Source organism: Dipodomys ordii, unplaced genomic scaffold (assembly GCF_000151885.1).
Source record: "Dipodomys ordii isolate 6190 unplaced genomic scaffold, Dord_2.0 Scaffold48, whole genome shotgun sequence".
In the NCBI taxonomy this organism is placed as follows: Eukaryota; Metazoa; Chordata; class Mammalia; order Rodentia; family Heteromyidae; genus Dipodomys; species Dipodomys ordii.
In genome coordinates, this window is record NW_012267264.1 from 1,128,554 (window position 1) to 1,196,926 (window position 68,373).

General features: G+C 44.3%; 1 protein-coding gene across 2 annotated transcripts; it reads right to left on the reverse strand.

The window, feature by feature from the left end:
* Positions 1–35,692: 35,692 nt before the first annotated feature.
* On the reverse strand, positions 35,693–48,476 carry Lep (leptin). 2 transcript variants are annotated; one of them, XM_013019968.1, is made up of 3 exons: positions 48,462–48,476; positions 38,701–38,874; positions 35,693–36,475 (listed from the first exon to the last, which is right to left on the reverse strand). In XM_013019968.1, the coding sequence occupies exons 2-3, from the start codon at positions 38,842–38,844 to the stop codon at positions 36,119–36,121; spliced, it is 501 nt and encodes a 166-aa protein (XP_012875422.1). In that variant the 5' UTR covers positions 38,845–38,874; positions 48,462–48,476; the 3' UTR covers positions 35,693–36,118. The 2 variants fall into 2 exon arrangements, with proteins under 2 accessions (XP_012875422.1, XP_012875423.1); XM_013019969.1 differs by lacking the exon at positions 48,462–48,476 and adding an exon at positions 48,365–48,391.
* Between the last annotated feature and the right edge of the window lie 19,897 nt (positions 48,477–68,373).

A 68,373-nucleotide genomic window follows, 5' to 3' on the forward strand; every position in this document is an offset into this window, starting at 1 on the left:
CTACTTCCAGAGTCTTTTTTTGGGTCCGGTCATGGGGCCTGAACTCTGGGCCTGGGTGCTGTCCCTCTTCAGCTCAAGGCTAGCGCTCTACCACTTGAGCCACAGTGCCACTTCCGGCTTTTTTCTTTTGGCTTATGTGGTGCTGAGGAATCGAACCCAGGGCCTCATGCATGCAAGGCAAGCACTCTACCACTGAGCCACCTTCCCAGCCCCGTTTTATTTTTTTAAATAGGTTTTTTATTGTGAGAATACCGTACAGGACAGGGGTTACAGTTACATAAGTACATTTCTTATCATGCATTGTTGTCTCCTCCTTCCCTCCCATCTCCACAACTACACTCTTCCCCCCGCCCCACATAAATTGTGAAGTTTGTTTTTCAACATAGCGTCTTGTACATCTCATTGTTGCAGGGCTGGGAAGGTGGCTCAGTGGTAGAGTGCTTGCCTTGCATGCCTGAAGCCCTGGGTTCGATTCCTCAGCACCACATAAGCAAAAAGAAAAAAGCTGGAAGTGGTGCTATGGCTCAAGTGGTAGAGCGCTAGCCTTGAGCTGAAGAGCTGAGGGACAGCGCCTAGGCCCAGAGTTCAAGCCCCAAGACCGGACCCCCCCCCCAAAAAAAATCACAATCTCATTGTTGCAATGGGTCAACCTGTATTCCTGTTTAAACAATTTGTTTTTCCCTTTCTCCTCCCCAAATTATACCAACATCAAATACAATGAAAACAAGGGTTATACCGTGGGGGAGGGACATACAAAGGAACAAAAAAATCACGTGGTACCTTATAAATACGTTAGAAGCAATAGCAAGAAAGAAAAAAACACTTGTGTTTCTATCTTGGGGTTCATTTCGCTTAACATCAACTTATCTGACCTTTTCTGCTTGTCTCAGACATATTCTAGTTATTGCAAATAAGGGAAACCATGGGACCTATGTTTCTTTGGGCCTGGCTTACTTCACTTTTTTAATGGGAGATAAGAGTCACAGACTTTCCTGCCTGGGCTGGCTTTGTACTGTGATCCTCACATCTCAGCCTCCTGAATAGCTAGAACTATAGGCAAGAGCCACTAGTTCCTGGCCTTATCCCTTCCTTTTTGATAAAATTTACATGGGATTCATTGTTTATTTTTAGACATGCAATATAAAGTATTTTAAATCATATTTACAGTCTCATCATCCTTTTTTTTTTGGCCTTCTTCCATCCTGTTGGCTCCCCTTACCCTTCCAGACCTCCTTGTATATTCATTCATTTTTTTAAGTTCTAGATTCCACATATGAAAGAACATATGGCCTTTTAGTCTGACTAATTTCTCTTAACATGATAATCTCCAGTTCCATATATTTTTCTGTAAAGAACAGAAGTTCATTCTTCTTTGCTGCTGAGTATGCCATTGTGTTTATATACCACATTTTCTTTGTCCAGTCATCAGTTGAGGCTGATTCCATAGCTTGGCTATTGTGAAGAATACTGGTTAGTTATATTTTAAATTCATTATCCCCTCCATTCAAAATGTATACTGAGGGGCTGGGAAGGTGGTTCAGTGGTAGAGTGCTTGCCTCACATGCATGAAGCCTTAGGTTCGATTCCTCAGCACCACATAAATAGAAAAATCCAGAAGTGGTTCTGTGGCTCAAGTGGTAGAGTGCTAGCCTTGAGCTGAAATGCTGAGGGACAATGCCCAGGCTCAGAGTTCAAGCCCCATGACTGGCAAAATAAATAAATAAATAAAATCTATCCTGAAAATAAATGCAAAGAGCTGTGGATTTAGGGATCAAGACATATATTGCAATGCTGGGTGCCGGTGGTTCAAACCTGCAATCCTAGCTACTCAGGAGGCTGAGATCTGAGGATCGTGGTTCAAAGCTGGCCTGGGTAGGAAAGTCCGTGAGACTCTTATCTCCAATAAACCACCAGGAAACCAGAAGTGGCGCTGTGGCTCAAGTGGTTGAGGGCTAGCCTTGGGCTGAAGAGCTGAGGGACGTCCAGGCCCAGAGTTCAAGCCCCATGACCTACCAAAAAAAAAAGGCATACATTGCAATATTTTGTATTAATAGCAATAAACATTGGAGACACCTCATGATTATTAAAATTGGCAGATTGGTTAATTCAGTGTTCTCTTGTTTCCAGCTCAGCTTCCTGAGCCTCTCACACCACCCAGCCGGTGCAAGGGGCAGACTCTTTCCTCACGCTGCAGCCTCACAGATCCTGTTGTCTGCCAGAAGCTTGGGTTCCATCTCTGATGGTGCCTTCACCTCTCCATGCCCTGTTAGGGTTGAGCTCCATGGTTGAAATCAGATTCCTGAAAAGTCAGGCGCTGGTGACTCATGCTTGTAATCCTAGCTACTCAGGAGGCTGAGATCTGAGAATCTCAGTTCAAAGCCAGCCCAAGCAGGAAAGTCAGTGAGATTCTTATCTCTAAGTAACCACTAGAAAACCAGAAGTGATAGTGTGGCTCCAAGTAGCATAACACTAGTCTTGAGCAAAAGAGCTCAGGGACAGCACCCAGGTCTGAGTTCAAGCCCCAAGACCAACAAATAAAAAAGAAAAGAAAATTTTAAAAATCAGATTCCTAGGAAACCTCCAGAGATTTGAGCCCAGGGTATAATTGGACAGGATACTTGGGAACAGATTTTGTAGGGGTGTAGGGGATACAGAAATTAAACTTCCAAGCAGCTGCAACTAGAGCTGCTCTAGAACTGGAACTGCCCTTGGGTAGACTGATGTAGGGGGCTGTGTACTCTTCAAGAACTGTCCTTTCCTAAGAGAGAAATGGTTCCTGGGGGGGGGACATCTATCTGTGAGCAGCCAACACCCGCTCTGAGAAATCAATGCCTCCGTCCTCAAGGGGACCCTGAACATGCTTCCACCATCGTGGTTAAAGGTGACCACAGGTTCTTCTATATACCTTCTATTCAGAGATGTTCCTTTTTCTTTATTTTTCTTCTTTCTTATTATTTTTTGGGACCAGTCTTCGGGCTTGAGTGCAATGTCTGAGCTTTTATTGCTCAAAACAAACACTTTACCATTTGAGCCACATCTCTACTTCTAAATTTGTGGTTGTTAATTGGAAATAAGAATCTCATGGACATTCCTGCCTGGGCTAGATTCAAACCACAATCATCAGATATCAGCCTCTTGACTAGCTATGATTATAGATAGGAGCCATGAGCACCTAGCCTTTAATGGAACTTTTTTTTTCTTCTGTTGGCCGTGGGGCTTGAACTCTGTCCCTGAGCTCTTCAGCTCAAGGCTAGTCCTCTACCATTTGAGCCACAATGACACTTCCAGTTTTCTGGTGGTTTATTGAAGGTAAGAGTCTCACAGACTTTCCTGCCTGGGCTGGCTTTTAGCCACAATCCTTAGATCTCAGCCTCCTGAATAACTAGTATTACAGGTGTTAGCCATCGGCACCTGGCCATTTATAGAACTTTTGAGAGGAAATTTCTTGGCTCTTTATGACTGGTCATTTACCAGTGGGATAATCAAAGGTGTCCCTACCTGTATTGTCCACTAGGTGTAGGTGTGTGTGCATCTTCTATCTAGAATTTATTATATATTTCATACACTGTCCTTGAGCCTGTGCTAACCAGGGGCTTGCTAAGAGCTTATGAGAATGCATTCTTTTTAATTAGTTTATTTTGTCAGTACTGGGGCTTGAACTCAGGGCCTTACATTTCCCCTTGGCTTTTTTGCTTAAGGCTGGTGCTCTACTGCTTGAGCTACGCCTCCACTTCTGGCTTTTTGCTAGTTAATTGGAGAAAAGAGTCTCTCATATATGTCTGCCATGGCTGGCTTCTAAACAGAAGCCTCACATTTCAGCCTTCTGAGTAGCTAGGATTAGGTTGTGAATCCCTGGCACCTGACTTGAATTGCTATTTTTTGAGATAGGGTAGATTTAAGTGGGATAAGTCTTGGTGTGTGTGTGTGTGTGTGAGTTTGTGTGTGTGTGTGTGTGTGTGGTTAGGCATGCATCCTTTACCATACCAAAGAACTGATGAGTGGTCTACTTCTTGAGCCTCCTGCTTGTCTAGCTATGAACTCAAGTCACCTAAGAGGGAGCTACAACATTGCACCAGGGACCGATACCCTACCTACCTTCCCTCACCTTTCTCCTAACTCACCATGGTCCACCTGCTCATCCAACTTAGATACTACACGGTGCCCACACCTCTGTGGCATAGCATATTTAAACTCTGCCAGTTCTATCTCCCAGAAAATCCCTGAGATAACCCCTCTTCAAGCTGCCTGGTGTTCCCACCCATTTGTTCAGACCTTCAGTTTCTTGTCCTAGACTTGTACCATGATATCCATGCTGCTTTTTCAAATTCTATCGATGGATAGAGTCTTCTGTAACAGGTCACTATCTTGTGTTTGAACAGCTTATGGTGGTACCCAGCTATCTCAAGGCAAAAGCCTACCTTTGGGTCTTGGATTTCTGAGCCAAATATTGTCTACTCTTCTAACTCAAAACTACAGGCCTCAGAAACAGAGAACCTTTTGCCATTTATACTTAGTTTCTCCCTTGTTTGCCTTCTCTCCAGAATGTATTCTTTCCCCTTTCCTTTTTGCAACTGCAGTGAATTGTTTGACTCAGAAATGAAGTCTTTTGGGGGTCTTTCTCCTTTCTACCCCCAACATCCACCACCCATGCTGTACTAGTACTACCCAGGAGTCCATTGCTACAAGGTTTTGGGAGCTAAAGGAACAGCCAAATTGAAAAGAAGTTTCACCTCTCTGAAGGTGGAGTTGGGACAAGATTCTTTCTTGGCTCCTCCCTTAGGCTAGGCTGGGGGAGTATAAGCTGGCTGCCAGGCCTAGGCAGAGAACTCACACTTAGAGGAAGCATAGCTGGGCCTCCCTAGGCCCAGGAAAGAGAGGTGTTTCTGGCTTCTTGTGATATCTTTCTTATTTCTCCTCCTCTTCTAGCCCCAAACTGTCCATTAGAGATTCCTGTCATTCTATTTGGCTATTCCAGACAATGAGCTTATGAGGTCAGTTCACGGGCCCAAAGTGCCTGATGTATGTGTGTGTGTGTGTGTGTGTGTGTGTGTGTGTGTGCATGCACACATGCTCTTGCATGCACATGCCAATCCTGGGGCTTGAACTCAGGGCTCAGGACCATGCAGATGCTGGTATCTCATGCCTACCTACTCAAGAGGCTGAGAAATAAGAATTGTGTTTGAAGGCAGCCTAGGCAGAAAAGTTTGTAAGGCTTTTATTTCTAACAAAAAGCCATGAATGGAGGTATGGCTCAACTGGACAGAGCACTACCAGCCTTGCACAAAATTGCTAAGCAGGAGGGCCCTGAGTTCAAATCCCAATATCCACCACCCAAGAAATGAAAAACCCAGTAACTTTAGTAGAGTATGTAACATTTCATATTTGTAGTATGTAGTTGACTAGTGCTTAATGCCTATAATATTTAGTATCAGGAGTATTTAATTTCAGTGCTATTTAGTGCCTGTAATATTTTTTAGTCCTAATATTCAGTTTCAGAGCATGCTCCTTAGCGGCTGTGGTATTTGGAATCCATCATCTTTAGCGGCCATACTATTTAGTAGTTGTAGAACTCAGTGCCTGCCTGTAAGTCACTGATAGACCGTGTGCTCAGTTTCCTTCTGTCTCTGAACAAACCGTCTTCCCAGCAATTCTTCCTTCTGCTCTGTCAGTTCACCGCTCCCTGAACCAATGTCCTCTGTTCGTAAGCAATTTTTCAGTCCCTCGGCACAGCTTCATTTAAAAATGCACTTTTCTGCAGTGTCCTTCTGTTTTTCAAAGTTCAGCTGTTTCTGAATCATTTCTTATCCCTCTTTCCTCCCTCCACTTTTTATTGCCCACTAATTGAAGTCCTTTTCAAAGTGGAAACTCTGGGTTTTTCCATGTCTCACCCACATACAGATTAAGAAAGGATTTGGTATAATCTCTGTGACCAGACAGGACAGGTGTTTGTCCAAAGGGATCAGCGGGCACTGGTACTGAACATGGAAGAGGTCATGACTTGCTGTGATGTTCTGTCTGGTGGGCAGCTGGGAGGTGAGGGACCCAGGCCCACCCCTGGACAGTGATGTCACCCTGTCACTCAGAGGTGCTGAGTGAACACCATGACAGTCACTCCCTAGAAGTGCCATGTGAGGTGGTAAGGAGACCAGCTGGTAGAAAAGTGCTTGGCACAGTACTCCTGATGATGAGCTTCTAAAGTAACAATGAGCAATGGCTATTCAAATGGCCAGCTGCTCTGACCTGCCCACCCAGGGTGATGGAGGACACTGGGGTCATTGAGAAAAAAAAGGAAGACTCTTCCACCAAGAGATTAGAAAATCATCCCCAGAGAGGTGGAAATCTTCTAGTGGAGAGTTCATTGTGCTAATACCTCCTTCCTTCTCCTCTGAAGTTTAGAATCTGGCTACGAGGGAAACATTCATTGATTTTTTTCCCCTCACCCTCTTTCTCAGCAATTTTATAAATAGGTGTGGAACATGTACTATATTGTAAAATACTGGGCAAATCCACATCTGAGTTAAAGATAGAATTTCTGTAACTTGAAGGAACTTTAAAAATTTTCCTGTCAGTTGTGGGACTTGAACTCAGGACCAGAGCACTGTCCCTGAGTTTTTGTTGTTGGAGGCTAATACTGTACTACTGTCAGCCACAGCTCTACTTCTGGTTTTCTGGTGGTTAATTGGAGACGAGAGTCTCGAGATAAGAGTGCCAGGCTGGCTTCAAACCACAGTCCTCAGATCTCAGCCTCCTGAGTAGCTAGGATTACAGGTGTGAGCCACTGGTGGGTGTCTGGCTTGAAGGATTTTTTTTTTTTTGCCATCCTTTCACTTCCTAAATGTAAGGGAGGGAATTTTCCATGTCCCCATTTGGGTGTTTACAATAATTAGGCTTTTCTAGCTGAGATCTGATTCTGGTTCTGCCTCCTGTGTTCTGGTTGGCTCCCCTTTGCCCGTGGAGCCTGGTCCCCTAGACTAGGTCAGGGAGCAACTAATGAGGCCCAGAGCTGTGGAGGGCTGTCAGCAGGGCTGGTCCTTGTGACCTGAGAGGACAGTCCTGGCCACTCTTCATTTTTTCTTGGGTAATCTTTGTTCTGTGATTTGGGACACATTCTGAAATGTTTGAAAATCTCAGACTCTTATAACAATTTAAAAATTGCAAAGGAAGGAATTTTCTCTAGTCCCTGGGGTGTTTTAAATTCTCAATCAAGTCCTTTAGCCTTTTTGATTAAAATAGAGACATTTAATATCACCAAGTGATGCCCCTGAACTCTTGCTAACTTTCTACATTAATGTCTGTTTCTTGCTTCTGTTAAGAATGAATGCTTTCCAGCCAGGCACTGGTGGCTCAGGCCTATAATCCTAGCTACTTAAGAGGCTGAGATACGAGGATCACAGTTTGAAGCCTGCCCAGTCAGGAAACTCAGAGTGACTCTTATCTCCAATCAAGCAGCCAAAAGCTAGAAGTGGAGGTGTAGCTTAAGTGGTAGAACACCAGACTTGAGGGGAAAAAAACTGAGGGACAGCACCCAGGCCCTGAGTTTTGAGTCCTAATTACCACTCCCAACCCCCTACACACAAAAGAAATAACACAGAGGTCTTTTATACACTTCATCCAATGATTATCTCTCATAATACCATAACCGCAATATTGACTTTGATACAATTCATCCATCTGCCTTACAGATTTGCATGTAGTCACTTATGTATGTTGCTTTGTGTGCCTTGTGTGTATATGCATTTAATTCTATGAAATCTTATCACACGTGTGGATTCATGTGACCTCCACAGCCAAGATATAGAAGTCTACCATGAAAGGTTCTGCTACTGCCTTCTGAGAGCTACAGACCCTACCTCCCACCTCTGCCCTCCAGCAACCTGTTCCCTTCTGTCATTTTGTCCTTGCCAGTATGCTCTACAAATGGATCATACAATACAAAACCCCTCTTGAATATATTTTCCACACAGTAAGTTAGTCCAACTTTGTTGAAACCTGTTCCAAAAGATATAATTCAAATAAGAAACACTGTCTTAGATTTCAAGGCCTATAAAAATCTGAGTTTGGACAGGAGGGAAGAACTGGGAGAGAGTGAGGGAAAAGGGTGACAGTGTTCAAAAAGAAATGTACTCTTTGCCTGACTTATATAACTGTAACCTAACTGCATATCACCTTTATAATAACAATAAGACATTTTTAATCTACAAAAGAATATGAAATAAATTAGTTCATAGTGTGAAAATAATGTGAAATCAAATTTTTAAATGGAATAGTGTGCCCTCAGTAGATGTTGGCAAATGGTCTCTTCCTAAGCATTATAACTGTTATAGTTATTGTTTTATTTATTTATTTTAAATTTTATTGTAAAGGTGATATCCAAAGGGGTTATAGTACTAAGTCAGGTAATGAGTACATTGCTTTTTGAACAAAGTTATCCCTACCCTAATTTTCCTCCTCCTGACTTCCTCCCCAGCAAGTTGTAAAGTTATTTTCCACATAGTGTCTAGTGAGTATTACTGTTGAATTGGTTCACCCCTTGTCCCACCATTTCTGTGATTCCTCTTCTCCAAATCAGATAAACTTATATACAAGACAAACGGTACAGAAATAAAACCAATGACATCAGGGAATTACCCAAAGGGGAAAAAAAGAAAAAAAATTGAAAAAAAAAACACCTCTTGTTTCCATTTCTTGGAGTTCATTTCAATAAGCATCATTTTATACAATCATATACACATAGCTCTTGAGCCATTGTGATCCTCTTCTAAGAATATACTAGACATATTCTACTTATTACAAGTGAGGGAAAGCTTACAGCTTATGTTTCTTTGGGTCTGGCTTACTTCGCTTAGTATAATTTTTTCTAAGTCTTTCCATTTCCTTATGAATGGGACAATACCATTCTTTGTGATGCAAGCATAGAATTCTATTGAGTGTATATAACACATTTTCTTCATCCATTCATCTGCTGAGGGGCATCTGGGTTGATTCCATATGTTAATTATGGTAAATAATGCTGAAATGAACATGGTTGTGCTGGTGGCTTTAGTATGGGCATTTCTTGTGGGTTTTTTTTTTTTTTTTCTGTCGGTCATGGGGCCTGAACTCTGGGGCCTGGGCACTGTCCCTCGGCTCTTCTACCACTGAGCCACAGCTCCACTTCTGGCTTTTTCTGCATATGTGGTGCTGAGGAATCAAACCCAGGGCTTCATGCATGCAAGGCAAGCACTGTACCACTGAGCCACCTTCCCAGCCCCATTTCTTGTAAACTTATTCATTTAGCTATTAATTTTTATTATGTTCAAACAGTTACAAAGGGATTTCAATTTAACATGTCCATTAGTATGTCCAATGCATCTTGATCAGAGTTTCCTCTCTTGACCCCACACCATCAATGCCAGCCCCACTAGTCTCATTAAGTTTCCTAGTTCCATTTTCATATAAATACTTTGAATATTAGGACGATATACCATTCCCTTTTCTATTTGGCTGTATTTCTGTTTTTAGCTCCTCTAGTTACAACAGGTTTCCATTTCCTAATATTCTTTTTATTAAACTCTGTTATAATTCTGAAAATTCAAATAAGAAAGGGAAAGGAATGACATGATCATAAAAGAAATGTACTCATTGCCAGGTTTATATAACTGTAACCCCTCTGTACATTATCTTTATAATAACAATAAAAATTCATAAAAATTCAAATAACCAGCTTGCAAGTTGAGAAACCCCATTCTTACTGTAACATTTAACCACAACCTTTACAAACAAGTGGAAGTTAGAAGATATTTCATTGTTTTTCCTATCAAGGAAAATTATTCGCATATAATATTAGGAAGAACTCACCTCTTGTCTTGCAATGCAAAAAAAAAAATTCTCTAGATTTCCCTAGTGAGCGATTGTCAGCTCATTATTAAAGCTTGAACTTCAGTAAGCACAATTTAGGGGGGAAATCCCCCACCGGATTTCAGCCTGAGAATTGGCTGAAATAGACGATAGCCACAGGAAGATTCTCTGTTTTTGTTAAGCTGTCTCTTAATAGTCAAGCTCTTAAAAAAATCATATTTCCAGGATCATTCTAAAAATGGAAAGAGTAAAGGTGATGGTCCTAAGAGTAACCATCACATCAAGGCAAGGCTTTAACTCCAGTTGTTTGATAGTCCTTCCATTTCCCATTAACAATGTTTTTTACCATCCCTTAGGGTTTCTGAAGTTCTCTTTATTACAAGTCCTTGCGTTTTCTTTTCTCCCCGCTGCCCGTCCCCTCACCCCTTTTAGCTTTAGGCAAAGCATTTCTTGATTTTTATAGTATCCTTGCAAGTGTTGGTGCCACTGCTGGCTCAGCTCCATACAGGAGTCACTGTGCAGTGACTGCAGGAGATCACAGGACAGTGTAGAAAGTGCATGGGAATGCGGCTACTCTGGGAACAACTAGGCTCTAGCAGAGGTGGAAACACATGACAGTGGCTGCAGCATGTGTGGGCTGTCTCCTTTGGAAGGTACTTTTATATGTATGTGCTTGAACTGGGGGCTTGCACTCTCCCTTACCTTTTTCCACTCAAGGCTTCGATTCTGCCACTTACACCATATTTCTACTTCTGGCATTTTGTTGTTTGAGATGAGTGTCTCTTGAGTTTGTCTTTTCAGACTGGCTTTGAACAGAAATCATACAGTATGTGGTTTTTAGGATTGCCTTTTTTGGGAGGGGTGAGTGTCTGGTCATGGGGCCTGAATTCTGAGCCTGGGTGCTGTCCTTCAGCTCTTCAGCTCAAGGCTAGCGCTCTAGCGCTTGAGCCACAGCGCCACTTCCGGCTTTTTTCTTTTTGCTTATGTGGTGCTGAGGGATCAAACCCAGGGCCTCAAGCATGCAAGGCAAGCGCTCTACCACTGAGCCACCTTCCCAGCCCTGCCTTTTTTTTTTTTTTAAGGTTTTCTCTTTTTATATAGCCCTGGCTGGCCTGCTGAATGTTGGGATTATAGGCATTCATCATGCTGATGAATGTTTTTTTTTTTTTTTTTTTATGTGGCCGAGTGCCTTAAGAGTCATTTAATTTGGTGTCTCTATCAATAGTTTATTCCTCTTTCTTGTTGAGTAGTATTCTGTGGTATTGATATAACATTCACCCATTGAAGGGTATCTGGGTTGTTTCCAGGTTTGTTTATTTTTGCTGGTCCTGGGACTTGAAATTTGGGTCTGGGTGGTGTCCCTGGGCTCCTTTTGCCCAATGCTAGTGCTCTACTACTTGAGCTACAGCGCCACTTCTGGCTTTTACTGTGATTAATTGCAGATAAGAGTCTCACAGACTTTCCTGCCAGGGCTGGCTTTTAACCATGATCCTCAGGTATCAGCCTCCTCAGTAGCTAGGTATATAAGTATGAGCCACCAGCACCTGGCTTGTTTCCAGTTTTTAATGATTACAAATGAAATGTGCCATTTGGCATTTCCAATAGCAATGAATGAGTGATCCAGTTTCTCCACATCTCTGTCAGTGTATGACGTTATTATTGTGGTTTTTTTTTGTTATTCTGTTACATGTTTGGTGATAGCATGTGCATTTATCTAATGGGTAGTGGTATTGAGCATCTTTTCATGTGCTATTTACCATTTGTGTGTCCATTTGTGCTTTTGCCTGTTTTCTAGCTAGATTATTTCTTTGCTGCTAGATTTTGACAATTATTGTTTGGTACCAGGATCTGAATTTGGGGCCCCATACTTACTAGGCAGGTGGTTTACCACTTGAGCCACTCTCATCTGATAATTCTTTCTATATTTTAGATACCAATCCTTTGTAGATATGTAATTTGCATGAATTTTCTCCCAGTATATAATATGGCTTTTCACCCTCTAAGTAAGATCTTTCATATAGCAAAACTTATTTGGTGAAACCTAGTTGCTCCATCACCATTTGCTGAAAAGACCATAATTTATTGAGTTGTTTTCATACTTTTTGGCAAAAACAGTTTGGCCTGTGTGCAGTGGTATGTGCCTATAGTTTCATTATTATAGAAGCTGAGGCAGAGAATCATTTGAGCCCAGGAGTTCAAGGCAAAATAGCAAGATCCAGTCTGTAAAAGGCCCTAGTGAGACTCAATCAGGGTACATTTAGCAAATAAAAGGGTCAGACACTCAGTTAAGTTTGAATTCCGTATTAACAGTAGATCAAACAACAGATACAGTTGGTATAACCCTAATATCCCACTATACTTACACAAGTCTGCTGTATTTTTGTCTCTCAGCAATTCATTCAAGCTAAGGATCTATGACAGACTGATTTTTAGACCCGAGTGTAGGCTAGGTGATATTTCAGTGGGCAGAGATCTTCTACGTACTCGCTTTGAACCTTCTGTGTTCAGTGGAGAAGTTACCGATTTGTCACAATACTGGATAACAAAGTGAGGTGATAATGGGGCCTTTCACAGAGACGGAGAGAGAACGCAGGGCGTTAGATGCAAAGCTCTGCAGAAGGGGCCAGTGTCATCCAGGAAGGGGCGGAGGGTCTAGAAGGACGGAGGCTGCAACTCCAGCATCCCCGCTACAGATGCCCGTGCAAGGAGCGCCGCCCCCAGGTCTTTTCACGCTGGTGCCAGCGACGGCCATTCGGTTGCTTGGCAGAAAAGTGTCCCGGAAGCACGGGGCTCCACCATTGTGCCGGGCTGGCGGGGCCAACTGGGGTGCGTGTTCTTCGCTTCACCCCGTCTCCGTCTTTGGATTCGCATTGCTGACTCTGGGAAGAAAACAAAGAGACGGGGTGGGGCACGAGAACCCGCAAACAAGACGTAACAATAAAGAAGGGAAATGTGTCCACGCGGTAGAACCAGTGCCAACGACCCAGGTAGTGGGCAGGAATCGGGGTGAGGGGCGGGTACCCCGCAAAGGCCCGAGCCCTCCCACCCCGCGTCAGAGGAAGGCCGGCTGCCATGGTCAAAAAATTACTTCTCTAAGACAATGAATGGGGGCAATCCTGGAGCTCGGTAGTTTTATGCCTCAAAGTACGTGTGTGTGTGTGTGTGTGTGTGTGTGTGTGTGTGTGTGCGCGCGTGTGTGTGTTGACTACATCCTCTCCTTGCGCCATACGACTCCCCAAATCTGAGAGAGACAATTCAAAAGGCCGGGATGGCACGCCTCTGCGATCGCCGCCAGGCCGGGCGACCTGCGGCTGCCTGCGGCGTACCCGCGCCCGGCCTGCTGCGGAACTCTCCGCGCAGTTATCGCTGACAAATGTACAGTTGGGAGATACGGAGTAAAGTTTGCGGGGCCACTTGTCTCTGAACCCCATCTGATCTCCTGCTGGATCCTGCGTGGCTTCAGCCTCCAAACTGGGCTTTGCGAACGCCTCACTCGGGCGCCCGGGCGCGGAGCCGTGCGCGGGTCCTGGTGGCTGCCGGTGCGGGCTTCATCCCTCACCTCACATTACTGATACATTTAGTCATGGAGCTATAGAACAGGAGCCCTAGAAAACGGACCTAATCCACTGAGAACAAGATGTGGGTTTTTCCCCATATGACAGGAAGAAAAGAAGGTCCAGAGAAGTAACCATGTGCGCCCAAGCGCACCCAGAGTCTGTCTGTCCTACACCAAAAAGGGTTTAGCCTCCACCCCGCCCAGAGCAGGACCCGCGTTAAACCTCCCACGAGGGTGGGGGAAAGCCTGATGTCCCCCAGCTGCAGACCTAGTTTTTCTGTCCAAGGACCAACCCCTGGCTCCTAGCTGGGACGGAGGGTAGCTAGAGGAAGTGAGGCCTCGCCATTGAGCGAGCTCCGCCTGGCGGTGGAAGCCCTCGCAGAGCGCGCCGCGCTGGGCAGCTGGGACTCAGCCTGAAGGACTCTCCAGGATGGCCACCACCCGCCTACAGCCTCTCTGGCCTGCTCCTGAAGACAGGTGAATTCTCCTCTGGCACATCTCAGATAGTTTGAAACGACCTTTTCAGATGCTTGGCCTTTGAGAGCCAAGTTCAAGAAATTTCGTGGGAGTTGCCAGGATAGCTGGACAACTTGGGGTCCATCACCTCTGCTTTCTCTGTCTCCTACTTGGGGTTCACATTGCTGACTCAGGGAAGAAAGAAAAGAGAAAGGGGTTCAAGCCAACAGACAAAAATATGTATGGATGTATTTGTATGTATGTGTGTGTTAATATATATAAAATAACAAAACTCACCAAACACTGAAAAAGTGGAAAGGAAGAAGAGGGGGGGCTTCAAAGGACCCTGCATGGAATCTGTGGAATTGTCACAATGAAACTTCACTCTATTACTAAGGTATGCTAATTTAAAAATAAACTAAAAAGGAAAAGAAATGCAGAGTCACCAAGACACCTCACTGTCTCTATACACACAGAAGCCCCTTGTCTTCTGTTTAGCCTAGTGAAATACATTATTTCAATAACTATTTACATATAAACAAATGAGAACAGGGAACCCCCTGGTGCTCAGCAGCAGCAGGAGGGATGTAGGTGGGGGCTAGCATCCTCTTTCTCTTCTCCCTGGTTGAACTCAGTTCCTCAGCAGCCAAGAAGCCTTGGAGCATAGGAGGCTTGAGCTGCATGATGACTTCTGAATACAGACCTCAAGATAGCAGGTGGATTCTTGGATACCACTTTCCTGAGCCCCTGTCACGAGGCTAAAGTGTTGTCATTGGAAGGTGTGAGGGTTTCAAGAATTCCCTTCTTACCAGGCACTGGTGGCCCATACCTGTAATTCTAGCTACTTAGGAGGCTGAGATCTGAGGACATCATTTCCAAGCTGGGACAGAAAAGCCTGCATGACTCTTATTCCTAATTAACTAGAAAAAGACTGGAAGTAGAAGTGGTGCTCAAGTTGTAGAGCACTAGCCTTGAGTGGAAACAGCCAAATGAGCGCATGAGGCCCTGAGTTCAAGCCCTACTACAGGAATGTGTGTACATACATGTATGCATGCACGTGTGTGTGTGCGCACACACACAGAATTTCTTCATTAAGGAAATCATCTCAGAAGTAATTCTCCTTTAGCTATGAACACTGAAAGCACTATATTTATTACCTTTGGAGATGACAAGAGTAGGCATGGGAGAAGACATGTGCCAGGGACACCAGGACCCCAAAGATTACCTTCATGTGTGTCCTGCAGCTAGTTCAGTGAGCTTCCTTTCCCTTTGTGCCTAGTTTTCTCTCAAGGCTTTGAGCTGCTCCTCGAGCAGCTTGGTACATGAGAGGCACTCAAAATGTTTGCCAATCAAAAACCTACCTCAGTTCCTCATATACCATAATGGAACCTGCCTGACTCAAGACAAGCCTAGATTGGTCACAGGATTTCTCCTCTGTGTTCCATCCCTCAACATCTGTACCTTCTGGATGCCCAAGTGTTAAGAGAGGCCTCAGGGTTTCTCTAGAAATGTTTTTAATAATTTGGGTTCCAGCAAGGGGTTTGGGAATTCCTCAAACAAATAGCATACATTCGGACAAAACAACACGTGGCCTGCTAACTCCCCAGTATGTTTATTAAAGCCCTTCTGGCTTGCCCCAGAACGCTGTCCTTGACCCCTTGGGAATGCTTATTCTGTGCTGGTGCATCATTCTCTGGGTCCATCTCTCTGTCACCCACAGCTGGCCCCCTTGACAGCAGGTGCTTGCCCTCCCTCCTGGACTGGGGGTGCATCTGCATGGGATAGTGTCCTGATAATTCCCAGTTACCTTCCCTGCTGACTGCCCAGGAACTGAGCAATTTCTCCAGCAACATCCCTACTCCCCAGGGAAACAGTCGAATGTTCCCAAAGCTAGTGTTCTCACTGGCCAAGGAGATTATGGCTGTGCTGGGTTCTAGGAAGAGTGGGGCCAGAGTGTGTTCCTGGGAGAACAGAGAGGCACTGAGGGATCTTGCAGCTTCCCAAACAGGGCAAATGGAGTGAGGCTGCGAGACAGAATGATGCAATATGAATAAGTGAAGACCGAGGAGGGAAAAACTAGAGAGAGAAGAGGGTGAGGGAAAAGGAGGAAGGCCTCTTTGCGGGAGATTTTATTTTGATTCTCTTTGTAGTTAGACTTCAACTGGTATCAGGAAAGGGAAATATAGGAGAGAGACAAGCGAGGAAAAACATCAGAGTTTTCAGGCAGCTGGTGTGTGCTTTTGAGGTCTGCAGAGGACTTACTCGCTCCATGCCCAACCTGGTGCCAGAGGCAGAATGCCAGGATCTCTCTACCCCAGGGGGATGCAAACACATGGCCTGCAGGCAGAGGCATTCTGGACATTTTGTTAGGAGACAATAACGTTCTGGAGGTAGGGACATGGTTTTCAATCATTTTATTCTTGCTATTCATTTAATTTATGTTTTGGGTGTCCCTGTGTGGCTCAAGTTATCCTTAAACTCCGGGGCTTAAGCAATCCTCCTGCTTCAGCTTCATAAGTAGCTCGGACTACAGATGTGCACCATGTTTCTATGACGCCTAGAACAAAGTTACCTGATGTGCAAAGTTGTTCAATAAATAATTGCTATGTACTAAGAGCCATTCAGAGTCCTTTGTACAAAGCCAGGCACCAGTGGCACATGCCTGTAATCCTAGCTATTCAGGAGGCAGAAATCTGAGGATCATGATTTGAAACCAGCCATGGCAGGAAAGTCTGTGGGATTCTTATCTCCAATTAACCACCAAAAAGCTGGAAGTAGATCTGTGACTCAACTGGTAGGGCACTAGCTTTGAGCACAAGAAAAAGAAAAAAAACTCAGGGAGAGTACCCAGGCCCTAAGTTCAAATCCCAGGACCAACATACAGGCACACACACACACACACACACACACACACACACACTCTCTCTCTTTTTGTATATTGATTGATTTATTTTTTCCCAAGGCTATCATATAGTGTTATTTTCATACTGCAAAAGGGAAAGTGGAAACACAGAGAGATTAAGGTTCCAGGTAAGAGAGCTTGAGAATGGTAGAGATGGGATCAAACCTGTGCAGGATGATTTGAAAGGCAATGTCCTTATTCACTGCACTCTAGAGATTCTTGAAAGAAAGAGGGGAAAAAAGGAAAAATACGTGTCATAAGAGATCATTGATATCATTCAAATTCAATCCATTATTTTTTTACTTATCAACTAAGGACTAGAGAAAAGGAACTCATTGGAAACAGATGGCACTAGTTTACCAAAGCAGAGCTGAGATTAGAACCCAGACCTCCTGAGGTCCAGTCCCCAGAGTCTTGAAAGAGAATAACCAGTGCCTTCCAAGATTTGTAAACTGACTTTGTAACAGCAGCAGTATGCACTGGGCTTAGAAAACAAGTGGGAACTGGCTCTCTGCTCATGCTTAGTCTGTGTGGTCAGGCTGACTTCTTCAGGCCTTGTTAAGCTAGCCCCCATGGGAAAGTGTCAAATCTGTAGGTCCCCACAAGGACCATGGCTGTGTAGCACCAGGTCCTCTGGGACCCAGTCAGGGAAATGCAACGTCTGCTGTGGACTTTCTGTGCTTGGATTGCTGCCGAAATTCCCAGTTCTTTGGTAACCTGAGTGCTTAACATTTTCCAGGAAATTTTTCTCCCAAGGCATTTCTTCTGGATCGTTAATGTCTGGTACATAAGATATCATTTTTTTAATTCAACAGATTTTAAACTCATTTTCCCCTAGACAAGACGAATTGAATGTATAGAGTTTCCCATATGGGGCTTTTCCCCAAAAGATAGATGCTGGAATTCACCAGGTTTCTACAGTGATGGCATTGGATTGAGCCTGGCATTCTTTCTCCACCTCAGGTGTGTGTGTGGTGGTGGTGGGGGAGGAGGGAGGTAATTGCAGTATTCCAACTGGGAGAAAGTATGATCAGGTTTTTATCCTAAGGGGGAATCTAAATCTTATCAGATAGAAGAGTTTCTGGCATCTATTTCTCTCCACTGCCTAAAGAAATCTTCCCGAATAGAATCCACCTAGCAGCATGCAACCTGACATCCACCTGGACCAAGGAGGGCAAGAGTTAGCAAGCCCTGTCCATCAGCATGGGACTGGGCCCTAGTGGGGCCTGTGACAACACAGAGGGCCGTGGGACTGAGCCTTTCTCCCTCGCCAGTCCATCTGCAGAGGCCAGGACTTACCGGAGTCCCGGGTAAAAAGAGCAAAGGTCAGTGCACACTTCCATGGGGAAGAGGAGGTGGTCTTGATGGCTCAGGACTGAGTGTCTGAGTGAGAATTGACTGCCAGGAGGTTTGCAAGGCCCTAGGTTTAATCCCCAGCACCACACACACACACACACACACACACACACACACACGATAATGACATTTAACAATTCTACCGTAACTATGACCAATCGAACAAAAATTGCTTCATTTAGTGGTGCTGATGGCTAGACAAGGGAAGTGTTTGTTGTAGTTGTTCTTAATCTAGTCAAATATTAGAGAAGTGAAATCATCAGCTTCATGAGAACAGGGACCATATCATCTTCATTCTTGCATCGAGGCACTGAGAAGTATTTGTGGATATGAAGAAAACAGTATGAAGCTGGGGAGTTTGCCCTGGACAGCCTTGCAACAGTAAAGCTGATTTAATTACAGAAATGAAGCCTTGAACAAATGCCTACCTATTCCCTGGCAATATTTTTCTGCTGCCCAAGGCAATGTCACTCTGTGACCTTTAGCCAGTAGCTTAACCTCTCTGAGTCTATTCTCATGTCTATAGAAAATGAGTATAATAGTATTTGTTCTCTTCCATTCTGGTTATTGTGAGGATCAAAAATAATAATAATGTACATGAAAGCCCTTGATAGATTGCAAGGTGCTGCTCCACTGCAAGGGATTATTATAGTCATTGTGTATATTGTAAAGCTACCAGAATAGTCATTTTTACAATATAAAGAGTAGCAACATGAGCTCCATTACAAGAGAGGAAAACAGAGCCAATTTTCCCAGTAGAAGAATGACCCCCAGATGAAGCAGAAAGATCAATAAAATAACCCCAGCAAGAACAATTGAATGATTTTATTAGGGCTCACTCTGATCTAACCAATAGCAATACTTCTCAGAAGTAGTTATCAGTGCACAGACAATCATGCCATCCTTTTCTAGACTTGCAGCCAAAGCATTACTCGTCTTTTAAAATTTGATTCTGTGAGGCTGAAGTTCAGAGCCAGCCTATGCTGACTTTGGTCTTCAGTATGGAAGTTAAGTCCCAGTGAGTTTCCTTTCTCCCTTCTCTTGGGAAGAAATCCAGATGGAGGCCAATTCTTTTTCATTTTGGTAAAAAGAACCCTCTTTTCCTTTGGGAAACAAGCTTAACTTCATTGTCATTCCAAGTGGGATTAGTCTTTTCCCAGGTTTGACCAATTAGTGTTGTATTTTTCTGGCCACAGTGAGTGGTTTAGGAATAGACACGTGGTCCAAGCCTGGCCAATGAAAGTCAGTTCTAGGACTTCTGCTGGTATAAGTAGGAAGGAGTTGTCTTCTTTCATGGGAGTTGTTAAGGCAGAAGTTATATGCCTGGAATCTTTGGTAGTCACCTTTACCACCATCTAATAATAAGGAAAGAGCTAAAAAAGAGAACTAAAAGATTCTAAGTGATTCTGCCTGACAGGGTTTGAGCACTAGATCAATTACACAGAAAAGATAAGGTGGGACAATCAGGGAAGCAGGTTTATTTAGCTGTTTTGATTGATTTGAGAGGACTTTGGCACACAAGAGTTATCTCCTGTTAGTGCCTAGTACCTGGCCCTGAGGCAAGTGACCTTGAGTCTAAGAGCCCAGAAGAGGAGGAGAGTGGATATGTGGATTCCTCATTGGTTTGTTTGCATGTGAAAGTCATGCTTGTAAGATATATTAAGTGGGTAGATTTCATTAGGTAGCCAATTAAGAGAATACCTTGCGACATTCAGGCAGGAAAAGAAGTTTATTTACCAAAATGATACCCACTCTGTGCATGGTGGAGAGGCATGGCCAAAAGGGGCAACCTAACCCCAGGCCAGGACTTCTCTAGGCCAAGGACAGGAAGAGGTGTGGGCAGGTGGGGGAAAGGTGTGGCCACATTGGATCTGGATGTGACCTTAGGGCCTGGAACCTACCAGTGGTGTGTGAGGAGAGACAGCTCAGGAAGCGAGCTAGCAGGAGGGGGAAGTACTGCTTCCTAGTATGCCAATTACTTAGGTGACACAGATACTTAGGTGGGGGGGGGGTGTCTGCACAGAGCCTGCTTGGCCTGAGGCAGACCTTACATCCCAGCCTCTTGATAATTATGAAAAAGGGTGCAGATTCTCTAGCTACTTCCTACTGCCAAGGGGTGTCAACATTAGTGGTTCCCCTCTAGGGGAAGGCAGCAGGCAGCAGCTGTTACTTGGTGGTAGTCCTTAAATGAAGTCTGGAAGAAGTCTCATTAGGCAGAGAGGGGCTGAGCAAAAACAGCAACAACAACAAAAAACAACCAGGATCCTCACATCTCAGTCTCCGGAGTAGCTAGGATTACAGATGTGAGCCACCAGCACCCGGATAGAATGGCTAGGTCCTATCTCCCGCATTCCAGGCTGTCCTGGAGTTGGTGGAAATGTCCCTAGCTACTTCTGACATCTGGCAACTAGGTAGGGGAAAACGTCAGGTAACAAAGGCAAGAATGTAAATTCCTGTCCAGTTAAAAGGTAGACAGGTAAAAGGACATTAGATGGGCAGGCTTCTTACTTCTATTGACCTCCCGGCTCTGGTTAATTTTGAAAGGGCAGGCACAAAGTGGCTGATATGACATCATCATCTCTTACTCCTTTCCATGGTCCCTTGTTCCCCAGACTGGTTGAGTCCCAGAGGTCTAGGTGCTTGTTGCTGGGATGGCTCATCCCAGTTGGTATTCATGGAGATTTGAACTCAAGGCCTGGGCACTGTCCCTGAGTACTTCTGCTCGAGGCTAGTGCTCTACCATTTTGAGTTATAGTACCACTTCCTGTGTTTGGTTGGTTAATTAGAGATAAAAGTCTGTTGAGCCATGGTTCTAGTCTGGCTCTTTGTAGGTTAGTTGGGAGATGGAGTCTCAGGGATTTTTCTGCCTTGGCTGGCTTTGAATTGTAATCTTTGCCACAAAAACCCTTTATTATTTCCAATTAAAGCAACAGGGAGATCAAATAGAAATAAGTACAGCTTATCTGCTCCTTATCAAGAATTGACCAATAAATATTCTGCAATGTCAAAACTTGGTAGATGTGAAGAGGGTTTTAGCACAGATACAGTATTGATTTCTGGTGACCCAAATGGTGCTTAAGTTAACCAAAGTTCACAAGGCTTTCCTGTCTACACCTGTTTCACTAGCATAACAACATAGTCAGTCTTTCAGGTCAAGCTGGGTAAGATTACAAATCTATAGTACAGAAAGAATGTCACACAAGAGTCTTAGCTTTTGCAAATCAAAAACAATCTTTCACCAGGAATCAGCCACTTGTGATGGAGTCAAGCAGGAGTTCAGTCTACTTTTGCCATGGTGGAGGTAGTCAGTATGGTCTAGGCAGGAGTGAGGCCATCTTCCAGGTTGGAAGAGATGGATTGGATCTGGACTGCATCTAGACTGGCTGGCACTGAACTACGAATCCAAACTGAATAAAATTCAGGAATCTCAGACCATTTAAGCCAAATAACTTGCATACAATGCCAGATGACAAGTTTACACAGACATATACACACACTGTAAGCATTAAGCTTTGCAGCATGCAAAAATGAATAATAGCCATAGACTCTTGGAATTCCAGCAGTAAGAAGACATTATTTTGCCCAATATTTTAGAACCACATCGTTAGTGCTAGAATAGGCAACACCAAACAAAAAAAAGGCAAAACTCAAAACCCAAAATTTTTGACAACAATATGTTTAGACATTTTTACTAACAAAGCACATAAAATGATCGGGCTTCAGTTTCCATGGTCTGTGAAGAGAGGCAGCAACTTGTTAGCAAGGCACATTAGAATAAATGGGTGGAGGAGTAGTAAGCTTGGTGGAAGGGTAAGGGTCAGACAAGGCGTTCAAACCCTTAACCCACCATGTGGCCAAGATGGTAAACTCAAGATGGCAAATTTCTGAGAAAAAAATCATTATGGTAAGAAAACTTGCTGGAGCTTTATTGAATAAGGAAGCAAGCGGACAAGCAGACAAAGAAGCAGAAAGGAAGGGGCACCCTCTAACAGAGTGTGGGTACTCTCAAGGAAAGACAGAGAGAGAGGGGCTGGAAAGGTGGCTCAGTGGTTTAGTGCTTGCCTTGCATGCATGAGGCCTTGGGTTCGATTCCTCAGCACCACATAAGCAGAAAGAGCTGGAAGTGGCACTGTGGCTCAAGTGGTAGAGCACTAGCCTTGAGCTGAAGAGCTGAGGGACAGTGCCTAGGCCCAGAGTTCAAGCCCCACAACCAACTCTCAATGAGCAAGAGAGAAAGAGAGAGATTGAACCATAAGACAAGGGAAGTTAACCTTTCTAGACGAGATGGCTGGGAGGCAGAGGTGAAGGGCTTAGCGAGACAGAGAACAGTCAAAGAAAACCTGAACAAATAGAAACTCTGACAATTTTCAAAGCTAGAATGGCCAGCCTTTGAGAGGGAACCTAGAGGGGGGGTCCCAGGACCCAGGCTGCCTCACACTCTTCAGGGCACAAACCAAAAGGTTGGAGAAAAGAGAAAGAGGAAGAGAAAAAGGGAGATAGAAACAGTTGGACATGATTGGCAGAGAGAGAGCAAAGAGAGCCTGAAAGTAAACAGACTTCTGACCACATACCATTGTAGTAGCAAAAGCTGTCTAAATCTGAGAACGGCATAAAAGATTATGCTCTCTAGCTTTCCAGGGAGTGCAGGAGGCATTTCAAAGGGGTTTCCTGGTTTGGGCATGACTCATAGCACCCCATTAAAAGCATGGGAGAATCAGTCTGGGGAGTGAAGGAGAGCTGATCAGGCAGAAGCAGTATCCTGACTTCCCTCAGAGAGAAATGGTCAAGCCCCTAAAACCAAGAATCCTTCGCTCCGGAGGTGACTGGCCTTTCAGTTAAAGGCCATGGGAGCTCTCTGGTGTGGCGCCACATCTGGACAGAGACTGAGCAACAGAGAGTAGTTTCACTCACCAGAGTAGAGAAGTGGTGTGGACGTGGATGTGAAGGCCAGCAATGGTATTGGTGAAAAGTCTCAAAGCAGTTTGGTTCATGTTAAAGGGGTGGTCAAGAAATTCTAACATTTCCAACTCAAAAGCCCCATCCGAGTCACAGCACCATATGGAAGGTATATTAAATAGGTAGGTTTTATTAGGTAGCCAATGAAGAGAATACCATGTGATATTCAGGCAGTTAAAGAAGTTTATTTACCAAACTGCTGCGCCACAGTGCATGGTGGAGAGACATAGCCAAAAGGGGCAACCTATCCCGAGGGCCAGGACTTATCTAGGCCAAGGACATGAAGAAGTGTGGCCAGGTGGGGGAAAGGTGTGGCCACATTGGATCTGGATGTGACCTCAGGGCCTGGGACCTACCTGTGGGCAGATGGGAGGTGTGACCAGAGGCAGCTCAGGAAGTGACCTAGCAGGAGGGGGAAGTACTGCTTCCAGGTGTGACAGTTACCTAGGTGACACAGATACTTAGGTAGGGAGGTGTCTGCACAGGGTCTGGTTGGCCTGCAGCAGATCTTACAATGCTTACTTTGAATTGTTTGCTGTCTCAGTTGCTTAGGTATCAACCAGGCCCCAAGATACCAAAATACATCAGAAAATAAAGAAAAAATTAAAAATATGATTAATAAAGCTTGGATGGCCAGGGCCTCTCACAGTGTTGTTCACACAGGCTAGTCTGGGCAGAAGGTTTTCCAGCAGCAAGAGAGGACAAGTCTCTGGGAGCAAGTACTTTTCTGGCTATGGGGCAAACCATGTCACATGGCCAAGAACACTGAGCAGGAGGAGACAGAAAAAGCAATCATTCCAAGTGACATGATTCACCTATAGAGCTATCTCTGAAGTGGACTGTTTACAGCCCTTCCATTGCAGGGTAGATCCAATTACAAGATTAAACTAAAGTTTGCCATGTGCTAAATTCTACTCCCAATCCCAACCTTCCTTTAAGAAAGGTTGTCTGCCATTTTGTCCACATGACAAGGCTTTGGCAACCATATGTGTGTGTGATTGTCAGTGGACAGACTGCCCACAGTTCTCCTCTTCTCATGCTTTTATTTCCGAGCGTGAATGCAAGGGGTATGTGGAAATTTGGCTCTTGAGGTTGGATCCCAGTTAAGGCAAAAAATATTTGTTTTGTACCTACTGTGTGCCAAGTTTTAGCCTAGATGTGAGGATCTAGAGGGAAACAAAATAGACCAAAACCAAAACAACAACAACAATAACAACAACAACACAATTAAAGTAACCCCTGTCTACCAGGAGCCCATTTATTTTGGAAGGGTGTCAGGAAATATTAAATAACAAATATGGAAGTGAATATAAAATATAAAAGGGAGGAGGGAGATGATGACTGTGATTATAGGAACTGTTACCTCAGTCCTGGTAATGGTGGCAACTGGAGGGAGTTCAGGGAAATGCTGGTGGGGAAGGGAGGCAGTTTAGGGATGAACCCTGGAGGTCGTGGTACATACATCCACTTACTGTGTGCTGTGTTCCCAGACCTCAACATTGGATCAGTGACATAGCCAGCATGTGCTGTTCTTGATGTCTGTGCTCCTGATGGGAGAAGTGGGCAGACCGAAGACAGAAATCTGGATGTGTGTGTTAGAGAAAGGAGGTGTGGGTCCAGGAATTTATCTCTGCCTTTATTGTTCTATCATCGCTATCATCCCTCTCCCTCTCCATCTTGATCCTTATCTCTCTATATCTATATTAGCTATATCTACTCATCACCAGAGCTTGGCAAGTCAGAGGGTTCATATTCCAATCCTCAGATGTGAGTTTTGAGGCAAGTGTTGTAAGATCTCTAAACCTCTGTTTCATCATCCAGTAAATGAGATGAATAGCAGCTATCCCATTGTGCTTTACCAAGGGTGGGAAAGTTCATGAAGTACGAAGAGGGTTCTTGGACGTTTCCCTAGATAATTGCTGTGCTGTGCTGGTCCAGATTTGAGGCCACACAAAATCTAAGCCCACATGCAGGAGGGAGCTGGGACCTCCTCTCCTGTGACTTCCCCAAGTCTGTAGGATGCACCTGCTGCACCTGCTAGTTTTCCTTCAAAGAAACACAGGCATTTTATGCATATCAAAGGTGAAGCTGAGAGGGTTGGTGTTCCCTCAGGAGGAATTATGTCAAAAATAAAAAAGGTTGTCAGTCTTCACAACCTTGGGTAGTTTTCTTTCTTTCCTTTCCTTTCCTTTCTTTCTTTCCTCTTTCTTTTCTTTTCTTTTCCTTCCTTCCTTCCTTGCTTCCTTCCTTCACCTCTTTTTCCCTTCCCTTCCCTTCCCTTCCCTTTCCTTTCCTTTCCTTTCCTTTCCTTTCCTTTCCTTTCCCTTCCCTCCCCTTTCCTTCCTTTCCCTCCCCTCCCCTTTCCTTTCCTTTCCTTTCCATCTCTTTTCTTTTGTTGCTGGTGATTGAACCCACACATATTAGGCAAATATTTTCCCACCTAAAGCATGCCTCACTCTTCCTCCCCTCTTCTAGGAGAAACAAAAGTTTATTAGTATTCAGCTACAAGAGAAACACAGCCAGCAGCTAGGCAGAGGAGCATAGTACACTGAGATGGGATTGGGGGTGAGTGGGTTACCCTTTGGTTAGGCTGCTTTTGTGGACTGGTTCCCTTTCCTTGGACTGTCCATCTCTTTCTTAGACCATGGTCAAATTTCTTGCACAAGGGTCAGCTTGAGAGCTTGGTTTTTATGTCTGTATTCTATCTGGTGCGTTTCATGGGCTTGACTCACTTCTTTATTCAACCTGGCCTATTTTGCATGCTTGGCTCTCACCTATATTTCACCTAGACCTTAGTATTTTTCTGTCATGTTTCCTTAAATGGGACCTTCTCCACATTCCCATGTCAGAACAAATAAAACCAATCCTAGTTTTAGTAGGATGAATGTCTCATCTTCTTGTAACTGCTTCAAGCTAAGTAGGATCCAAGAGATATCCTTGCCTATATATTTTTTTCTCTGGTAGAGAGTTATGAAATGGTTCTAGGGGACATAGTGGGCTCTAATTAAATATCAGAATAAAATTGTACAGAAGCCAGGTCCAAGGAGTAAGAAGTACCCAAGGGTCAGGTGGCAGGAGCTGGAAGCCACATTGTAATATCATTTTATGGCCTGGAGGCAAGAAGAAACAAATCAAGTTAGAAAATCAATGGCAAAAAAAAGAGTAAAATAGACACTAGAGGTTCCAATTAGGGAAGAAGCCAGGATAACCCAAACCAGGTATTTTTCTGAGTGTTATCTTTGGGGTGGCTTATTCTTTATGTTGAGAAGCTTGATGGGTAATTTAGAATGTTAGTTTGAGCTTGTCCTGATCTATGAACTTGTACTGAAGGTGAGTCTTCCCCAAGCATCTCACAGGCTTCTCTTTTGGAAACAGGGACTTATCTAAGGGCTTTCTAGTGTCTTTCCTTCCTTCTTTCCTTCCTTTCCTTCCTTCCTTCCTTCCTTCCTTCCTTCCTTCCTTCCTTCCTTCCTTCCTTCCTTCTTTCCTTCCTTCCTTCCTTCCCTTTTTGTCAGTTGAGCTTGAACTCTGGGCCTGGGTGCTGTCCCTTAGCTCAAGGCTAGCACTCTACCACTTGGGCCACAGCCCCACTTCCGGTGATTTATTGGAGATAAGTGTCTCACGCACTTTCCTGCTGGGCTGGCTTTGAACCATGATCCTTACATCTAAGCCTCCTGAGTAGCTGGGATTATAGGTGTGAGCCACCAGTGCCTGTTTTAGACCTTTCTATTTTTCTATCCTGTTACTGGGTAGTAGTCTCTGGGAATGGAGGTCAGCCTACTTTGAGACAGGTCCAGATTTTTTCATGTCCCAAACAAAGAATTAAGCAAGACACAAGAGATGTTAGCAAAAAACTATGAGTGTTTACTGAAGTGAAAGGAAGATACACTACCAGGAAGCAGCAGGTTGAGTAAGATGGCTCATGAGCCCTTATTTTGGTCTTGAGACAATGTCTTGCTAACTTTGTCCAAAGGTGGCTTTGGACCAAGATTTTCCTACTTTCACCTCCTAAGTATCTAGTATTTAGAAGTATGAACCATCACACCAACCAGTTTTTTTTTAACTTCCTGAAAAAATTTTTTTAAATCAGAGATGGAGCTTGAACCCAGGACTTTGAGCTCACTCAGCTTGCTTGATCAGCTAGTGTTCTACCACTTGAGCCACACTTCCAGCCCCCAGCTATTTTCCTCATGTATGAGATTTCTGGTGGATCCAAACTGACACACTGGCCTTTGACAGGAGCTGGTTTAGGATGGCTGGGAAATGACCAAGGGAAGACACTTTATGTGCTTTGGCTAGTCCTGGCTCTCCTGATCTCAGGAAAATTCTCTCTGGGATGGGTTGGTGGCCTGCTCTGGTACTGGGAGGGGTTAAAGGAAGCAAAGTGGGGAGATGGGGAAGAGTCCACACCAGCTAGATCCCCAATAGTGATATTTTAGATTCAGGGAGCAGATGCCATCTTCTTCTGACCATAAATGAAATGCAAATAAAAACAACACTGAGATTCCACTCACCCCAGTTAGAATGGCCACTATCAGAAAACAAACAACAAAAGCTGGTGGGGATACAGCCAAAAGTGAACTTTAATACACTGTTGGTGGGAATGTAAGCTTGTTCAACCACTCTAAACTAAAAATACAATTGCATTATGACCCAACAATTCCACTTCTGGGCATTTATCCAATAGAGCTACAGTAAAGCTACAGTAAACAAGGCTACAGTAAAGCCACCAGAACAACCATGTTCACTGCAGTACTATTTACCATAGCCAAGAAGGAATCAGCTCAGAAGCCCCTCAATTGATGAATGGATCAAGAAAATGTGGTATACATAAACAACGGAATTCTATGCCTCCATCAGAAAGAATGACATTGTTAGGTAAGGGAAAGACTTGGAAAAATTATATTAAGTGAAGTAAGCCAGACCCAGAGAAACCAAGGTTGTGTTTTCCCTCATTTGTGGTAGATAGAATGTGCCTATACATCTCTAAGTAAACATATAAGGTGGTATTCCAGTGTTTACAAATGAATTAACTGAAGTGTAATAGACTCTTAGACTTTTGGAGAGTTCAGTCTTTTAGAAAGACTAGGTCAAAGCCCAACAAAATCGACACTAGGAAATGGGTATATGCAAGAGGGGGTAGTGAGACCAAGAGGAGAGGGTAAGACAAATGAAGGGGGAAGGGGGAAGAATGCATTGTATATATGCCCAAAAATTAAGAAAAGTAAGGGCAGAGGTGGGTTGAAGCGGGGTAAAAATGCTGAAGAGGGTGACACTGATCAAGACACATTGTATTCATAAACTGTTTTGTTATATGGCACCTCCTTTGTACAACTACTTGAAGATAATATTTTTAAAAAATGACAAGTGGGAAAGGAGACAGGAATCCCTTTTTACTTCCCAAGTGTCCTGATGGCACTTATTATGGAGAGATAGGTGCAAAACAGGGAGGAAGTGGTGGTGGGGGAGCTGGCTTTCATGGAGTACTAGAGGCTTGAAGAGAGTGAGGCAGAGCTCAAGACCCTATTAGCTACTCTCTTGGCTTTTTCCTAGGAGCTTCAGTCTTCACCATTTCAGCATCTTGGGGCTGGCTCTTACCACTCTCTTCTTGTTTGATTTGCTAAAGCTCTGTTTTGGTTCATTATTTCACACGCACACTAACAGTCTGCTGTCCTGTCCCCAGTCCCCCCTCACCCCCCAAGGTCCTGGGACGTTTTCCAAGCAGAGAAATCAAATGAGAAGTTAAATACAACTCGGCTCAGCATCCTATTCCCATCTTCCCATTGCTCCCTGCTCTTCCTTCCTGCTCACTGTTGCAGCATACCCAGGCAGTGGAGGGTCTGCACTGCCTCGAACCTTGCCAAAAATGCTTGTTTTGGAAATTTTGCTTATAAGGAGAGCCTAGGATAGTAAACCCCCACGTATCCATAACTCAGCTTTAATAATCATCAACATTTTGCTGATCTTCATTTATCTAAAACTCATATTTTTTCCCTAAAGTATTTAAGGTAAGCCCTCAGACATCATGCCATTTCACTGAAACCATTTCAATTTACATTTCTAATGAATAAGGAAGCATTAATGAATAAAACGCATTAACCACAGAGCTAGCATCCAACCTAATAAAAGAACAGTAATTTCTTTTTTTAATGTGTAAAAGTGCATCTATGATTTTACTGAGCATCTTCACAAAAAAGAAAGAATAAATGTATCCTAGGATTTAAAAAAAAGCCTGTAGAATTTGGAATTTGTGTCAGAATTAAAAAAAAAAGACAAGCTACATAAAACCGTGTAATGACCAATATTAACTTCAACTCCCATTACTTCATTTCCAGAAACACAAGAATATTTTACTGGCAAAAAGATGAATGGTGGCTGGGTGCAGGTGGCTCATGCCTGTAATCCTAGCTACTAAGGAGCCTGAGATCTGAGGATCCCAGTTCAAAGCCAGCCCTGGCAGGAAACTCTGTGAGACTCTTATCTTCAATAAACCATCAGCAAACTGGAAGTGTTGCTGGCTCAAGTGGTAGAGTGCTAGCCTTTAGCTGAAGAGCTGAGGGACAGCTCCCAGGCCCAGAGTTCAGGCCCCACGACCAACCAAAAAAAAAAAAAAAAGAAAAGAAAAGCTAAATGGCAAAAACTTAAAATGTGTTTCAATACCTTAAAATAAGTACTTAAAGCTTATCTTTTTGAGTCCCCTATATTATCTTTACTGTTCCCCTTTTTCCTAACACTGCCTTCCCACAAGGACCAGTAATTTCTTATTGTTGGAAATAGAACCCATATTCAGATACCCCTGATTGTTGCCTTTTGTTGGTTTAGATTTGAGTCTGTGATCTCAAAATGAAGAGATTTGTTAAAGGAGATGAAGAGTGAGAAGAACTGTAGTAAGAAGTTGAAACTTTGTCCTGTTTTCAGGCTTCTAGAGTTTGCTGAAATGCTGAACAATGGGCTTTATTTTGTTATCCAAGAGCCTTGATTCTTCCCAGGACTTAATTAGGGTGGAGTGCCTGTACTGACCAGACACTGCCCAGTGTCAAGAGGTGGTGTTTTCTTTCCTTCTTTCCTTCCTTCTTTCCTTTCTTCTTTCTTTCCTTTCTTCTTTCTTTTCTTCCTTTTTTCCTTCCTTCCTTCCTTCCTTCCACTTTTATTTTCTTTCTTTGTCAGTACTGGGTCTTGAACTCAGGGCCTCATACTCTCACTTGGCTTTTTTACTCAAGGATGGAGCTCTATCACTTGAGCCACAGCTCCATTTTCAGCTTTTTGGTAGTTAATTGTAGGTGAGAATCTCATGGTCTTTCTTGCCCAGTTTGGCTTCAAACCATGATTCTGATCTCAGATTCTGAGTTGCTAGGATTACAAATGTGAGTACCAGACCAATCCTGGCTGTTAGACTTTCCATGGATGTCTTTCTTCTCTTTTCATTCTTCTCATCCCTCTTCTGGTGAGAATCCTGTAACTCTCTGGTCTTCATAGTTGCCCCTTCTTTTCCTTGCTCTCTCCTGTGTCAAGAGCACTTCTTGGACATGGACTCCCTCTTTCTGAGGGAGTCTTCTTTCCTCTTTCCTCTCTTAGGCTCTGTTTGTCAGGAAGATGAATGGGTCATTCTCTGAGCTTTGGTGCATAATTCCTGTACCAATCTAGATCCTTGCTTCCCAGTTATGTCTGTACCCACTTTCTGTTCATTTCTCTTCCAAAAACAGAGTCTGGGACAAGAATTCAGTATAGGGGATTGATTTGGGAGATGTACCTGGGAGGCAGAAGTGAAGACTAGGGAGAGCAGGGTAGGGCCAAGCCAGGAGAAGGTAAAAGTTCCTTGTTTATCTGGTTCCTGGGCTGGGTACCTGGGCCTCAGTGCCATACAGATGGCCCTCTTAGTTGCTATGTGGGCATTTATCCACAGAACCCTATTCTTTACTCATAGAGATATGCTCCTGGCTTGGTGCTTTGTGCTAGGAGTAAACCTAAGTCAGGACAGGGACAGTGAAACTGGAAGTTACATCTACTGTGAACCTCTCTGCTACAGAAATTCTTCCCTTCATGTCCCTGATTTATTAATAGTAATGACAAGAATGCAATGCGTTGAATGCTTTTCTGTATTCCAGTCCTTGGGCTAATGGGTTCCCAAACATTTTATCATATAATGTTCTAAAGACCTGTCTCAGTGTACAGATGACAAGGGAGACCCAATTGTCAAGCATTCTCTAGTGGGAACTGATGATCTGGGGTCGAGTCAAGGGCCAGGGTTAGGTGCTCAGTCAGTTCTCTTGGTACCCTTGGTTCTACCAAACCCAAGCCTGACAGATTGAGTTCCCAGGGCTGAGGCCTCGGGGAATGAAGAATGACAATGTTCAGGAGCATCTCAGGTGAATTTATGTTGGTGGTCATCTTTAGACTTGGTTCTTTTTAAAAAATATGTTTAAATTATTACAAAGATAATGTACAGAAGGGTTATAATTTCCTAAGTCAGGTAATGTGTACATTTCTTTTGGATATTGCCACCTTAGACTTGGTTCTTGATGTTAAAAGCCTGGAATAAATTACTTGTAGAAAATGAGGATTCTTTTCTTGGTTGCATGCTGTTAAGTTGAAAGCCACTAAGGCCTCTAGGTTTTGAAAGGTTCTGTTGGATACATCTGGCTTTTTTTTCTCCCATCAGAGTTGGCAAAGACTTTCCTTTGGAGAGTGAATGTGGCCAGTGCTATACTCAGACTCTGCCAGCTGTTGGACAGATGTGAGCTGCTGCCTGGGGGTGGCAGTGGGAGTCTGGGAGAATGAGGATGGAAGAGAGTATGGAGGAAAACATGAATGTGGAATACTAAGAACCAGTATGCGAGGGTAGTGAGTCCTTCACCACCCCTCTCCATGTCCCCCAGCTGGCACAGGGCTCACAAGGATGAGCTGTCTGTGGCAGGGAGTCACAGGAGTGAGGGGTGGGGCTCAAAGTCTTCTTAAGCAGAGCCATAAATGTCATGGGACTCCAGAGAGCATGAGAGGCTGTGCATGTATGGTTTCTATATTTACAAGTTCATTTTACTTATTTGTCCACTTTACATCTTGTGGTGGGATCCTTGATCCTCTATTTTTTGGGGGGAGAGGGGTCGGTTGTGGGGCCTGAACTCTGGGCCTGGGTGCTGTCCCTCAGCTCTTCAGCTCAAGGCTAGCACTCTACTACTTGAGCCACAGCACCACTTCTGGCTTTTTCTGCTTATGTGGTCCTGAGGAATAGAATCCAGGGCTTCATGCATGCAAGGCAAAGCACTCTACCACTGAGCCACCTTCCCAGCCCCTTGATCCTCTATTTTAAGACCATCTTTGGTAACGGTGTGGATATGTGGCCCTATAACACATGCCCTCCTCAAGGTGTTCACTGGCACTAAAGACTGAGAAAGACATAATTCTCCTGTGAGCCTGGGCATTAAGGATTCACAAGCCTGGAGATTTGGAGCAATCTATGCCACCATATAGGAGGGAGGGGTTGCCTGGAGAAGAGAGGTGCAGGGGAAAGGCCATGAAGATGGTGTGGGGTCTGGACTTTGTATCAACCTGGGCAGATGCAGTCTTTTTCCATCGAGGTTGGTTTGCTTTGGATTTCTGTCATTAACAGCTCAAGAGCTCCAACTGGCACAGAGGTTGCTTCTTCTTTGAACTGCCAAGCTACCCACTAAACCTGCCAAAGCCAAATCTGATAGCTCCTTTCTGTAGTCTCTTCTCATTCAGAAGCTTGGGGCTCCCTTCCCATTCCCCAAGCTCATACACCAGGGCAATGGACTGTGTACCCTGAAATTCTCATGTTGAAATTGTAACTCCCTAAGTGATGATATTAGAGGTGAGGGTTTTGGAGCGATTAGATCATGAGGTGGGAGTCTTATAAGTGAGATTAGTACTTTTTATAAAAGAGGTCCCCAACACCTCCAGAGTCCTTGTCCTCTTTTACTTTACCATCCATGTGAATTCAAGTCTGTGATCTGGAAGAGGGCTTTGTGTGTATGTGTGTGTGTGTGTGTGTGTGTGTGTGTGTGTGTGTGTATGGAGGGTTCCTGGGGCTTGACAGGGCCTGGGCGCTGTCCCTGAGCTTTTTTTATTTTTTTGCTCAAGACTAGCACTCTCTACCACTTGAGCTATAGCTCACATCTAGCTATAGTTGTTCATTGTTAATTGGAGATGAGAGTCTCACAGACTTTCCTGCTCAGATTGGCTCTGAACCATAATCCTCAGATTTCAGCCTCCTGAGTAGCTAGGATTACAGGCCCTGGCACTGGGCTTTTTTTGTTTGTTTGATTGTTTCCTTAGGTTTTGTTGTCTGGTATTTGTCTTTGTTGTTGTTATTGTTTTTCAACAATCTGCCGGTGTTTGAGGTTGATTTGCAGAACCTTGCTGTCCCTGGTGCAGACTGTGCTTGTTCACCAGCCCTGGGATTTGAGGTAATCCTTTGCCTGAATAACTGGTGGCTGGCCGTGGCCAAGCTTGGGTGGCGCTGACTCCAGTGACAGGTCTTGCCCTGTTGCACACAAACAACTCTCCTGAAGCCCCTCCATATCAAGCAACAGAAACAAGTTAATTTATTTGATTTCAAAAATTTTTATTGTTATTCTTACAAAAACCATAAAAGGATAAGCATGTTCCTGTGAGAAGTTTCATATTCTGGGAATGAGCTCTGTTCCAAGTCTTATGAGCAAAAGGCTCAAGACCTCTTAGCCTGGTAAGGTGCCAAGGTGATCTGCTCAGTTCTCAGAGCTGCCTGCCCCTGCCACCCATGCCTCCTTTGCTCCAGACCTTCAGATTTTGTGTCCCTCAAGGCCTCCTCAACATGCCATTTCCCATCCCTCCTCATTCTCTGCTTTCCACTGTCACTTGCTGTATTTCCCTATATCAAGCTTTTATTGACAGCCTCCTCTTGGCAGGAAATCTACCTCTCTAAAATCCATCCTCTAACTCTTCTCTTCCAGTTAGCACATGTGACCTCTCCTGTACCAGTCTATCTCCAGAAAGCAGTACCTGGCTGGAAGAACACTTCGGGGCTCTGAGGACCTGTGCTCTAGGCCTGGTTCTGCTATCTGTTGGCTTTTAGGGTCTTAGGTACAGGATATGCATTCTTCACCTCCCATCACCCAAAATAAGATTTGCAATTCTCCAAAATACAAAACTTTTGAGTGCTGACAAAATACCATGTGTGTCAAATTCCACTCCATTAAGCCTTGTTTCATGCACAAAATTATTTTAAAATATTGTATAAAATAATCTTCAAAGTGTGTATAAGACATATATAAAATGTAAATGAATTTTATGTTTATACTTATATTCCATTGCCAGACTAAGAATCCAAAAAGCCCTAAAAGATCCCAAATCTAAAATACCCTGGTCCCAAGGATTTTGAATATGAATGCTTAGTCAGTATTTTCTTATTTTTACAGTTGCAGTGATCCTGCATCAACAGGATGTGCTACCTAGCAATAGATGCTAATGTGCCCTGAAAAGTATGCACGTGCTACAGAGTGCAAGCAGAGTTCCCTGTGGGCTCCTGGGCACTGCTATTTTCATCTCATTTCCCACCCACTAAAGACGGCACTGTGCCTTTGCACTCTGGTGAAAATCAGTATGGCTGACTTCCACATTTATCTGGTGAGCTTCAGAAGCTCACAGCACCAGTTAGGGTTGAGCACAAAGCAGTGCCCAGTCTTAAAGTATATTGCTTTGATTCAAGTTTGCTTGGGCAGAATCATCACTCACAGAGCGATGTGACATCAAGGCAGCAAGCTGGTGGAAAAACCCAAATTCCTTTGTTCAACCTTGTCAACATGACCTCCAGCAGAAGGGCCATGCTGGCAGCTGGGCCTGGGGCCCTGGCACTCACCAGCAGTACTGTCCCAATGCTGGGGGGCATTTGGCAAAGGACTTTGGCTTTCTTACTGGCTTTCTTACTCCCCACAGAATAGGTGGGAAATGGTCTTGCTGGGATGAGTCAGTCAGATGAGAACCACCCTTTCACAAATTGGGACAGTGTCCTAGTGTGAGCTCAACCCTGGACCACTCAGAGCTCCACAGGGGGACTCCTGCCCTGGGGATCATTGTCTGGAATATGTGACCGTCACATATTGACAAACCCTTTCTTCAGGACCCTCCCTTCATGGAGCTACATCCTTTGTTCTTTTTGTGATATGAAAATGACATCATCATTTCCCAAAAGCCTAGCACCCAGATGTTATTCAGAAGACACATTCTAGATCCTTCCTACCTCCCCACCCCCATGTTGTACACAGCTACACATTACACCTGACAAAATTTATCTTCTCTTTAAGACTATCCTAGCCCTTGAGGATCCACTCAGGGCAATGCCATTGCAAACACTATAACCTAAAGTCAGTCACATCAGAAACAAAGTCAGTCACCAGAGAAGAGAGCTGCTTTGATTGGTTTTTGCTCAGTCAATCCTAACCCTAATCTTCCAGCCACTCCAAGTGGGTTTATTTCAACCACACTCATCAATGGAATTAGAAATAGCACCCTCCAAGAGTATTCCCCCCAGCCCTGGCTAACCTCAAAGCCTAGAAAAAGCTGGTGCTTTACTTCAAAGCCATCTAGAGTAAAATGCATGATAAATAAACAAATGCTTGTGTTCCTTGGGAGTTTCCAACTGTGAGGTGGATGTAGCCTTCATAGGGCTCCCTAGAGTTTTCAGATAGAACTTTGAGAATATCTAAAGGCTCTGAAGGGCCAAACAGGCCTTTGAAATCACCCTGGTCACAGTGAAGCATGCACAGAGAGATGGAACAGGGGATAGGGACGACTCTTGTCAATAGCTGAAGAATTTGATGAAAATTATAGGTACGATCCATGCTGAGCTGGTTGGGACTCCTTTGAGGTGAGCATGGAATTGTGTATAGAGCTTTGGTTTAAATAACATGGAGTCTTAAAGGATGGCTTAGAGGAATGACAGAAATGAACATAGTCCCAAATAAGGGGTGTCCCCATAAAGCTCTTACTTCCTGGAGACAGATGAAAGCCAGTCTCTTCCCTCCACGTGGCCCTTGGAAGGAAAAGTGGCCCTCAGGGCCTTAGCACCCAGGGTTGAGATCCAGCTGCTTCAATATGTTCTTCAGAGACCCCTGCAGCCTGCTCAGGGCCACCACCTCCGTGGAGTGGCGAAAGGCTTCCTCGACACTGATCAGACTCTCCAGGATCTTCATGTTACTCATCTGGGGCTGGGGGCAGTTCTTGAAGGAGGCCAGCAGTTGGAGAAGGGCCCGGAGGTTCTCTAGGTCATTAGATATTTGCATCGCATTTTGGGAGTACAACCTAGTGAGAATCTGTTGATGGACTGCCAGTGTATGGTCCATCTTGGACAAACTCAGAGCAGGGAAGAGGCCAGGAATGAAATCCAAACCAGTGATCTTCTGTCTGGAGGAGAGAGGCTGTTGTACAGGAAGAAAAAAGAGAGAAAGTGCTCAGAAAGCAGGCAAAGAAGCCATCCTTCAAAGTCCTCTGTGATCACCATGAGCGCAGAAGCTCATTCTCATGGCTGTATCCTTTTCCCTTTTCTTGCCTTTCCAGGCTCTTATTTTCTGTGCCCAAGTGATCACCAGACTGATTTCCTAGATTCCTGCCTATTCCAAACCATCCTATCCTCCACTTCCAACTACTCTTCCTTGGCCATTCCTTTCTTCAAATGGCCTCTGTGAAAAAACAGCAATAGCTCCCTTCTTATTTAGTAAAGTCTCTCTAACACTCAGCAGATTCCTTTCTCTTACTACTATGCTTTCCCCTCGCTCTGAGAGTTAATGTCATTTCTCTAGGGAGTACCCCACTTCTCTTCTTTGCCTCAGTGACTTCAATTACCAGGAAGGGCTCTCCTCATCCCAACAGCCGGTGACACTTGCTCTTGAGAGTACCCAACTTGGGATTCCCAGTATCTCACATGTAGCCTTGTTGAGTGACTATTTTTAAGGACTTCAGGGTTTCCTCTATGAAATACACAAGACTCTAGTTCTGGCCTGCTTCTGGCCACGTGGTTTCTTCCTGACTTCCCAAGGCCACTGCTAAGATACCCATAGTGGCCAAGAGATATAGAAGATCCCAGATTTTCTGCATTCTGTGTGTGTGTGTGTGTGTCTGTGTGTGTGTGTCTGTGTGTGTGTGTGGTTGCACTTGCTGTATCTGCTTTGTCTCATAGCAACTTGATAAAGACTATGTGATGTTCCAGTATCTAGATAATGATAGAAAAAAGCTGAGGAACCCACTTAAGATTTCACAGATGAGTTGGATGCCCATGACTCATACCTGTAACCCTAGCTACCCAGGAGGCTGAGATCTGAGGATTAAGGTTTGAGGCCAGCCTGGACAGGAAAGTTTGGGAGATTCTTACCTCCCATTATCCACCAAAAAGACAGAAGTGGAGCTTTGGCTCAAGTGGTAAGGCATCAGCCTTGAGTGAAAAAGCTAAGGGACAAGTGCCTAGGCCCTGAGTTCAAACATCGCTACTGGGGCACACACATACACACAAAAGATTGCAAGATTTACTTAGGCTTCTTCTTGTCAATTATAGACCCATCTGGGAAACAGCTGAAGGTATAGTCTGTCAGACCCCAGAGGAAGTCTAAGGTGGGCAATAACAACTGTTAATAAATACTCAGAGGCCTGATGGTGAAGGAGGGAAAACTTGCTCCTCATTGCTAGAAAGCAGGATAAGCTGTGATGAGAGAGGCCACAGCTAAAACTACAAGAACCCTAATTCTTTATACATCTAGAGATGGGGTAGATGCCTGGCAAGCGTGCTGCTGGGGATCTGCCCACTAGCCAATAAGACACAGGAAACTTTATAGCTTCCCCTGATGTCAAGGAAGATGGAGATGAAGGGAGGCAGAGGGGAGAGGATGAGACAGGAAGTGGTCAGTGATGAGGGAGGAAGCAAAGCTACTATACATTTACCTGCCACTGCACCTGCCTCAGCTAACCTTTGAGGTCTGGGGTTGCCATCATAGAACATTCTGGGGCTTCATAATATCAGAGAATCCTTTTCCTTCCTTCCTTCCTTCTTTCTTTCCTTCCTTCCCCCCTTATACCTATTCTGGGGCTTGAACTCACACTCTCATTTGGCTTTTTTGCTTAAGGCTATTGTTCTACCATATGAGCCATATTCCCACTTGCAACTTTCTGCCAGTTACTTGGAGATAAGAGTCTCACAGATTTTTCCATCTGGGCTGGCTTCAAGCCAAGATCCTCAGATTTCTTGGATTATAGGTATGAGCCACCAGCTCCTAGCTCTATGATTTCTTTTTTTTTTTTTAAAGGGGTTACAATTACGTAAGTAATTACGTAAGTGAGTACATCTTGTCTAACTTGTTACCCCCTCCCTCATTTTTCTCCCTCTTTCCCTCCCCCTCACCTACCACTATGATTTCTTTTTAGGCGGTAGCATATGGCAAAGTATTCTTTTTCTTACAATGGTTTCATAGTAGAACCACTAAAGAGAAACAACCAGAAAGAATGGCAGCCTTGTGCCTTGAAATCATCCTCAGGTTCCAAGGTGCCTGGCATTCAGAAGGTGCTTAATAAATATTTCTTGGATTAAGGAACCATCATAAGAACTATGGGCTGGCCCATAGTTCTATTTTGTTCCCCACTCCCTGCCCGTCCCTACCATGTGTGAAATGTCATTGATCCTGATGATAATGGTCTTTATGAGGGATTTGGCATCATCCTGGACTTTCTGGACGGGCACAGCTTGAACATAGCATAGATAGTACCAAAGCCACAGAAACTGGCACAGGAATCCCCAGCGCATTTTTTCAATCTCAGGATGAGTTTCTTGGATCTGAAAATACAAAGAACCACACATTACAAGAGGCTGGTATCAGAATAGATCCATCTGCCCTGCTACTAACCACATTGCCAGATATGGATAAAAACACTTTCTGCCAGAGCTATCATCTCCTCAAAGCCAAAGATTATTTGCTGTCTAGATCTAGATTAATAAAGCATGCCCTTGGGAAGAGGCATATTGCCCCATCCATAAAACCACGATAACATGTTTGTAGACCACAGAGCAGTGAGCCCAGGAGTGATCAAATTACCCAGTGGCCGTGATGGGGGTGGGGAGGCTTCATTGTGTGCTTCAAGGAAAGAGAACCAATTGATAAAGGCTCTGTTGGAATCTAGTCATTTACTTACTACAGAACTTTAGACATATCACGCAACCGCTCAAAACTCCACCTCTCTCTAAGCTTTTATGAGGAACAAATTAGATAATACATGAGAAAGAATGGAAGGGGCTTGTGAACTCAGTGTTTCATTTCCCTGTCATATAGAGATGTTACTTCCTTGCTCTTCCATTATTTTCTCAACAGCCTGCTGCTATGGTTGTGATGACCTTTCCCCTGGGGAACTTGAATCTAAGTAGAACTTCTCTGCCATGGAATAACCAGTCAGATGCAATGCTAGATACCAAGGAACCAAGGAAAAACTCCAGATCCTCCCTACATTCCAATGTCTCATGGCTTAACAGGCAAGGCAATGTAGAGCAACACAGGAAGGGAGAGCTTTGCAAGCAGGAGAGTTCCAGACAGTGCATGAGTCCTAAGGAGGATGCCTGGAAGAGAGGTCACCTTATCTGGAGATTAATGACCAAGAAGGAGTTAGGAAGAGTAGAAAGCAGTTATTGCAAGTGGCCAAGTGATCAACTGTAAATAGAGACAAGAGAGAATGCAACACTTTCACATAGAATACGTCAAACTTACAAAGTCACAGAGCTGTGAACTCTAAAATTAATAACATGCAGATCCTTGATTAAGAAGCTAAGTTTTAATGAGATACATGAGGCAAATGTAATAAAATCAAATGCATGCAAGTTTGTAGCCAGTGATCCATGCTAAGCATATGTGTATGAGCCCAAAATAATAATATGTAGGTAAATATTAGGGTGAAATTCTGGACATGGGAAGGAAGTTAACTGCTCCTTTTGTTTCTTCCTCATCTGGGTCATGATGGAACCAAGTAATACATTTTTTGGTCCATTAAAATATTAGTATAATTCATTTTTGGCAACAAATTAAAATAAGCAATCTCTTTATATATTATTTATAATGTTTAATCAAAGACATGTCATTGTTGTTGTTGTTTTCATCTGAATTTTATTACAGAGAAAAAAATGAGCCTCAGGAAGACAAACCAATTTGCCTAAAGTCAAATAGGTTAAGTGTCAAAGCCAGGATGTTTATTCAGCAGACTTGAATATACCAGTCCTTGGTTTTGCTTTCCAAGGTCATCTATGGCCTCAAATGGAAAATTTAACATGAGCCCATTCATAAGCTTTAAATAGTGCCATTCTGACTAATGTGTTGAAGTCTCATACCTTCTCATCCATCCCACCTGGGACATGTAAATGTTTCTCTCTAGTGTATCTATACTGTATAGATGACTTCCCCATTAGTCACTTAGTAATTGTCTCAGTTATTGGACCCACTGTAATGGTTTCATAGTGCTTGTATTTAAGTAACCCTTATTTTATAAAATAATGGCCCCAAAGGATGCATGAGACATGGAATGACAGAATAAATCTGTTCTACTGTAATAAGTGGCAATGATGCCGGCCTTACAGGGGATAATTTAGCAACATGGACTTCAGTCCTGCCAGAAATGTCAGGTATCTAATGGAGTCTTGCAATGCATCTCCCATACAGTACTATTTGTCTGAAATCCCAGCAAAGATAGGAGGAACCAGAAGTCTGTGTATCTTCCTGGATACAGTGACAGAGCTGTCTCTACTACTCTGATCAAAAGGGTAAATGAGAACCTGTGTAGCCCTTGTCCACAATGCGTGTGTCTGGCTCAAGTTTTGGGGAGTAAATGCCAGCTGTTGAAAAATTATTGTAATTGCTGTGCAGAGCTTGGAATGCTCAGGGCACACCACCTGTAGCCAGCTGTGAATCAAGTATTTGGCCCCCTGCCTCCCACAGGCCATCTCAACAGGGCACCTGGCATTTCTAAGTCTGTCCCTGAATCACAAGATTGCATTTCAGGATTTTCTAAGATTTATGTGCTGAGGATACCCTCCTTGTAGAGAAAATTTACTGTCTGATCAACTGTGGTCACATCACAGCCATTCTTACATAATGGTCACCCGCTATTGCCTGAATGGAAAACCAGGTTTACAAGCCCTGATAATATGCCTCAGTGAATGCTGAAAAGCAATAAAGCATGGAATTGAGTAACTGTTGCTGTAAGTGTGCCTAAGAGAAGAAGCCAGGCTTAGAGGCTGCAAAGGGGTGTAGGAATGGCAAATCCACCTGAGATCAAAGTAACGGTGAGTACCTGCTGCACCAACACACACCGCACACAAGCACACTTGCATCACACACAGAGCCACATCAACATATATAATCCTTTGGAGGCAACTAGTTATCACCTGAATTTCAATACCTAAGGAGTACATTGTTGGTTAGAGCCTGATAAGAGGAGGGAAAGTAGCTAGGAAGGGAAGGGCCTAGGGAGAGGCAGGATAATTCAAGACAATAAATTCAGCTTCATTGAGCTCCATGCCAATATGCAAGAATTACTCATCAGTGATTTGATGGCTGGCAGCTAACATACAGTGAGCAATAGCCATTGTGGGCCAGGTACACATATCAAAAGGACATAGAACACAGCAAATCAGGAATCAGGAATTGTGGAGGAAGGGGGGGCGCGGAGAACAGGGTGTAGAGGCTAAGGATTCCCAGGAGGCTTAAGTATATTTAAATAGGCCTAAGCCTATTTAATATCACTCTTCTCTCTCACCCCCTGACATTGGCTTTCCTACAGACTGCCTTTCTTCATAGTTTTGGACCAGAACAAGAAGAAAAGTTTACAAGACTCCTCCCCTACCCATAGCTGGGGGTAGAGGTGTGCACCTGTCATCCTAGCTACAGTAGGAAGCCTACAATAGGTAAATGGAAGTTCAGGCAGGTTCCCCAGGTAGGAAGTGAGATGCTCTCTCAAAAGGTAACCTGTGAAAAAGGGGCTGGGGGTATGGCTCAGCAGTAGAGCACCTCAGAGCAAGATGAGACCTTGAGTTCAAACAATAACACACACACACACACACACACACACACACACACACACACACACACACACCCTCTCCCCAGAAAATGGAGCTCCTGGGGCAGCACCAGTAAAATGTGGCTACAGATATAGACTTAAAGCGAGAGGGAGAGGCTTATATAACCATCCCATCAGCCCACCAGTTTCCCATCTCTGACTAGACCTAGGTCTAGGGCAGACTTTCTGCCCACATGGCAATTCTCCAGTGGGTATCTCTTACCCACCCTCTTTCTCTACAGATATGACCAAGCCTTTGCATCTCCCATCATGCTAATGACCGCCAGATGGGAGCTCCCTCATTTTCCTCCAGCCAGGGGCAGGCAGAACTAGTGGACCTTAGGTCAAGATGGGATGGGCAGGGATGTTGCCTGCTTCTCTACGTTCAGGGTGGAGGGCAGCTGAGCCCAGGCCAGGTCAGTCCCCTGACTTCTTATGTAGTGTTGGGGGGAAAGTTGGAATGACTCTGGGTCACAGAGCCATTCACTGGCAGAGGCTGCCTTGTACTCTGTCTATCTTCCTTGGTTGAAGGTACTAGAGGATACATAGCAAGGGACCTAGCACACTTCTTTCTCTCTTTTTTTAAAAAAAATTCAGCCATTTGTTTTTTACACCTTTCTCTCTGGTAGTTTTCTGCATACTAATGTGAATTAAATTCAGATAACATTTGACCAACAGGTATATGAAAAAATACTCAGATTTAAAGCCGGGCGCCGGTGGCTCAAGCCTGTAATCCTAGCTACTCAGGAGGCTGAGATCTGAGGATCTCGGTTCAAAGCCAGCCCTGGCAGGAAAGTCTGGGAGACTCTTATCTCCAATAAACCACTCAAAAACCAGAAGTGGTGCTGTGGCTCAAGCAGTAGAGCAGTTGCCTTGAGCTGAAGAGCGCAGGGACAGCACTCAGGCCCACAATTCAAGCCCCATGACTGACCAAAAAAAAAAAAAACCCTCAGATTTATAATCAGCAGAGAAATAAGATTCAAAACCATAATGAACTATCACTTCACCACAGTTAGAATGGTGATTGTCAGAAAGAGGAGAGGTAACAAATGCTGGTAAGGATTGGCAAATAGGGAACCTCATCTTCTATGTGTAGGAATGTAAGTTAGTACAGTTACATAAAACAGTATAGAGTTTCCACCAGAAAATGGAATTCGAACTACCAGCAGTCTCACTATTAGATATATAACCAACAGAAATTAACTTAGTATGTACTCCTATATTTATTACAATGCTATTTACAGCAGACAAAATATGATATCAACATTGGTGTCCACTGATGGATGAATTAATGGAGAAAACTCGAGTTCACATGCACAAGGGGATACTATTCAATCACAAAAAAAGAATGACATTCTACCATTTGTAGTACCATGGATGGAACTAGGGATATTATGTTAAGTTATTCTCAAAAAAGTAGAGAAGAGAAGCTTGGTATGGTGGGTCATGCTTGTAATCACAGCTACCCAGAAAGTAGAATAAGGAAGCTCTTGGTTCAAGGCCAGCTCAAGCAAGAAGTTACTAAGACCCCCCATCTAAACCCATGCTGGACATCTGGCATTCACCTGAGATTGGGAGAAGTAAGGACTGAGACTGACCTGGGAGGTAAGGGAAGAGAGAGACTCTCTCTCAAAACTAGCTAGAGCAAAAGGGGCTAGAAGTATGACTCAAGTGGTAGAGCACATGTTAAGAAAGCACAGAACTGTAAGGAGGAGGAAGAAAAAGAGGAAAAGAAGGAGGACGAAGATGAAGGCAGAAGATAAAACAAGGGAAGGAGGAAGAGGAAGAGGAGAAGGAAGAAGAGGAGGAGGAGGAAGAGAAGAAGAAGAAGGAGGAGGAGGAGGAGAAGGCGAAGAAGGAGGAGGAGAAGGCGAAGAAGGAGAAGATGAAGGAGAAGAAGTAGAAGAGGAAGGAGAAGAGAATAAACTATGGTTCCCAGAACCTGAGAAGGATGTATGGCAAGAGGACAGTTACTAGCTACAAGGACAGGAGGAATCATGTCTTAATGTTTTACAGCTTGGTAGCATAGCTATGATTGACCACAATTAATCAATTTTAAATAGCCAAGACATAATCAATATTAAAGTTCCCCAAATGAAGAAATGGTACATGTCTGAGCTGACTTGTGTGCCAGTTACCTTGATCTGATCATTGTCCATTATAAACATGAATTGAAATACTCCATCAATCAATGTGTACAATTACTGTGTGGCAATTAAAATATATTTCAAATAAAAATATTAGCTTGGGTAATATATTTGCTGTATTTTGTGAGAAAACAAGACCAGACTAGCCTGGGCTATGTAAGCAAGACCATGTCACAAATAAACAATTTACCTTTACTGTATGTGAACTGGAACTCTTGAGAGTTTCAGTTAATTTTCCCCCTTTTTGGTGGGGTGGGGGGATGGGTAGTACTAGAATTTGATCTCATGGCCTTGTGCTTGTTAGGCAATTAAACAGTATCTCCAGCCCATTTTGCTGTGCTTATTTTTTAGAGTCAAGCTGGGTTTTCTTTTTGTTTGTTTTGTGTTTTTTGCCTCAGGCCAGCCTGAACTGTGATCCTCCTATTTACACTTCTACCATTATACCCAGCTTTTCCTGTTGAGATGGAGTTTCAAGATTTTTCCCCCCTAAGGCTGGACAGCTAGAATTATAGGTGTGAGTCACTGGTGCCCAGTTTCATTTTTCAAATGTTGGCCAAAATACACAATTTTTAAAAGTCACTGAGCTAGCAGGAGAGATTCTCCCTTCTTTTGCAACGAAAAACTTCATTTGAGAAATCATGTTAACATACCTAGCTGGTATCAGGGTGTGGATGAGGAGCTTATATTCCTTCCATTCATCAGAAACTACTGGTCGATCTATTCTATCAAGGAAAGCAAATAGATTTCACAGCCAGTGTCAACTCTGATCAGTTTTTAGTGGCTCCCTGGTGCAGTGTAGATGGGTAATCTGCCGTTCCAGTTTGACTCAGAGGAAGATGGTGCCACCATTAATTATACACTTGTTCCAGCATTCATCAAAGGTCTGGCATGGAGCAGGTGTTTGTTATGTATTTGTTGAATGAATAAATGAAATATTGCCTATCCTTGGTCCTCATTGGCAAACAAAACAAAACAAAAAGTTAACCTACCTCTATGCCAGCTCACCTGCTCCCATGTGAATGTTGCTGTTGGAATTCACTTTTGCCCAACAGAAACTTCTAAGAAGCTGTCTTAATGGAGACAGAAAGTGCTTTAGTGTACAAATGTTCCTTTTCAGGTACTTTGGTCAACCCCATGCATTCACATGGCCCTGAGTTCTTTCAGCTGAGCTGGTCTCTGTCTGGACTTCCATCCCAACCCTTCTGCACGGTAAACTCATTCACAACCCCTTTGCACAGTGTACCCATTCACAAGCCCAGGCACTGCTCCTGCATTCTGGCCCTCCCTGGGCCTTGCAAGAGCCCTGTTCTGCCTTCCTGTCTTTCAATGGCTTCCCTGCAGAGTTAGGTCATATTCCTATCCAAGCTGCATACACAATATACAACAGATGGGGGCTAAATCTTCTGTGATAGAGGTGAAATGTCAGCCTGGACACTGATTATGGATTCAGATTCAGAGAGCTAACAAATACTAGGAAAGAGAGAAACATACAGGTTGCTGAGGAGCAAGGCTGCTGTCACGTGTGGAACAACTACAAAGGAGTCTGTGGGCCTGGGCACCACATATGCTCTATTTGACTATCATCTATCTATCTATCTATCTATCTATCTATCTATCTATCTATCTATCTATCTATCTATCTATCTATCTATCTTGTACTGTACTAGGCTTAAATGCAGAGCTTTATGCTTTTGCTTAGCCTTTTCATTCATGGCTGATGCTCTGCCACTTGATCCATGCCTCTAGCCCACTATTTTGTTGGTTAATTGGGAATAAGGGTATCATGGACTTTTCTACCTGGACAGATTTTTCACTGTGATCCTCAGATGAATGAAGGACTAGCTAGGATTAACAGCACGAGCCTCCAGCTCTAGGCCTTGTGTGCTGTTCTTAAGCAGAAACAACCTCTCTTTCCATTTCTGAGAGATCATTTTATGGAGAGAGAAGAATTTCAAGGTGCTCTTCCCAGAGCCACATGGATCTATGGTTTCTAAAATATTTCTTCCCAACCCAGCACAATGGAGATAGAGGCTACTGAGTGACTGGCAGCCAGATAATCTGGCTGGACTTTCCACTAATCCACAGGTGTTGCTCAGGAATGCACACCTATAGCTATTCCATCTCCCTGGAGTCCCTTTTCTATTCCTGGCTCCTATTTTCTCCTGGGGGCATCTAAGCTGGGGTAGGGCAATGACTAGGGCTATTTCAATGATAAGAGGTCTTCTAGATGGCTATCTCTGTACTCCGTGTAGGTCACTGAGACGTGAGGCATCCATCTGCCTGGGGGTGAGCAGCAAGCTCTCTGGTTCTGTCCTTAGCACTTGGAACTATTTCCTGGAAAAGGGGGAGGAAAGTATTTCCCACAGATACTAAGAAGAGTGACTTGGGGGATAGTACGTACAAAACACAAGAAGGGGGGCTGGGGGTTTAGCCCAGCGGAAGGGCACCTGCCTGGCGCGCGCAAGGCCCTGGGTTCGGTTCTCAGCCCTAGAAACACACACACACACACACACACACACACACACACACACAAGAAGGGTGTTCTTTGGCCAAATGGAGATGTTCTCCTCAGCCCAGTGTCCTCAGTTGCTTGAGAAAAGAAATAACCCCAAAGCATCCATTTCTTCTTTGCTTCTCTCCTCACCTCTATATGATAAATAATTGATACGGTCTTTGCCTTTCCCAGGACATTCAAGCAGGAACAACCAAGTCATTCCATCAAAATGTTCCCATAGAACCTTCTAGCAGGAAAGGGATTGAAAACTCTGTCCCAGTCCCAGTGGACCACTTCCCACCTCACAGAACTCTGTAGAATGAACATAATCAGAGCCAAGAGAGGCAACTGCTACCCAGCAGAATACCCAGACAGCAGTATCAAGTGCCTGCCCTCTGCTGTGGCCCCTGAAGACCATCTCCAACAGAAACAAATCATCTTGTTCTCTCTAAAGCAGACAGACAGACAGACACAGACACACACATCACACGCACATGTACACCCACACATGGGGGGGGCGCACATGCACCCCACTATCACTACCACCACTACCAACCAGGCCCCTCGTCTTACTTGATCTAGCAGTATTTAAAAGGTTACTGTTCAAAAGTGCCAGAACCTTTAAGGCAAACCACACACCACTAAGTTTAATACAAGCCCAGGCAGAAGGAAGGTTGGAGGAAGGGCTGAAAAGGGTCCTGGAGCTCACCTATTGGCAGTTATATTCAGCCATTTTGGTTAGAAATGCACAACAATATTTAAAAAAACAAGCAAGCAAACAAACAAACCGACCCTGAAGGTTACTTTTCCACAAACCGGACCTCTGTGCCCCAGAGACTTGTCACCCTGTGCCTCAAAGATGTGATTTATGCAGCTTTGCAACAGATATGGAAGGCCCTGGTAGTTTCTCAGGGACAGTTGGGTTCTTCCTGTCAGATTTTTTTTTTTTGAGGGGGTCGGTTGTGGGACTTGAACTCTGGGCCTGGGCGTTGTGCCTCACCTCTTCAGCTCAAGACTAATGCTCTACCACTTGAGCCACAGGGCCAATTTCAGTTTTCTGGTTATTAATTGGAGATAAGAGTCTCACGGAGTTTCCTGCCTGGGCTGGCTTTGAACTGCGATCATCAGATCTTAGCCTCCTAAGTAGCTAGGATTACAGGCATGAGCCACTGGCACCCGGCCTTCCTGGCCACCTCTTCCCCCACAGTAGTTCTAGGCCCAGATGTCAGCCTATGTGATCCTTCCCACTTCTTGATCGGGGGCCCACACTGGAAAACGAGGTCTGAATTCCTGCAGGCAGAGCAAGGCTCTCTAATCCGTATCCGACGCTTGCACCTGACTCCCATGCTTGACCAACTTTATTCCTTCCACATGGAACTGAGGCACCCTGACCTTCAGGGATCTCTCCTCCAGGGAATTCCCAAAGCATCTCACCTCTGCAGACTGGACGATCTCCTGCGGCCTTGGCTGTGCAAGGACAGTTTCCTGCCCAACCCAACCAGGAATCCAGCGCTCCCCAACTCCCGCAATGCTAGGAGTCAGCTCAAAGCCACGAAGTCCACAACCCAGCCCTCCGCACAGTCTCTCACCTGCCTCTGTTTCCCCCTCCGCGAAGTCCACAGAGGGTAGTGCTGGTGCCGCGACCTGCCGAGAAAAGACACAGTAGAGGAGGAGAGCGAGTCTTACCTCGCAGCTTCTGGCTCCGGGATTCCTATGGAGCTCCATGCCTGCCGGCCCCTCTTATAGCTGCCCGGCACCAGTTGTGCAACAAGTCTGGGCGCACCCCAAGCGCCTGAGCCCGCCCGCCCCGCCCCACGGGACCGAGATTTGCCCCCGGAGGCAGCGAGGTCAGCGCCGCGTGCGCGCCTCCGGACCTGCTGCGCCCCGGGGCCCCAGAGTCCCAGGCGCACCAATGGGAAATCCTCGCGGTTTCCCCAGGGGCTGTGGCGCGGCCCCGGTGGCTCTGGGGACCAAGCTGGGGTGGGGTGGGGTGGGGGTGAGGGGAGGTCGCGGCAGTGCACCGGTGGCGGGATCCGGGGCCGCGGGGAGCCAAGATGGGGAGCCAAGATGGGGAGCCAAGATGGGGAGCCAAGACGAGGCTAGTTCCTGCGCCCCCCCTCCCCCGACGGCCCTGGGCGCCTGCTGTGTACACCACAGCGTGGATCGCATCGCACCCCTTGCTCTGGAGGGCCCGCCATGGTCCGGAGCCGGTCCACTGCCCTGGGTTCTTTGGAAGTCCCTTGGGTCTTGGGTCTCCATCCTCAAACCCACGCTTCTTGTGCGCAAAGAAGGATGGCTTAGACGCCTTTTCCCCCCTTCACACTGCCTGTAAGGTGGTGGTTGTCCTCGGGTTTTGGGGGTGAGGAAACAGATCAGAGAGGTTAAGTGACTACCCATACAACCCCAGCTGGTTACCCGGTGGTAACAGTGCCATCAGTCCCTTTCTGGGGAGCAGAGCTGAGAGCTTCCCCCTACTCACACCCCCAAACAAGCCATCTGGGTAACAACCACACCGCGTGTTAGGTAGGAGGATGCAAAGTATATGAGTCTGATTGGGGACTGTCCATGAAATAGGAATGCTTTTTTACATAATCAGTAGTGAGGAATAAACAAACACACAAAAGAATAACAGTTCTGACCGGGAAAATGATAAGAAATTTAAATTTCAGAGTCTTTAAATAAAGTTTTGAATGTTGTCAGCCAAAAAAAAAAAGTTTCTCCCTGGTTGTATATAGATAGCGACATGAGACCTTCCATTTTACCTCGATCTGTAAAACATAAGTTCTCCAGCTAGCCTTTTAGAGAAGTTTGCCAATCACTGATCTCCGGGATGCCGGTACTACCTCATCTACTCTTGTATGCTTTGAGTCTTTCCAGCCCCTCCGTGGGGCTGGCTGGCTGTTCATCAACCCCTTTTCTAAGCAGCTCTGCTGGCTCTTGCATTCTATCAGTGAAGATGGCTGCCTGACCATTCTTCCTGCCAACTCCCCTTCCCCTGGCTGGGTTGGGTGCAGGGTTCATCTCTTCCCCTAAATTATAAGCAGGGAATTTGCGGGCCATGCAATTTACATTTGGCAGTCCTGGTACCTTCACAATGCCAATCATATGTGGATATCCAGGAAACATTTGCTGTACAGAACTGCAGGAATGCCACATACCACAGAGCTCTGTGTGTGTGTGTGTGTGTGTGTGTGTGTGTGTGTGTAGTGGTTCTAGGGCTTGAATTTAGGGTCTGGGTGCTGTTCCTTAGCTTTTTTTTTTTTTTTTTCTCAAGGCTAGCTCAAGTGTGACCTATAGCTCCACTTTCGCTTTTTATGGTTAATTGGAAATAAGACTGTCATAGACTTCCCTGCCCCAACTAGCTTCAAACCATGATCCTTAGGTCTCAGCCTTCCGAGTAGCTAGGCTTACAGGTATGAATCACTGGGTGCCTGACTCTGAGCTACTTTTTTTTTTTTTTTTGGTCGGCAGTGGGGCTTGAACTCTGGGCCTGGGCGTTGTCCCTCAGCCCTTCAGCTCAAGGCAAGCCCTCTACCACTTGAGCTACAGCGCCACTTCCGGTTTTCTGGTGGTTTATTGGAGATAGGAGTCTCACGGTCTCTCCTGCCTGGGCTGGCTTTGAACCGCGATCCTCAGATCTCAGCCTCCTGAGTAGCTAGGATTACAGGCGTGAGCCACCAGCGCCCGGCTCTGAGCTATTTTTTGACATGTCATTACCACACTATTCTTTGAGAAGTCTTCTAAGACCCTGAGATACTGGGAAGGTAGTTTTTTGGCTTGTGAAATATTCTGACAGTGATGACAGGATGTAGAGAACCAGAAAACCCAGGCCCACATCTGCCCTCCAGGCAACAGTCCAGTTACATCTGAGACTTGCTGATGGAAACTGCTCCCAAAGATAGTGCACTCCATGAGAGCAGTAGAGGTCGATATTGCTCTCTGTTAAACTCCCAGCTCACGGCCCAGTGCTTAGCCCAAAGTATTCATCTTTAAAACATTTTAATGAAAAATTCAAATATACAGAAAGCAAGCAATAGTATAAATCTAACAATTATCATGTTCTGTATTTGTTTCATTTTTCTGGCAAAAGTGTTTTAAAGCAAATTGCAATTATGCTGACATCTTTAAGAATAATAGTACTCTCTGAAAAAAATGAGAATTTTTATCTAACCATGCAACCATTCTCACACAATAGTAATTTCTTAACATTATGAAAGGCTAGTCTACAAATTGCCACAAATGTCTCATATGTCTTTTTTTCTTTTTCTTTTATTTTGTTACTTGTGGGGCCTGAACTCTGGGCCTGGGCGCTGTCCCTCAGCTCTTCAGCTCAAGGCCAGTGCTCTACCACCTGAGCCACAGCTACACTTCTGGTTTTTCTGCTTATGTGGTACTGAGGAATCAAACCTAGGGCCTCATGCATGCAAGGCAAGCACTCGACCACTGAGCCACCTTTCCAGACCTCATATGTCTTTTATAGTTGCTTTATTTAAACCTGGTTGTGTTGCTCTTAATTAGTGTTTATTCCATGGTGTTGGGGATGGTACCTAGGGCCTTGAGCATGTTCTACCACTGAGCTACAGACCTGTCCCAATAAATACTTTGTGAAAGACAGAAGGAAAGAAGGAAGGGAAAAAGGAAATGGAGTATTTATGGAAGCCAGAGATCACTAAACGTACACTGTTTGTATCTGTGGTAGTATCATAACAAACCCCACTCATTTATTTATGCATGCTAATTCAAAATTAGAATTAAATTAAAAATAAATGGTTGGCATTAGTTATCATTTAGAATTATGTAGCCAGAAAAAAAAGGAACAACAACTTAATGTCCAGTGTGGGAACTTGGTAAGAGTAGTGAAAAGTTCTATTGGCGCACTGTACAAACACTGAAAATTATGTTGTAAAATGGCATTTAATGCTACAGACAGCATTGTGTTTTTATTTATTTTTATTGGATTGGGGATTGAACTCAGGGCTTTGCATTTGTAGGCAGACACTCCATCATGTGAACCACTCCACCAGCCCCCAAGATACTATATTTTTAAATAGGAAAGAATGAGATTACAAAGTGGTAGATCTTTTCTGATCCTACATGAGCAGATATACACATATTCACACCAAAGTATAACGTCATTACTGAGAGTTAAGTTTGAAATGATTTTTAAAACATTTTCCTTGTGCTTTTCTGCTTTAAAATGTTACCTAGGATGGAAACTTTTTTGTTGGAGATGGAATCCAGGGCCTCCAGGAGCTTGTATGTGTTCTATCACTGAGCTGTACTCTAGCCCTGGAACTAACTTCTTAGAAGAGAAATATTTTTACATCCCATGAAAATAATAGCTTTCTGGTTTGTTTCATTTTTCATCTATAGGCTGAAGCACTTGGGTCAGATCAAGTTTTTCCTTGTCCCCAACATCTTTGTAACTTTGCTCTAGTGAAATATTTAACTTGTTTTCAGAACTTGGCAGCCTCTGGCTGACCCGTTCAGTCACCAGGTGAGTTGGTACCTGGGGATATTGCTTGAACTTAAGCAACCCTAGGGAGCCATACTGTGAAAATACAGATTGTCTGACTATCTATCACCTACCTATATATTTTGCCTTTGTTTGATTTAAAAAATAAGAACTAATGACAGTTTTTAGTTCATTTTAATTTTTTTCTCTCTCTCTGCTATTATTGGTGATTTGAATTTAGGGTGTCAAGCATGCGGCACAAACTCTACCACTTACCTGCACCCCCAAACCTTTCAAATTTTACTTGAAGACAGGATCTCACCAAGTTACCCAAACTAGTCTCAAACTTGCCATCCTCCTGCTTTGATCTCCCAAGTAGCTGAAATTGCAGGCATGTACCACTGTACCCAGCTTTAAATACAAGTTCAAAAGGGACAAAAGGACACGAGTGATTTAGTCTTCTCCAAGTCCTCCTCTCCTTAGAAGTAACCATAACTGCTGGGCGCCAGTGGCTCACGCCTGTAATCCTAGCTATTCAAGAGACTGAGATCTGAGGATCACGGTTCAAAGCTAGCCCGAGCAAGAAAGTCTGTGAGACTCTTATCTCCAATAAACCACTCAAAAACCGGAAGTGGCACTGTGGCTCAAGCGGTAGAGCGCTTGCCTTGAGCTGAAGAGCTCAGGGACAGCACCCAAGCCCAGAGTTCAAGCCCCAGGACCGACAAAAAAAAAAAGTAAGCATAACCACCAGGCGCCAGTGGCTCATGCCTGTAACCCTAGCTACTCAGGAGCTTGAGATCTGAGGAGTGAAGTTCAAAGCCAGCACTGGCAAGAAAGTCTGTGAGACTCTAATCTCCAATAAACCACTCAAAAACCAGAAGTGGAACTGTGGCGGTGGCTCAAGTGGTAGAGTGTTAGCCTTGAGCTGAAGAGCTGAGGGACAGCGACAGGCCCAGAGTTCAAGCCCATGACTGACAAAAAAAAAAAAAGAGAAAGAGAAAAAGAAGTAACCATAACATTTCTGTCATGTGATTCCAGGACTATTCTGGCTCCTTCACATATGCATTTTTCAAAAACTCACATAATTAATATCTTACTATTCATACTACTGTTCCTGCCCTTATCATTAAAATTGTGTTTTAGAAAATTTCACCAGTGGCTCACGCCTGTAATCCTAGTTACTCAGGAGGCTGAGATATGAGAATCTCGGTTCAAAGCCAGTCCAGGCAGAAAAGGCCCTGTGAGACTCTTATCTCCAATTAACCACTCAAAAACCAGAAGTGGAACTGAGGCTCAAAGTGGCGAAACACTAGCCTTGAGCAAAAGAGGTCAGAATGCCCTGGCCCTGAGTTCAACTGACAAAAAAAGAAAGAAAAAAAGAAAATTTCAAATATCTGTAATACACTTACAAGAAAAAAAGACATAAATATCTCTGTGTGTCATTATGATGCTTCAACTATTACTAATTTTATGTCTTTCTTTCAGTATATCTAGCATATAATTTCTTACCAGTGCACACAAACTGGGACCTATCTTTTTAAACTCCGTATGTACTCCATTTTTGGAGCCTTCATAATCTATCTAACCATATTGTTACATACATAATATTGTAATTAATATATTTAAATGGACTTATTTGAGCACTATGTGAGCCTATCTGTGGGAGAAATTCTGATACGTAGAATTATCAGTGGAAGGTATGCACAGTCAAAAGAAAAATATATTGCCAGGTTCCATTCCTTGGAGATTGCATCAATTTGCATATGCAATGGGCTGCAAATGATAATGGCTTAAATATTAGCAACATTTAGTTATCTCTTCTAGCCAGGAGTCTGGAGGTAGGTATATGCAATAGTGCACGGTGGCATCATAATGGGTCCTCCACCTCCTGGTCTTCTCTTTACCTACATCCCTATGTTTATGGCTTCCTGGTTGCAAGGGGGATGCAAGTATCATGTCCCCACACCAGTAGGAAAGGGGCAGGGGCAGAGGCTACACATTTTTTCTTCTTGAAGTGCTTTTAGTTAGGGCAGAGAAGTAACACATTTTCTTACTTCTGCAAGAGTTGGGACATATGCCCACCACTTGACCAATCACCAGCACAACACAATATGATTGCCATGGCTTACTTGGACCAATCAGAATTCTTTCTGTAGGATTGGGGTAGATGAAGGGATGCCCCAACTTATAATGCTTAGTATATAGTAGCTGCTTCAAATACACTACCAGGTGTGTTCCAAGTGGATGAAGGAGGAAAGGGTTCCATGGAAGAGAAATAGCCTTTGGGCACAAAATAAATAGTGTTTTCACTGCTCAAACTGTACTGTATTATCACATTTCCAATAGGGGTGAATTTATTAGTAAATAGTAATACTTTAAAAATCCCGTTTGCTTGAGTCCTGACAATCTTCACAATCTTAAAAAAAAGTAATTCTAATTTTAACTAATAAGGAAGCAAAGACAGGAAGACCATGGTTGAAGCCAGCCTGGGCAAAAATTGGCAAAAATCTTATCTCAAAAACAAGGTGAGTATGGTGATAAGTGCCTGTTATCCCAACTACTTGTGAGGCAGAGAGAGGAGGATCACAGGAGGTAGAGATAGGAGGATCGTTGTCCTAGACAGGCCCCAAACAAAAGTGAGAGACTATATCTGAAAAACAAACTAAAAGCAAGAATACTGGTGTGTGGCATAAGAAATAAGACACTTGTCAAGAGTAAGGCCCTAAATTCAATCCCCAGGACTGCAAATAAATAAAGAATACATTTATATATATATATATATATATATATATATATATATATATATATAATCTGATCAGATTTTTTCCATAGAAGCCACCGAAGAGTAGAGAAGGTCATTTCCATGTTATGCACAGGAATCTGAAACCCAGAGTGGTCAAGGGACTGGCTGCACAAAATAGGGGTAGAGCCTACATTTCCAGTCACCCAGACTGTCCTCATCTTTGCCTAAAATTTTCTTCTTCCAGACACAAGAAAAAGAATATCTCTAGATGACAGTGTTATCAGTTGAGATGGCCCATGTTTGACAAAGATTTAGTACCCATGAGCCACGAGGTATGCTAGGGTCTGAAGGTCACCTCATAGGTTCCCAGGTTTTGTGGAGTTCCTGATGGCACCCTGTCAAGGGAGAAGACTGACAGGTGAAGGTTAAATCTCATCTGACTTCACATCATCCCAAGAAGCTGCTCATGTGTGAAATATGCCATTCACCCACATTGAAGTGGGTTCTATACAAGCCTGCAGATAGGACTAAAAACAATTAGATGACTCAATCAAATACTGGGACTGTATTTTCCAAAGTTAAGTGTGTGCATAGGTGTGATTGTGGCAGGGGAGCTGGTTGGTTTTTTGGGCATGATTAGCAGACAGCTTGTCAAGGGCAAAGACCTCACTGTTCCCAGCCTAACATGGCGGAACCTGATGTAGAAAATGCTTGTGCGGATGCTTGTGAAGTGGGTGCTTCAGGAATGGCTTAAGTTCCCTCTGCTAATGCCTGCTGTTCTTCCTGCTGTCATCTATTACAATATCCCCACTTATTTCTACAGAGCAGCAAGCAAAACCTACAATTGACCTACCAATTAGTCAATTCCTTTTCTATCTGTCTGCTTATCTGTCTGTCTGTATATCTGTCTCTGTCTGACTGGCTGGCTATCATCTCTCTGAATCCATCATCTGTATTAATCATCTATCTGAGATGGGTCTTGCTCAGGCTGGTCTTTAACTCTTAGGTTTACGCGATCCTCTTATCTCAGCCTCCCATGTAGCTGAGACTACAGAAACATATCATACAAAGAGTTGTTCTATCATCTTTTAAACTATTTATTTGTCTCTCCTGGCACTTGAACTGTGGGCTTGGGAGCTGTTCCTGAGCTTCTTTTTGCTCAAGGCTATTGCTCTACCACTTGAGCCATAGTGCCATTTCTGAATTTTTCTAAGCAGTTTATTGGAGATAAGAGTCTCATAGATTTTCCTGACCAGGCTAGCATTGAACCATGATCCTCAGATCTCAGCCTTCTGAGTAGCTAGGATGACCAGTGTGAGCCATTGGTGCCTGGCATTAACTATTTTTAGAATATTTTAGACCTACATGAATGTTATCAAAATACTACAAAGAATTTCTATCTATCCAATTCCTAGTTTCTTATATTTGACATCTTACATTAGTTTAGTATATTTGTCAGAACTAATGAGTCAATATTGACACAATATTATTTCATTAGAGACCTTATTTTATTCAAGATTCTTCAGTTTTTCCCTAATGTCCTTTCTCTATCCAGGATTCCCAGGATTTTCTCCAGCCTCCACCATTATGGGAGTGAGTTCCTTGGAATCAAGACTATCCATGCCTGTCCTGTTCCAATCCAGGGGCTGATAGGCAGAAAGAGTTCCATAAACTGTTGAGTGAAGCTATGAGAAATGCTTGTGGTTTTAGTTTTTAGCAGGGCCTGGCACATGGTAAGCCTACAATAAAGATTTATGGAATAAATGCCCAACTAAACAGGACAGTGACTTTGTGTTAACATTTTCACACAGCCTGATGCAGACTGTGGCTTGTCAAAGCAGAACAGGGCCAGGAAGATGGGGCTGCCAGCTGGGCTGCAGATGGACAAACAGCCACACTCCAAGGTCTTCTGGCCTCCATGGGATCATGCCCACACTTGGCAGTCGGTCACAACTCTTAAATCTTTTATTTCTCAATTTTTATTTATTTTATGGTACTGGGGTTTGAACTTAGGGGCTCATGCTTTTTTGCTTTAGATATCTGACAGGGAAACGCTCAAGGTTTTGTTCAGGGACAGCCTCAGACTCTGATCTTATACCTATGGCTTCCCACATAGCTGAGATTACAGGTGCAAGGAACTATGCCTGACTTCCCTACTTCTCAAGTCTATCTAGTTCTGCCTGATGGCATTGTGCATTAATAAATAATTCACTGTGTTTGTTTAACTCTGCCTCAAACTGACTTCTCCATTTTGCTCAACTTGGGCAATTTGGGCCCAGGCTTTGTGCTCCCAATGGGTCTCATAATGAGGAAGGAGAAAAGACCAGAACAACTTTGGACATACACACACCTACTCTTTGTTAAAAAAAAAAAAAAAAGGTTCTTTTCCTGGGCTAGGAAGGTGGCTCAGTGGTAGAGCGCTTGCCTTGCATGCCTGAGGCCCTGGGTTCGATTCCCCAGCACCACATAAGCAAAAAGAAAAAAGCCGGAAGTGGTGCTGTGGCTCAAGTGGTAGAGCGCTAGCCTTGAGCTGAAGAGCTGAGGGACAGCGCCCAGGCCCAGAGTTCAGGCCCCACGACCAGACCCCCCCCCAAAAAAAAGGTTGTGCTCCTTAATGAAGAGGATCCCGGGGAGCTCTACTTGGACTATATTTTCCAAAGTTAAGCGTGTGTATAGGTGTGGGGTGGGTAGTTAGTTCTTTGGGCATGTATGTGGTCTATTAGGGGACAACTGGTCAAGGGCAAAGACTTCACTGTTCCTGGCCTGGTAAACTTTGTTCCTTCACCCCACAGACTGGTGCTACCCACTTGGTAAGCAGGATTTAAGTCTGGCTAAGGAGGTGAGTGAAACTTTGTGCTGATCTCTGAGTGGGCCAGTCAACTTAGCTGTGTCTCAGTTCCCTCAGCAGACCTTGACTACTGGATTTAGCCAGGGGGTATTAGGAAAATGAGAAAGCCAGGGGCCTTACGGTTCCCAACCATGCCCTAGTCCTGGCTAGTCCTGTGTGTGTGTGTGTGTGTGTGTCCCAGGAAGGAGCCATATTGATTGCACAGCATTAAATTTACCTTCTTTCCTTTCCTCTAGTCTTTCCCTTGTCTTGTCTCTTTCCCCTATGTTTTCTTCCCCAGCCATGATGGCCTTATCTGAAGAAAATAATGGAAAACACAACTGTAATTTTTAGTGAATGTTTTTTTCCCACACCCTTTCTCCTTCCATCCATGTATCTTCCCTCTCATTGCCCTCCTCCTCAAATAGTTAGCGAATGTTTTATATCTCTATCAAGACATCTATAGCCGAACCTGGGGAGTTTCAAAGGTGGTCTTCATGGTGTCTCTTCTTCCCATCAGCAAACAACCTATAGAGTCATAAGTTATGTCACAATGGTTTGTGACATACTTGAAGCATCAACCATTTATTCAGCTCATAGTTCTATAGGTCAGAAGTTTGACTTTACTCCTATGACTGGTGGGTGACTGGCTGTCAGCTGAGATGATGAGGGTGACTGGGTGACAGTTGCTGGGTTCCTAAGAGCAGCAAACGAGGGCAAATCACCATCTACAATCTCTTCTCATGTATTCATCATGCTTGTTATTTCTCATTGACCAAGACAAGTCATATGATGAAGCCTAAGGTCAGCATGCAAGGAGACAACCCAATAGCAGTGCTAGGGGGAGGTGTGAAAAGATTAGGAGTGAGTTACCACACAAGAGAATGCTCATTGCATCAGGAAAATATGAGCCAACAGAGTCAGCACCAGAGACTAAGTTGTCCAGTGAAAAAGCACAAAAGGCAACTAAATAGGGGTCTTGAGAGGATCAGTAAAAGGGAGCTTCAGGGAGTGACAGCAAAGATGCTTATGAAGAAATATAATGAGGTGCTCAATTTTGAAAAGCAAGTGGGAGCCATTGAAGGCCTCAGAGTGGATTCCCATGGTCAAATCACCATTTTGGGAGAGTCAACTGGTAGAGAAATAGAGGAAGGAATTCAAAAGAAGAAAACTAAAATCCAGGTGACAAATGATAAAGAACCAGTTAATCACTCATTTGTTTATTTCTTCATTGGCTGAACCAAGAAGCTCCCAGGGAAGTTCCATTGCACGCTGTCTGGGCCCTGTGTTAGATCCTAGAATACAAAAGCAAGTGTGAGGCAGTCCTGAGTCTCAGCAGTGGAGTGATGACGGCAGAGGACAGACCCTGCCACAGTTAACAGCCCCCACCAAAAATAATCCCCATTTAATCCCTACTGTTAGATGCTAAGAGATAGGATCAGGTGGGGGCATTTAAGAGAAAATTAGGTGGTCATGAAGGCCCTGGTTTGAGTAAATAGAATAGATCAATCCATTCATGAGTTGATTAAGATGTTGGTAGATTATCTGGTGGTGGGAGTGTTGAAGCTATTACCAAAGTCATCTAACTCTATGTATTGTATGTGTCCCTCTTATAGATAATGCTCTGTTGCCTGGGACTGTACAATTCCTAAAAGCAAAAAGGCCCTTATTGGATGTGACCCCTTGATCTCCAAGCTTTAGAAACATGAGCTGATATTGTGTACTGGTGGCTCACACCTGTAATCCTAGCTACTCAGGAGACTGAGATCTGAGGATCGCTGTTCAAAGTCAGCCCAAGCAGAAAAACTTGTGAGACTCTCATCTCCAATTAACCACCAGAAAACTGGAGGTGGAGCTGTGGCTCAAAGTGGTAGAGCACTAGCCTTGATCAAAAAGAGCCCAGGCCCCTGAGTTCAAGCTCCACAACAGACAAAAAAAAAAAAGAAAGAAAGGAAGAAAGAAAGAAAGGAAACATGAGCTAAATAAATCTTTATAAGTTATCCAGACTGTGGCATTCAATTATAGCGCTGATTCTGATCATTTTAAAGGAACACCAACTGCTAAGCTGAATGACCAAGTTGAGTGCAAAAAGAAATCATACTGGCACCAGCTTTCCCAACTGCCACCCAATAGAGTCCTGTCAGACCTGAGGAGGTGAGTAAATGTGGTAGGATGGAGAAACAATGGGCCTAAGAGACTTGTGGCAAACATGGTTGCTTAGGACACTGGATTACAGACGTTTGCTCTCAATGAAAGGTGTTAAAGTTCAGGTGAGGGACCAACAAGGGAGCCATGGATCCAGGCATCATCTACAAAGACCCGAATGACAACTTCTCATGAAGCCAGAGTTGTGGGGGCAGCAGGCTAAGGCTCTGTGATCTGCAAGGTTTTGAGCAGATTCAGATGCAGAAGAGAGATGAAAGAAGGGGGGTGGTGATGGGAGTTTGCTAGTGTGAAGATCAAATGGGGCTCTGAGGAAACCACATGAAATAGAGGCCCCTTGGAGCTTAGCAGCCTACACAAGGTTGGAGAGTGAGTCTCCCTGGAATGGATCAGGAATAGTGATTTTCTCTTCCTTTAATTATTTAATTTGCCCAAATAATCATGTTCATTGCAGATAATTAGAAAAAGTGGAGAAGCAAAGCCATGAACAATCATGTGTAGTTGCACCATGCTGAGATACCCCTGTTCATCGCTCTGCACTGAGCTGCCCAGACTTGGTAACAGCCTCTTACATCCTGGGTTGGAATCCTGCCTAGAAGCCCTGAGGAAAGAATAACAGACAAGAAGCTGACTGAAGAAGGAGGCTCGCCATCTGGGCTGTACGCTTTTTTCTCTCACCTGCTTGCCCTTTCCTACTGGAGCAGAAGGACGTGGGCCATAATCCTTTGTAGACCTGGAACCTGCAACCCAGGGCCAAACAGGCATTTGCAGAGATACATGGGGAAGCAGCAAGAAGCCTAGAGTCCTCCAGAAAACAGAGACCTCCCACATCCGGGGGCTTCCCTGGACTCATAATCACCCACAGATAAGCTTCCAGCACTCTCTGCCATTGGCAAGGGAGGTGGGTTTCAAGTGCCTGGGGTGTAAGCTCCCAGAAAAGCGAGTGTATTCAGCACAACACTGGGGCCTGTGTGGTCCCACAAATGTGAAGGACATGGCTCATACTTTGGAGGAATCCAGTCTTCTAGGAAAATCTTCAAATCTCCATGGAAACATCACCATGACAGCAATTCTCAGCCAGAAAGGCTTGTGTGGCATGGCATCTCCAAGAGCTGGCCCGGGGACCACGCTCGCTGGGTGGAATCCTGGCTTCCACATTGATTAATGTGTGACTTTAGGTAAACTGAGTATGCTCTCTTTGCCTCATTTGTAACAGAAGCATTACAGTAGTACCTCATGTGTTAGAAGAATCATTTGGATTATTACAAGTGAAATACCCTGCAAGTGTTAATTATTCATCAGAGCAGGAGCGTTGGAAGCATTGGCATCGCTTGCTATGTTTGCGCCAGGCAGCCAGCAGGGAAGTCATTCCAATGTCCCTGCTCAGCCTAGTGGAACTCAGTGACCAAAAATATTCCATCCTTCCTGCTTTTACGCAACCATCAGTTCTGGTTTGTCCCATTATGATGTGTAATGGAGCTGAGGAGTCAGAAGATCTGTCCGCCCAGGGCTGAGGCTGCCAAGTGCATTTCTCCTGCAGCTCCTGTTGCATAAGCTGCAGGGTGGCTGCATGGCCCCCTGGGGATTTGAGCTTGGCTGAACAGCTGGCCCCAGCAACCAGATGCTGCTCTCTCCCCCAGGAGGCCTGCTCCAAGGCCTGCTAACCTCAGCCAGCAAATCTAAACCCAGAATCCTTGTCCTGTGCCTAGGAGGTGTCACTTAAAAAAACAACAACAACAAAAAAAACTAGAGTATCTTTTATTCTGGTATACAAGTAATGAGCAACATATTTTTTTGGGGGGGAACATTTGGAAAATTCAGATATCTTATAATTCTACTCCCCTGAAATCATGAATGTTTTATATTTTTGATGCATTAACTTTTCTCTCATCCTTGTCTCTCTATTTTCTATCAGAGATAGGATTATATAGTACCTATTATCTTGCAATTGTGGTAAATCTCTTTCCATGTCATTAGATACTCTTTCATGGTGTTATTTATAATGCCTGCATTGTGGAAATATGCTGTAAATTATTTAACCAACCCCTATGGTTGAAAATTTAGAGCATTTTTCAATGGTTTTCTTTCCTCTCATAAACAAGGCTCTCATGCATAATCGTGTAGGTAAATCTCTGCAAATATTCATGCTTATTTCCTTAGGATCAGTTCCAAAAGTCAGTTAAAAGAATGCATATTTTTGAGGGCCTGGATACCTCCTCTGCAGGCTGTGGGGTGGGTGGCCGAGTGATGGCTTTTCCACTGGAGGACCTGTGGACTCATATTCAAGCCACTTGCAGGGAGCTGAGGACTGAGCACACCACCAAGCACCTTGGAAATTCCTCTGTTGCTCAAATGAATTGGCTAGAGCTGGTGCAGTGGTGCATGAATTTAATCCCAGCACTTGTGAGGCAGAAATGGGAGGATCACAAATTGGAAGACAGTCTGCATTACATAGATAGTAGGTCAGACAAGGCTACACAAGACCTTGCCTCAAAAACCAGTAATAAAGTCAGGGGCTGGTGGCTCATGCCTAACTAATCCTAATTACTCAGGAAGCTGAGATCTGAGAATCATGATTCAAAAGCCAGTCCAAGCAGAAAAGTCTAAGAGAATCTTATCTCCAATTAACTACCCAAAATCTGGAAGTAGAGGTGTGGCTTAAGTGGTAGAGCACCAGCTTGGGTGGAATAGCTAAGCAAGTGCTCAAGGCCCTGAGTTCAAGTCCATTACACATACACACACACATCAGTAATAATAATAATAATGATAATGATAAACAGCCACAGTACTGCCAGAGAAGGAGAAAAGAGGAAGAAAATGAAGGAAAAACAGAAGGAGAAAGAGAGAAAGGAAGAAAAGAAGGAAGGGATTAGGACAAGGATTGTGGCAGAAAGTACAATTGGCCAATATGCAGCCAGGACATTTAGCTGCCTTTAGAGCATCAGAGGACCCAGAGAAGCCAGGTGGAGTAACTCCATGGAGGAAATGAGAGTGGTCAGGCTCTTTCCAGCTCAAAAGCTGGCCTTTTGCTTAGAGGGAGCCCCAGGTGGCCCACACTGCCAGGCTATGACTGCCTCTTGACTGGTTGTGGGCTGGATGGCAGCAGTATGCGCATTCATCTCTGCACATCTATCACCGGCACCATGAGGGGTAAATGTTTATTGAGCTGACATGGCAAACTCCACTCCAGTTCCCAGCCCTACTCTCCCCTCCTGCATTTCCAGGTCCAAGCTATTGATTTTATACTGCCAGACAACGAGTACAATGGGGCTTCCCGAGGTTGCGCACACCCTGTGACCAGTGGTGTCATCTCTAGCAGTATCTGGAGATCTCTCCAGGAGCTTGCTCCTGCCATCTCACATGCTTTTTCTCCTTGCCATGCTGAACACGGGGAGGGTGTTTCCTGCCCCATTCTGCAAACTGCTCCTCTGAAATGTACTAGTACCTTATTACTTCCTCTGGCCAGTCTGCTCAAGTCCACTGTAAGACCAATTCTTCAGTGTATGTTAAAGTCAGCGTATGTCTTACTTATCTGAACTTCTCAGGCACAATCTATTTGAGGGCAGGCAGACAGAAGTCCTGTCTATTATGTTGTCTATTTGTGTGTGTGTGTGTGTGTGTATGTGTGTGTGTGTGTGTGTGTGCGTGCTTGTGTGTGGGGGGGGTGTTGGTGGTGGTCCTGGGGCTTAAACTCAGAGCCTGGGCACTGTCCCTGGACTTCTTTGCTCAAGGCTAGCACTTGAGCCATAGTTCCATTTCTGAATTTTGGGTGGGTAATTGGAGATGAAGAGTCTCCCCAAATTTCCTGTCATCCAGGCATCACTGCCTTTAGAAGTTCCCCAGATGTTATAATGAGCAGCTCAGTGGAGAGGCTTGGGGACTCTGAACTCACAGGGGGCTCCTGACAGAGGTGACAGAGGCTCCCACTGACTCTGCTTAGACCCATTAGGGACTTAAGAAATATGCTTCCCTGGATGTGCAGAAACTGCGTGTACATAACTCTGGGAGGTGACCTTACACATTAGCGTTTTACATTAAGACTTGGTTTTAGGGGCTGGGAAGTTGACTCAGTGCTATAGTGCTTGCCTTGCATGCATGAGGCCCTGGGTTCAATTCCTCAGCACCACATAAGCAAAAAGAAAAAAAAGCCGGAAGTGGCACTGTGGCTCAAGTGGTAGAGCGCTAGCCTTGAGCTGAAGAGCTGAGGGACAGCGCCCAGGCCCAGAGTTCAGGCCCCACGACTGGACCTCCCCCCCAAAAAAAGACTTGGTTTTAAAGTCCTCAAGCTACTCTAAAGTACAGTAAGTACTGCGAATTAGAGTTCAGGAAGTGGAGCTATAGTTCAAGCAGTAGAGCACTAGCCCTAAGCAAAAGCTCAGGGACAGTGCCTCGGCCTCGAGTTCAAGCCCCAGAACCAGAACAAAGAGAGAAAGACAGAGAGAGACAGGGAGAGGCTGAGACAGAGAGAGACAGAGTAACAAAGAGACACACAGAGAGACACAGAGAGAGAATATTACAGTCCAGAGCTTAAACCGTATCATTTCTCTGGGCCTTTCCCTTTGGCAAGCAGGCAGGAAAGCAGCCCTAGCCTGAGCAAACTAGAGCTCAGGGCAGTATGCATCTGTGTTCTGTGGATCCCAACTGAGCTGTGGGGAGTGAGGATGAAGGGAAAAAAAAAACCATCAACATTCTACAACCCAATATGCCAAATGCTTACAAAAGAATCCACTCTTCTCTCGAGTCAATGCAATGCTTCCAGCAAATTCATTGACAAATTTACTTGACATAATCTTCTCTTCATAGAAAAAGAGCAAAGTACACTTTAGTCTTTGCCTAGCAAAATGATTTGTTTTAAATGTCACAAATGGAGTCCAGATGAATGAGGCTCACTGTGGGAACAAATGGAACTTAGGAGACAGAAAATTCAATCTGTAAACCTTTTCCCTCGAGGTGGATGGATGACAAGCCAGTTCAGGGTACAGAGAGGACAAGAACTGCTGAAAGGGGAAACAAATGAAGCTTAACAATCAGTGCATAGTGGAGAAGAAGCCAGGGTGAGAGCCTTGGGAAGAGGGGGAACTGGGTCTGAGGGCAGGATTAGCTGCTGCACCACCAGGCCTAGATAAAGCTCTTGTTTCTCTTTTGTCCTTCCCTCCCTTCTCCCCCCCTCCTCCTCTTCCTCCTCCTCTGCATTTTTTGCCAGTCCTGGGGCTTGAACTCAGGGCCCAGGTACTATCTGCAAGCATCTTTGTACTCAAGGCTAGGACTCTACTACTTCAGCCACAGCACTATTTCTGGCTTTTTTTTTTTTTGTCGGTTGTGGGGCTTGAACTCTGGGCCTGAGCACTGTCCCTCAGCTCTTCAGCTCAAGGCAAGTACTCTACCACTTGAGCTACAGCACCACTTCCAGTTTTTTGGTGGTTTATTGGAGATGAGTTTCATGGATTTTCCTGCCCGGGCTGGCTTTGAATGGAGATCCTCAGAGCTCAGCCTCCTGAGTAGCTAGGATTACAGGCATGAGCCACCGGCACCTGGCACTTCTGGCTTTTTCTGAGCAGTGTATTAGAGATAAGAGTCTCATGGACTTTTCTGCCCAGGCTGCTTTTGAACCATGATCCTTAAATCTCAGCCTCCTGAGTAGATAGGATTACAGGAGTGAGCCACTGGCACCTGACTATAGTGAGAGCTATTGTTTCTACCTGAAACTCCGCCTCCTTATCCCAGCCAGACCTACACATGCCCCTCTCCCCTGCCAGTCTCTCCCTGGCCTCCCACTGAACAGCCCGAACAGGACATTGCCATATCCTCCCTACAGGAAAGTTTAAGAATTGCTAGGGAATTATAGCTAGAAAAAAAAACTTCCTCCAGCCTAGAAGACTTCCCCACAAAGGTAGATGAGAAAGAAAATCACTTTATTATTGAATGAACAATCAGCAGGCCATGATGCCCACACAGGCAATCTTCTGGGAGACTACAGAGGGAGCAAAGTCTCCCTCTTGAACCCATTCCATAGTGCTCTAGGATCAGCCATAACTAGACCCCAAGAAGAAGCACCATTTGTCACACAGACTTTATGGTTTATCTCAGCTTTACCTGGTTGTTGAGTTGGATAGAAGTGTTCGTTAATTGGCTTTTATCTATTTCCACATTGGGCCTCATGCATACTGGGAAAGCACTTGATCACTGAGCTACACAGCTGGGTCTTCATCCAGGAAAAAAAACAAAAAACAAATTTCTCTTCCCTTTAGGACAAGAAGTAGTTTTACATAGATGAAATTGCTTTTAAAAGTGGGGATTTCTAGCTAATCAGGAGGCTGAGATCTGAGGACTGAGGATCACAATTCAAAGTCAATCCAGGAGATTCTTGTTTCCAATTAGCTGCTAAAAAAAAAAAAGAAGTGGGGCTGTGGCTCAAATAGAATGCCAGCCTTGAGCAAGAATGCTCAGGGATAGTGCCGAGGCTCTGAGTCCAGACCCCAGGACTGGCATATGCACATAGATACACAGAGACACATAAACACATAGACACACAGACACAAAGACATACACACACACACACACACACACACACACACACACACACTTGAAGCCAAAGCAGGCTTCTTCCTCTTTCTCAACCCCCCAAAAGAGCTATTATCTTCTTTGATGATTGAATTCAAAGGGAAGGTTTCCAAGACCCTGAAAAAGAGGCCTGGGTGGTTGCTGGGGAGAAGCTAACTGAACTTTTAGACAGATGTATATATATTTCAGAGAGCCTGAGGAACTTCCATTTAGAAATTTTCTAAAGTGCTGTATGAAAAAGGATGGGATGGATATGAGGGCTTTCTTCCATTATTTAAACCAAAGTGATTACATATTATAATAATATTACAGCCAACTTGGTTATATGCTGAGACCTTGTTTCAAAACACTAAGGACTGAGGACTTGACTCAATGGTAGAACATTTGCCTAGCAAGCATAAGGCTCTGGCACCATACCTGCACAAAACAAGTCTGTCTGAATGGCCTTACGATAGAGTAGCTGACTTTACATGGATTGGGTGATATGACAGAGACCTAATGTTTCAAGTGCCATGCCATTAATTCTGACCTGGAGCCCTGGGACCTCCACTAGCTAGCTATTCTATCCTAGAAGAATATTAACATTTTCATGATCAGTCCCTTTTTGATCTATAAATCTGTTCATGATTTTGGCAGAAATCATTGCCCTGTTTGGGGTGGGGGGATTTTTGTTTGCTTTTTGTTTTTGTCTTTCCCACTACTCCTGTTCTACCACATAAACCAGACCTCAGTCCTAGCCTTTTGCTGATTAATTGAACATAAAATCTCACATACTTTTCTACCTGGGCTTGCTTCAAACCTAAATCCTCCAGATCTCAGCCTTCTAAGTAGATACGATTATAGGAATGAGCTACTGGCACTTGACTAACTTGGTTTTTGTTTTTGTTTTTGTTGCTCATGGGGCCTGAACTCTGGGCTTGGGTGCTGCTCTTCAGCTCTTCAGCTTAAGGCTAGCGTTCTACCCCTTGAGCCACAAAGCCACTTCTGGCTTTTTCTGCTTATGTGGTGCTGAGGAATCGAACCCAGGGCCTCAGGCATGCAAGGCAAGCACTCTACCACTGAGCCACCTTCCCAGCCCTGACTAACTTGGTTTTTAAAAACAATGTATTTCTGAGAGAGGGTCTTACTATGTAGACCAGGCTAGCCTTGATCTCACAAGTCTGCCTCAGCCTCCTGAACATGTGCATGCAACAATAGTCTTAAGTCTCTTATTTCTCATGTGAGCATTTATATGTCCACACAGAATTTAGCCTTGACCCTTACTGATATAGAAATGTTTGACCCCTGGAGGTAATAGTTTAGCCATCATGGCTGCTACATAAGGGGTAGATTCAAGATGAATTTGGTCTAGCAACTTTGCAAGTAACAAGCAGACCTTCAGAAACTTCTAGCATGCTGAGTACTAAGTGGCTCATTCCTATAATCCTAGCTACTCAGGAGGCTGAGATCTGAGGATTGCAGTTTGAAGCCAGCCCAGGCAGGAAAATCTGAAACTCTTACCTCCAATTAACCACCAGAAAACCGGAAGTAGTGTGTGGCTCAAAGTGGTAGAGCACTAGCCTTCAACACAAAAGCTCAGAAACAGAGTCTAGGCTCTGAGTTCAAGCCCCATGACCTCTCCCCCTGCCACCCTCCACCATCACCACCAAAAAAGGAAAATTCTAGCAAATTTCTACATTTGGCTGGGATGATAGGGTAGATAGGTCCCTTCACCCACACAGCTCTGGATCCCTCCACCTTGCTGACCTTCTGGATCTCAGCTAGTGTCCTGTGTCACACCTCCCTCCCTCACACCCACACTGGGGGTGTGTTCACTCAGCACACTGCAGGGGAGGAAGGCTGTTTGGGG

Excerpts from the sequence above, each read along its gene's own strand:
- Lep (XM_013019968.1), bottom strand. The coding sequence starts at position 38,844 with ATGCGCTGGGGATTCCTGTGCCAGTTTCTGTGGCTTTGGTACTATCTA. Across the intron at positions 36,476-38,700 it reads TCAATGACATTTCACACATG|CCTCTCTCCTCCAGACAGAA; the intron begins GTAGGGACGGGC and ends CCTGTACAACAG.